A 72,089-nucleotide genomic window follows, 5' to 3' on the forward strand; every position below is an offset into this window, starting at 1 on the left:
GCGTCTGTTTCTCAAACTAGAGACTCTAATGTACTTATCTTCTTGCTCAGTTGTGCAACGCGGCCTCCCACTTCTTTTTCTACTCTGGTTAGAGCCTGTTTGTGCTGTCCTCTGAAGGGAGTAGTACACACCGGTGTAGGAAATCTTCAATTTCTTAGCAATTTCTCGCATGGAATAGCCTTCATTTCTAAGAACAAGAATAGACTGTCGAGTTTCAGATGAAAGTTCTCTTTTTCTGGCCATTTTGAGCGTTTAATTGACCCCACAAATGTGATGCTCCAGAAACTCAATCTGCTCAAAGGAAGGTCAGTTTTGTAGCTTCTGTAACGAGCTAAACTGTTTTCAGATGTGTGAACATGATTGCACAAGGGTTTTCTAATCATCAATTAGCCTTCTGAGCCAATGAGCAAACACATTGTACCATTAGAACACTGGAGTGATAGTTGCTTGAAATGGGCCTCTATACACCTATGTAGATATTGCACCAAAAACCAGACATTTGCAGCTAGAATAGTCATTTACCACATTAGCAATGTATAGAGTGTATTTCTTTAAAGTTAAGACTAGTTTAAAGTTATCTTCATTGAAAAGTACAGTGCTTTTCCTTCAAAAATATGGACATTTCAATGTGATCCCAAACTTTTGAACGGTAGTGTATGGTGGCACTTAAAAAGGTAGTAGCTCTGTATTCCATTATGTTATTACAGATTTCTGTAATAAATATTGAGTGTGTTCACAGTTTGTCACACTGCCTTTCAGCTTTTTTGTGTAACTGGTGTTGGGAGAGTGGAGGGTGCGTTTTCCTTCAGTATTAGTTTGAAATCTCCAACTACAAAGATGCACAATGATGTGATGTAATCTGACTCAATGTTCCTGATGGACAAAAGAGCTAGTTATAGAAAATCACAGTTTTTGATCTTAACCAGAATGTTTTGTCATGTAGACTGCTGGCAGAGGAATCTGTGGAGCCAGTCAGTGGTCTGCTGCTCGTGAAACTGCCAGAAGAGCAAGCAAACTGGACGAAGAAGGCCTTGAGGTGGTTGTTTGCAGGCATGGAGTGCTGCTCAAAGCTCTGAACATGTACAGGGGGGACATTTTTGCCTATCCCCTCTTCCTGCAGAAGAAGCTTTAGGCAGCCACAAACGGGCATTTCTTCTGCACAGACATTGCCTGCAAGTACTGGCCCTACCTGGAGAAGCTGACAGTGTCCATGATGGATCTCAGACCTTTGCTACAGATGAGGCCATTTCTTTCCGTTATGCACGCCAAGGCCCATTCAACAAAGTGTGAGGTACTACATGTTCTTCATCATGCCATTTGAAATTGTAATTGTTTAACTACTTATACAATACATATGATGATCATTTTCCCTGTGATTTGTTAGATCATATGGAGTGGCAGAAATCAGGAGGGTGCTGGCACAACTGCTGGAGAAGAGGTGGAAATGGACAACAGCTACCTTTCTCGTTGTGCCCACACCACCAAGTACATGACAAAATGTGGTAAGTGTTCCTTATCTATATTATATTATCTGCCTGTCTTTTATTATTTCTTCTTTCATTCTAATACTTTGTATAGTATGACATAAGAGAAAGCTTGTAATTTACTTTATTTGGTATTTGATAATATTATAATACATTAATAAAACTTCCTGCATTTATCTTTAATTAAAGCTCAATTGTCAATGCATTGATGAATTTCAATAATGTGATCATTCATGGGACTTGCATCTTTCGTGGAGTTTATGTTGATAAAAAGCCAGGAATGACATGCTAACAGTCCACGCGATTGGGTGGAATCGACGGAAGCAGGATGGCCTTCATCCTGCATTATCCAACAGATACATCAAGGTATTGACCAGGTTCCATGTGACAAGATCATGTTTTCTGACCAAGTCTACATAAAACTAATGCCCTGTTTCATGATTTTCTCACTTTTTAATATGGCAATAAGATGACCAAGGCAAAAATATTTGTATTTATTTGTTATTTATTTTACTGTAGACTTTCCAAAAAGCTCAGACTGAGTCTCAGAGACAGGAGGACTTGAGCAGTGAACTTGGGTGTCCTGAGAACATGGTGGAGCAGTGGGTACATGATGTCAGACAATGGGCCACTGACGGTACAGTATTTTATGGACATTCTACTAATTATTTTGCTAATATTATCACATTTTCTCTTACTGTGGTGGCAATTTTGCATGTCGTTGAGAATGTACAGCTCAAAGTTGTGTTGATGGGATGTTATTTGTGTGCCTTCAGACTCCAGCAATATCCTCACCAAGAAGAACATTTTTGATGCAAACATATCAAAAGTGCGGCTTCAAGAGGAAAAGGTCATTGTGATGAGGGAGATGAGACAGCACTGCACTTACCTCAGAAATGTGGCTGCGAGTATCAGGACAAAGATATTGCAAATGTCTTCTGTCTGGAACAGTGGTAAGCTAACTTTTATCTTCTTGCAGCTATGGTTTTGGGGATACAATGGATTTGTACTCAAACACCTCCACACCACTGCAGATCCTGGTTAAGAACGCAACAAACGTTTTTTCAAATTTGCTGTCCACATTCATGACCTCTGCAGGAACAATCCTATTGATTTGGGTGACCACACAGTGATGTTTAACTCAACGCGAACAAAAGGATAGGTTCAGACTTTTTGAAGTATATTCCCTTTCCTCCAGTCACAGGCTATGTTGTTTGAGTGATTGAGATTACATTTTTGCCTTGATCCATCTAGTGCCACTGTTCTGGAGGTACAGCTCAAGCTCGACAACTACAACTCTGTTCAAGTCTAAGGGTCCATAATCTGTCATTACTTTAAGTGCACCATACTTTATAGCCAAAGATAATATGATGCAACGGAAGGTTCACTTTACAAAATGGAGCAGTGGTTCCGAATCACAGTTGCAAAATTATTATTATTATTATTGTTATTATTATTATTGGTTGAGTGGGCAGAGCTAGAGCTACATTCTGGGCCAGAATTTGATTGACTTGTTATTGTTTTAAAAAATTGGGATAAAAGTCTCTATAAAGCACAGGTTACATTCAGGTTTCCTAAAATCCCTAGTGATGGTTTAAGGTCCTTTCCAGATGATATTAAAATATTGTCCTGCCTCTCTTTAAAAATGTTCCCTGTAGAAAGCTTAAGTGAAGAGAGGCATCGTGGGCTACGTTGTCTTCTACAGAAAAGGCTTGCAGATGTGGAGGAGAAGTTCCAAGTTGTATGCTCAACTTACAGCCAGGCATTGGGACCAGATGCTGCTTCTTTGCTGGAGGACTTTCCTGAAGAGATACCGGAGGTCCATAACGAAGCTGACTGTGAGAGTTCAGATGACAGTGATTTTGAGGCAGTGTAAATCAGTGCTTCTCAACTGGTGGGTTGCGTGTCAGTTCTGATTGGACTGCAACTATGTTTCAAGCAAAACCTTGTTAAGAAGTGTAATGGACGCTAGTCTGATATAGTGCTTTTATTTTTTAATGTCATTGCCTGCAGTGTGTAAGCAACACTAGATTCACTGATGGAAAGGAAACTATTTTAGATGTTTATGTGATTTTTCCAAAACTCAGCAGGTCAATTATTCATTTTCATCCCACCCCCAATGTTTCAGGGACTATTACCACTGCCAACTGCTGTACTGCAGCCTGTGACACCACCCTCTTTAGCTGGCAACGTTCCCATGCTTTGCTCAACTGCTAAGGCAGAGGGTGTATCTTGTCATAACTTTTACTGTAAGGCAACTATCATTGAAAAATGTGCAAAGCCCATTCTTCCTGCGTGATCTTTAGGGCCGTCTCCAAATAAGATTTCTTTCAGGTGAATCAGATTTGACAATTCAATATGAATATTGTACATTCCTTCCATTTGTTTTTGGAAATGTTTTGGTTATTCAACTGTTCTTTGATAGTGAACTGAATATTTTGGCTCGTAAGTAAAACAAGGCATTTTTGGATGTCGCCTTTGGCTTTAGGAAAAAATGATTGACATTTATCACCACTGTCTGACGTTGTTTGACATTGTCTTATTTTCGATGTTTTTTTTCTTCAAATTATGGGTTGACAGCAGTGTCTTATTTCTGAGCTCAGGATAATATTACACTTTAGAGACCTAAATAATAATTAATCGGTGACTCTTAAAGTACATTTTGCTGACAACACATGTTTTCCGTTGTTAAGGTTTTGCATTCAAGACTTTTGTAGCTGGGTTTTTTCAGTGTGTTATCAGTGTTTTTCATTATGTAAAGGAAATGAATACTTCTCTTCCACTGGATGTAGTTTGTATTGGTTGGTAGTGTATACTTCAGTAAGATGTCATTCATGATGACACTACATGAGATACTTCCCAAAACATGACATATCAATACCAATAGTTGAGTCTTGGGTGTTTTGATTTTTGTTGTCAGTACTGCTGTTACTGTACCAACCAAAGGAACTCATTTGTCATGACATTACTTACAGTGAAGCTGTGTTTCAGTGCATGTAAACTTGTTCATGTTTTTTCTTTTTGATAGAAAATAAAATAAATATGTGAATTTGCTTAGTTGTCATTTTTTATCTTAATAACACTGTATACCTGTTGTTTATTATGTATTTAACTAAAAGAAACATAAAGCCATGACATTTTTTAATTATACACACATACAAGAAATAATCAGTAATGTATTGTTATTTTTTGCTGTCTTTTGTATTTAAAAACGTTTTTGAAAAAAAAATTAACCTTGAAAAATAAAACATGATTATAAATATATGGATAAGCCTTAGCAACTAGTGTTATATATTATTATATATGTATTACATGTATATATACACATATATATACATATATATACACTGTATATACATACACACATATTTGTGTGTGTGTGTGAACAGTATATGCACTATATGTATGTGTGTATATTATAAAATATACCTTTTAGCAACAACCAAAGATGGAATATTATTTTAACAAGCTCACTGATCAGAGGCCATGCATATCCATCTGATTATCAGCTCATCACCCAATGAGCCACAAATCAGCTGTGGAGACTGCCACTGACAAGTTCATTACAGTGTAATATAGATATATGTAAGAAACCTACATAAAGAGAGGGATGTTGGGGCTACAATAATCCTGACCATGGAGGACCATTCGGGTGTTTTGGGGAGGGGATAAACACCTCAAATACAGCAATGTTACGTAACCCTAACCCTATAATGACACCTATCCAGATGTATTTGGTAGGTGAAATAAGTTATACACCAGCCCAAATCTCAAAGTATGACTATGATTAGGAAAAGCATCATTACTTTAAGGGATTTTTTCCACCAAATAAGCAAAAAAATGAAAAAACTTTATTTTATCCAGGCTGGAGTCTCAAAGGGTCTCCAAAAACTGCACCTGAAAGAGGATGGAGCCAGACTAGGATGAAAATTAAATTTTGTCATAGGACAAAAGTAAATACATTGTTGGAAAGGTCTTGATGAGGAGAGTAACATTATGTCAGTATGAAGATGTTATATGCCTCCTGCTGTGAAATATTGACCTTTGAACCTTGACCTCGGTGCATGTTTGAAGGCTTATAATTCAGCAACAAAAGGGGCTGCAGACATCGGACCAACTGTTATGGAAAGCTCTTGACCTTAGCTATCATGTCAGTGTAGTCATCACTAGGTGGTGGTTGGTTACCAAAATATTGGTAAAATGTGGTTAAAATTCATTTTCATCCATTTAACGATTAGATATTGCAGTGTATTTGAATAAGAAGTGCATCACTCAGTGTGACTGCGAGGTGGCACTGTAACTTGGCTGTTGTGTTACTGTGTTTGTATTGAGACCACAGAATAAAAAACGTCGTTGACTGACTAGACATGGCTTCCAGCACGTCATATATTACATGGTGTCAGAATAAAACGTGAAGAAACCAAAGAAAGGAAAAAAATGGAGCAGATGAAACCTCCCACCTCATTAAGTCTAGAAGGAAATCTAGCGGGAAATTGGAGAGTCTGGATCCAGAGATTCGAACTGTTCCTTGTCGCCAGCGGAACTGACGAAAAGTCCGATGCGGTGGAAAGAGCCACGTTCCTACACGTGGCCGGAGACGAAGCAATGAAGGTTTATAACACGCTTGACTTCGATGAAGACGTAGATGACTATGGTGTATTGAAAGAGCTATTCCGCCAACGTTGTGAGCCGTGGAGAAACGTGACATATTTGAGGCGCCTGTTCTTCACTCGAGTGCAAGGGGAATCAGAATGTGTTGATGCCTATGTGGCTGATTTAAAGAGTAAAGCGAAAGACTGCGAGTTTGAGCACCTTACCGACTCCCTGATCCCAGATAGAGTCGTGTGTGGAATCCCGGATGAGCAAGTGAGAGGACGACTACTGAGAGAAGCGCACCTCACGCTCAACAAAGCAATAGACATCTGCAGAGCCAGTCAGTTGAGTCGGAGTCAGCTAAACAGTTACACGAGGAGGCTGAAATTCCTGTTAATAAAGTCGCCAAGAAAAAACAACGTGACAAACAGAACGACAGCTAGTGAGCCAAGAGGTGGTGGACTTCAGTGCTGAGTGGGGTTTCAAACACGCCACCTCAAGTCCCAACTTCCCGCAGTCCAATGGGCAAGTTGAGAGGGCAGTTCAGACAATAAACCCCTGCTGAGAAAAGCACAGGACAGCGCTGGTGACCCGTACCTAGCACTGCTTGAATACAGGGACACGCCACTGAGTGGGGTTGGCCTCTCACCTGCTCACATGCTCATGGGAAGAAGGCTCAAATCAAAGTTACCTGCTGTGACAAAGACCTTGTTGCAGCCAGCTGTCCATAAAAATGCCAGGAGAAACCTCGTGTATACACAACAAAGACAGAAACAGGTAACACTTTAGTATGGGGAACATAAAAAAACTTAATTACTAGTGAATTAGTAATGATCAAGATGTCACTTTAGTATGGGGAACATATTCTAAGTAACAAAAACTTAATTACTAGTGAATTAGTAATGATCAAGATGTCACTTTAGTATGGGGAACATATTTAAGTAACAAAAACTTAATTACTAGTGAATTAGTAATGATCAAGATGTCACTTTAGTATAGGGAACATATTCTAAGTAACAAAAACTTAATTTAGAGTAATTTAACACTATGAACACTTGTAGTTTTGTGTTTTGTTATGTAAGAACAGACCATATTCATTAAGTGTTAGTAAGGGAGAATAACTTCTTGTGGTACTACCACCTTATAAAGTCCATACTAAGCAAAGCATATTGAGATGGTACTACTAATAAGCAATAATTCTGAGGTTATAGAGGGAAAACTCATAGTTAATGGCCTACTGGTTGTATAATAAGGCCATGCAGAATAAAGCATTAATGAGTACGTAATAATGACCAATTAAGAGCCAATATGTTGCGAATTTGCATGCTAATAAGCACCTAATTAATGGTGACTATGTTCCCCATACTAAAGTGTTACCATACATTGTTAAAACCACAAGTGGAGAAATGTACAGGAGAAATCGCAGACACCTGCTCAAAACAAGAGAGACTTCATTCCCAGGGACACCTGATGACATCACACCAGAGCACTCATGTCATGTGGAGCAAGACACTCTGCCAAGTGCTGATCCACCTAGCCCTACTCCAGACTGTTCCACTGTACCGCATAGTCCAAGAGTAGTGACTGACAATACTGTATCCACAAACAGTCCTGTGAGAACAACGCGCTGTGGAAGGCCTGTTAGAGTGCCAAGGCGTTATCTGGACTGAGTAGAGAAGGGGAAAAAAACCTCGAGAAAAGGAGATGTAGTGTATTTGATTAAGAAGTGCATTACTCAGTGTGACCGCGAGGTGGCACTGTAACTTTGCTGTTGTGTTACTGTGTTTGTATTGAGACCACAGAATAAAAAACGTCGTTGACTGACTAGACATGGCTTCCACCACGTCATGTATTACAGATATTTAAAATATTATTACACAAATGTGTGTCTCATACCCTTGAACTACTCAGGAAACTCATTTCAGTATTTAAAACTTCCAATTCTAAGAAAAACACTACTCTTTGTTAAAAACTACAATTCCCTAAAGCCGCGCCATAAAGCTACATACAAACCACCATCACATTTGTAGTCCTAAATTTGCAATTTAGGGTTATAAAATAGGGTTTAAAACACATAGATCTACTGAATATATCAAATATCTAGTACAGACAAATTAGTAAGTACACTGTATCTAGATGATCTATGTTAAGAAAAAGTTAAGATGTTGGTTTATTTCAGATATTTTAGACAAAACAGTAGCCCACTTCAGTGAAGGCGCCCACAACCGAGGGACAGTCATTTCCGGTCGGCATGCTAGCAGCGAAATGGATGGATTTTATCATATAAAACGGATTTTTTTTCATCAAATATCAATATTGCAATCGATTAATTGTATAAAGTATCCAAAAATACATTGAAGTTCCTGCCTGGCTGTTTACTAAGTTTCCAGAAGGATTTAACACGGTCACGTGACAGCCTGGCGCTGCTACCAGTGTGTCCAGATATAAATGAGTGATGACAGCCTCCTGAACCTACCAGTAGGTTACTTATCAGTGATGTGTGCTGATCATTAACTCAATTCATATCATTCATGTGAGTTTTATTATGTGCTTCTTAAAAACTATATCAAATCCCTTAGATTAACTTGTTACTGGAATAACATGTGGTTGGAGTAACTGGAAATAATACAGCACTGTGAAGATGGAAAGGTATCTGGGTGCAACTCCAGCAAGGAACAAAGTATGAAACAGGGGCATCTGGTCAACACCTTATTTGTTGTTGTTCTACCTATAATAAAAGCATTAATTTTACAAAGTATTTGTTAATCTTCTTCAAAAAATAGCTTTGTCCATCCATCCATCCATCGTCCTCCGCTTATCCGGTTTCGGGTCGCGGGGGTAGCAGGTCCAGCAGAGAACCCCATACTACCCTTTCCCGGGCCACACAAAATAGCTTTGTATAAAGTTATATTGTTGATATAAAATGAATTTTCTGGCAAAATATGTGATATATGCAAATATGTCATTAGTGAGAATAATTGAGAGAACGATACCAGGTACCGATCATAGGAGAGCCAGTGTGGTTTCCATATAGACAAGATATGAATGCAACACCTTTGAATGTTGCGACTTTATTAATTTCTGTATTTAAACAAATTACAGATAAATGGCATGTTATCTTGGATATAGATATGACGGGGTAGAATTATAATATGATATTAAAGGACAAAATGATTATTTTAGAATTTATTTTATGGAAAAAAGAAACACTGCACATGAACATTCATAGCTTAAAGTGACAATAATTGCTGTGCAAACAAAACAATAGTGCTAATACACAATACAAAGCACTCCAGCACCTTCAGCACTTTGGAACCTAAAGTGGAAGCACTAACAAGTGTCCTTATCCGGCACTGTTGGACTGCAGCTCACTCTACCAACTCATTTTCATCTATGTGAGAGAGTAGTCCTGCGTGTTTGTTGATAAAGCAACAGGAGAAGATGTTTGGTCTCAAAACCATCCGTTTTATTTAGCAATAAATGGATAAAGCATACAGAGCTCTGGGTCTAGATCTTCCTATCCCTGACAAACAACAGATTGTGTAAGTTCACGAAGCCTGACTCTCTCTCCTTTCCCTGACCCAGTCTTTATACTATACAAAGTGTTGACTAGACATGAATGTGTGGTCTTCTTTGTGATTGGTCCGTTGATCTGACTCCATCTCCGCCTCCATAATATCCGGTACTCCAAGTGGCCTCCATCTGCAGCTGCTGTGACCTCCTTCTGCAGCTGCTGTCGTAAGATCCTGTTCCCATCTCTGAAACCACAGATCACAGCACATCCTGTCTCTACTCTCCCAAGGCCACAGCACCCTTGTTGTTCCCTTTTACTTATTTAGAGCTTCTTTACCTTCTATGGAAATAGACACAATCTTCTTGGGACATCTTATCCTGTTATTGCCCCCTACTTCTCTTCCTGTAGCTTACTCTGCATTTCTCTGTCTGCTGACATACTCAATACTTTTCCACTGCCACTATAGCCCCTCATGTCCTTGTAACAAGCCTTGTTCCTTATGCATATGATTTCCCAATGATTAATCTATCCTTATATCCATTATTCCAATCAATATGTTGTAATCATCATTATTAAACATCACACCATTGCATTTATCCACAAGTCCTCCTTTTGGTCTCGTGTAAATGAGACCAACCAACCAATCGGATTCAAACATCACATTCAGCCTCTGTGTCACTGCCCAGTTCTTCACACCCTCCGTCCTCCATCAGAGCCACCGTCTCCGTCTCAACTTGAGCCTTCTGATAGGGTGATGGGGGACTCTTCTTTTCAATGGCAGTGACGATCAACCTTTCAAACAGAGATCTGATACAGGGGCTACAACAGCATGGACACAAGACAAGTGCAGTCATCATGCCTCCCAGGGACAGAAACACAGACACTATCACACCTTTCCACTTCCCAAACCACTGTTCAAAAAATTCCTCCCAGTGGGTTGTTTATACCTGAGTGTTCATGCATCTCCTCCGACAGGGTCCTAAGTCCTTTTAGGGCTCTAGTTACCGAGCCATCTGGAGTGAGTTACTAGACTTCCGCACATGTATAAATCATATCCTCTCCACCTCGCCTGTCGTTTCCCACAATTAATAACATGGCATAAGTCAAATTGAAATGTCACGTTTTTTCCCAGTGTGTAATCTACGTCTATACCTCCATATGTTTTAATGCAGTAATCTGGTTGGCTCTGGCCTTCCCTCTTTGTTCTGTCGTGGTGTTGGTTTTGATCTGTGTGTCTGTCTCTGATGGGTGATTCCCATATCAATTTTGGAGTAACTATTGCTATAGAAATGATCCTGCACACTCCCAACCACCACCATTTGGCTTGGTGGGGTTTTCCTGTTCCCTCAAACATCTTAATCAACATATATCAAAAATTCATAGCAACCAAAACCTTCTTGTGTTCTGGTTATTAGTTCCTTGTATCCTAGAAAAACCTTTTCTGGGAGAGCTTTTGACCTTCTATAGCAACATCAGAACATTCTTTCCGCACCTGGCAAAATTCTTCATTCCAATCTTGAGTATCTTGTGGCTTGCCTGAGTCTATGCAAAGCCGGTTACTATAAATCTTATCCAAAAGTGATAGCTATAATAGCTGTCGCCACAGATAGTGGCTCGTGTCTTTACACTTATTCAGAGTCAACTGTGGTGTTTCTTATCTGTTCCCGTGTCCTAGCGGGTGAATCCGCTGCTGCACACTGGCTCCAGTGGTACCAGCTGTCTCCTTTGCCCTGTAGTCGGACCGCATGTGATGTCCTCTCAACCACCTTGTAGGGCCCTGTCCACCTTGGCTCCGACCACTTTCTCTTGATCACCTTCAGCAGAACCCAGTCCGTAGTGGGCGGTGTCTGACCCTCTAGGTTCCCCTCTGCTGCTGCAACCTGTTTTGAGAAAGCTGACACCAAAGCTGTTAGTTGGTCATAGTAAGGTTTGTACTTCAGCGGATCTCTCTCCTTTTCTGTGGTTGGGATTCCAGCTCTCGGTCCCAGGAACTGCTGCCCTGTTGTCAGCTCATATGGAGTGAAACCTGTGATGGAGTTTACTGAGCTCCTAATTGACATTAGAGCTAGGGGTAGGGCATCCAGCCAACTCATTTTTGTTTGAGAACACACTTTTCTTATTTTTCCTTTAATGGACTGATTCCTTCTCTCCACCTTTCCCTGTGATTGGAGGTGATACACTGTTCCAAACGCATGTTTCAGTCCTAGGGCCGCTTCTACTGCCTGCAGGTCTTTGTTCTTAAAATGTGTGCCATTATCTGACCTGATTCTTTTTGGAAACCCATGCGTTGGTATGTATTGGTTGATTAGGAATTTGATTACCGTTTTGGCATCTTCCTTTTTAGCAGGTACTGCTTCTGGCCAGCCAGTGTATGCATCCATGGTGACCAAGAGGTACCTATACCCATTTACTCTTTCCAACATGTCAGTGTAATCAATTATGATTTCTTGACCTGGCATTTTTGGCAAAGGAAATTTTCCCTCGTGTGGCTTCACTGTAGCCCTGATATTGTATTCCGTGCATATTTTACATTCCCTGATATGGTTCACAATCATTGCGGGAAAAAATGGATGCCACCAATGGGTTAGATGTCTCTGCATCTATGCCTTTCCACGATGTGTTAGCCCGTGTGCCTCCTGTAACACGGAAGCCATCCACCCTGGGGGTAACACAGGTCGGCCATCTGGCGACCTCCACACTCCTTCGGATTCCATTGCCCCTCTCTCTTTCCAAACTGTGAACTCTTGAGGAGAGGCTTTCTGTTGTTCCTTTATTAACATATTTAAATCACAGGCAGGTAGTAAATCATACACCGTTTTTCCCACCTGCATCATCGTGTATTGGGCTGTGTAACCTGCTGCCCTTTTAGCTGCAGAGTCTGCCTCCTGATTTCCTTTTGCTATCATTGTTTCAGTTTTGTCGTGACCTCTGCACTTTATTACTGCTACCTCTGTTGGTTTCATTAGGGCTTCTACCAGTCTCTTGATGTCTTTCTCATGTTTGATTGGGGTTTTTGCTGCTGTCAAAAATCCTGCTCTGATCCACTGACTGAGCTCCACCTGTATTGCTCCTACCACATATGCCGAGTCTGTGTAGATGTTTACTTTTTTCCCTTCTGCCCATTCTAATGCTGCTGTCATTCCCTGTAATTCAGCTAGCTGCGCTGATTCTTTTCCTATTACTCCCCCTGTCACTACCTCCTCAAACCCTTCATCTGTTTGTCTTTCCACTGCATATGCTGCCTTCAGTCCCTCCGTGGGATGTCTGTAGCAACAGCCATCTGTGAACAGCACTTCCTCTGGGTCAGCTAAGGGTTTTGCCCGTAAATCTGCTCTGACCTTAACATCTTTCTGTACTCTTTCTTCACACACATGTGGCTCACCTTCCCCCGTGTTGTCTGTCATGTTGAGTCCCTCGTGTGTGAACGTTATGTGTGGTGCATTGAGGATTTTTTCCAACCTTGTCTGTCTTAATGATGTCATGGTGAATGCTGCTGAGTTCACATAGGCCACTATGCTGTGTGTTGTCAGGACTATTAGAGCATGTCCCATGACTATGTGTACTACTTTTTGCATAATTTTTGCTACCCCTGCTGCATGTCTTGTGCATGGTGGATGTCTATTTTCTGTTGGATCGAGTGTCACACTTGCATACATCATCACCTGCCTACCTCCCCCTTTTTTCTGAAAAAGAACACCATTCACTGTATGTGATTTTTCTGAAACATCCAGATAGAATGGCTCTTTGTCGTCAGGCACTGCTAAATCAGCAGCGTTTGTGAGAGCCTGTTTGAGGGAAATGAAGTTGTTCTCTGCTTCAGTGGTCCATTGTAAGCATGCTGGCAAATTTCTCATCCCCTGCTCATTGACCATGGCCCTTAAGGTGTGCGTGAGTTCCCCATATGATGCTATGTACTGTCTGCTGTAGCCCGTCAACCCCAGGAATGAGAGCATGTCTTTCACTGTGACTGGTTTGGGATGGTGTAGGATTGAGGATCTATGGGCTGGGGACACACCTGTTCCTCTACTAGAGATAATTCTCCCCAGGAACGAGACCATCTGTCTGCAGCACTGGAGTTTGGTTTTTGAAACTTTGAACCCAATGTGATACAGGGTAGGCAGGAGACATGATCTGGAGCTGCCAGAAGGATGCCATCCACATACTGAATCAACACCACCCCCTTTGGGAGGGTGAGATCAGTGAGCTGCTGTTTCAGAACCTGATTGAACAGCCCAGGAGACAAGATGAAACCCTGGGGAACCCTCGTATACCTTAGCTGTTGGCCTTTATAGGTAAACGAGAAGATGTCTCTCACATGGTCAGCTAGTGGTAGGCAGAAAAATGCATTGGCCAGATCAATACAGGAAAGCCATCTGTGTTCTGGGGACAGTGCAGACATAGCAGTGTATGGATTTGGTACTGGGACTGTAGGAGTTGACACAATACTATTGACCCGTCTAAGGTCGTGAGCCATTCTATATATCCCTGTATTTTGCTTCTCTACTGGTAAAATAGGTGTGTTCCGGCCAGATTCTGAGGGCTCCAACACCCCCGTTGCCAACAGTCCCTCAATAGTATCTGTGATCCCTGCTTCTGCCTCAGGTTTGTGGGAGTACTGTTTCTGCCAGATCGGAGTGTGATCTGTCAATTCAAAAGAGATTGGATCAACATTCTTGCAGTGGCTTACATCAGTTGGGCCTGCTGACCATAACGCCTCAGGGAGAGTGTCTATCATGCTTGTGGCGTCTCTCTGCCATGAAATCTCTCTATTTGTCTATGTTCTAACAGCACTTTATCAGCCATCTTGTGCGTGATCCTGTAAGCCTTTTTGGATGGGGAGTACTGTAATTCAGGGAGTTGGGTCCAAACCCAGTCTGTCAGTGCCATCAGACGCTTGCACATTGGCCCAAGATCTCTAGCCTGGTGTTTAACATGTACTGCTAAGGTGATACGTGGCACCGCCTCTTCAGACATCTCATACCACTCAAATTATTCTGGTGTCAATTCAACAGCAGCTGCCACACCTTCATTCCCCACTAAAATACAACTAGACAATACTTCCCACTGTGTCCCTTCAATGTCATTGTAAAAAGTTTTCTGATAAATTTCATCCCCGTCCCTATCATAGTACAGAGTAACATGGAGGAGGTCGGTTGGAGGGGAGTAGGGATGTAGCATTTGGACCCACGGCCGCCACTGATGATACAGAGTCTGTACGCCTTTGCTTTGCTTGCTTTCTGGTTCTAGGAGTCCCCAGTATATATCTGCCCAAAGTCCTTCAGCCGTGGGTGAAACATCAGCTGACAACAACATTTGAGAGCTGGACTGGATCATTGACAGAGAACAGTTCACAGAATACCCATTGGGAAAAGTCACTACCAGTCCCTCTGGCCCACACATGACTGATGCCCCGCACTTCACCAACATATCTCGTCCCATCAAATTGACTGGGCACGCTGGTGATGAAATGTATTGATGCAAAAAAGTCTGTCCTGCCACCGTGGTAGTCAGAGGTGTCGTCAACGGCAGATTTTCTGATTTACCCGAGAACCCTGCTAGCTGGACGCTGGAGGATGAAAGGTTGGACCGAGACATGGCGCACGTGATAGTGGAAAACCTTGCACCTGTGTCAACTAGGAAATGCAGATCCATGTCCATTACCCTTATTTGCAGGTAGGATTCTGCCAGCCCCACCTGCCCTTGAGTTCCCGGGCCCCTTCAGTACTCATACCCCTGACCACCCTGCATGGTCTGGGGATATTGTCCCTGCGGTGGAGCTGCTGCTGCATGAGGGGCTTGATGAAGTGGAACCATAACTGAAGGCTGCCCTTGGACCAGGGGCTGCACATAACCACCCCTGTTGCTGACTGGACCTTGACCTCCCCTGGGTCCCCACAGCATGGGACACTCCCTGATCCAGTGTCCAAGCTGGCCACATCCAAAGCATGTAGGTGGCATACCTCTGGGTCCTCCGCGACCCCTCCCTCTACCTCTCATACCTCCTGTTACTCTGACAGGCCTGCCCCGATAAGGGGAACTAGACACCCATTCAGGCACTGGGTACAAATTTGGGGTGTAATTTTGTGGTGGCGGCTGTTGAACCATATGATTGGCTACCTTTTGGTTTGTCTTCTTAGCATCATTTACCTTTTTCCTTGCCTCATCCAATTGGAGCTTTAGGAGCTGCACCTGGGCTGACTCTGTGCTCTGTCTATCCTCATCCTGTGTAGCCTTGTGTCTTTTCATATGATGAATCAAATGTTTTTCCCATTGCTCAGTAGAGCAGCCTGGGCTGTCTGGATTGCCCTCCATGGCATCTTGTACTGTTTGGGCATTCCAGCCATAACAGCTTTTCTAAACAGTGTGGTCTGTAACTGTCCTGAACCTGGATGGCTTCCTGTGGTGTCTGTCCATATGCCTTTGCATCTGCCTAAAAATGCTGACATGTCTTCTCCGTCTTTCATGGAAAAGGTCAGTGAATGCATTGCTCCGGGAGGAATGGGGAATGTATCCCTCATTGCCCTTCCCACAGTTGTGGCTTCACTGGTAAATGGTTCTGAATCTGGTATAAGACTAGTGCCTGTCGCAGCCTCAATCTGCTGTATTGCCCACATAGCTAGTTGTTTTCCCAATAATTCTCTCCAATCTCCCATAGCTAATTTATATCCCAATGTGTGTTGGCAAAATTTCTCCATCCAGGGCCCTCCTCCCTCAGTGGGAGGGGGCATCTTATCCAGGATGCAATTCATGTCTGTGAATGAGAATGGTTGATACACATCCCCCGTTTGGGGTCCTTTATATATCAGTGGCAGTTGATGATATCTAGCGGGTGGTTGTATCTGTTCTCTGTCCCTAAGCTGGTGTCTATGCCTGTAGTCAGCACGGGGTGGTATATGAGTCTGGTTGTGCCTGGTTAGTACCCCTGTAATTGTGATCTGGTATGTGTCTTCGTCTCCCTCATTACTCTTCACACCCCCTGCCTCTGTACCATATCTCTCTGAGCTGTCTTTCCTGGAACCCATCCATTGTTTCAACCTCCTGTATCCCGGGTATTTTGGGATATATTGGCGCTGATGCTTCTGTTTTTTCATTTCCTTTATCTTTTTCTTTGGTTATTTCTGAGTGTTTTTGATTCATTTCTACTGCCATGCAAGCTAAGGTCATGTTGTGTAAGTGGGCTCTTCTCTGCTCATTTTCCTTTCCGTCTTTCTTCCATTTTCTTTTGGCTAACATGGAAACTTTTTCCGCCTTCCAGTGTTCATCTGCTTTCTTTTTAGCTTGTTTTTCTGCCTTCCCTAGGTATAATATCAATCTCTTCCTTTCCTCCTCTTTGGGGACCTTACCCTGTGTTTGTAAGTCTTTCCATATACTGTCATACGCTTCAATCATGGTGTCTCGCTTGTTCTTAGGGAGCCCTGCAAAAATTTGACTCCTGGTTCTTTCCCATTGTTGCTGAACGGTCAACATAACATTGGGAGGGCAACCTCTGTATTCTTCACACTCCCTGTCAGATTCCCCTTCCATCGTGTTTTATCTATCCCCACTCAGTAGCCAGCTGGTTTGTATGACACTTGTGTTCCGAGCAACCAACCCAATCAGAGAAGAGTTCAGTAGCCAGTCAGTTTGTATGGCACAACTGACCCAATCAGTGAGTTTTATCAGGCAGTTTGCGTTGACACCAGTTAGGTTTCCACTGCTGATTTTTTCTCGCTAAGACACTCCCTCCTTCCTCTCTGAGACACTACTGAGTTTCTACCACCCTTATACACAGTTTTATCAAACAACACACTTTTTACTCATGCAAAATATCAAACATTCACACTTGCCTTTAAAACACAGCACATATCATAAACCAGTGAGCGCTGCTTTTATGGGAACCTCCATTTTTTTGTTTGTTTTTTGTTTTTTTCCCAAGGGTCTCTAAACCTACTCACTCAGGGCCTCTAACCCCTTATACGGACATGCGCTGCTTTTATGGGACTCTAACCTCATGGGTCTTTAAACCCGTCCGTATTTCCCACGTGTATGCGCTGCTTTTATGGGATTTCTTAACCTCGTGGGTCTTTAAACCCGCACGTCTTCTTTTCAGTATTGTTGTTGCTTTCAGGGGCCTCTAACTCCGGGACTTTAAACCCGTGCACAATTTATTTCAATGCTTCATTCATCTACTTTAACTAGGACACTTGCCGTATAATGACAACACACAATTTGGTATAGCCAATAACAGAACTTCGATAAAACAGGCGTCTGTTTACCTTAGTTTTTTTCAGCGGTCGCTTGTTGTTGCCATCACACTGCAGTTATCCATTGTCTTTTACTTCTGTGGTCAATCCGTCACTTCTCCGTCTTTATCGTCGGGGTCACCAAATTGTTGGACTGCAGCTCACTCTACCAACTCATCTTCATCTATGTGAGAGCGTAGTCCTGCGTGTTTTGTTGATAAAGCAATAGGAGAAGATGTTTGGTCTCAAAACCATCCGTTTTATTTAGCAGTAAATGGATAAACCGTACAGAGCTCTGGGTCTAGATCTTCATATCCCTGACAAACAACAGATTGTGTCAGTTCACGAAGTCCGACTGTCTCTCCTTTCCCTGACCCAGTCTTTATACTATACAAAGTGTTGACTGAACATGAATGTGTGGTCTTCTTTGTGATTGGTCCGTTCATCTGACTCCATTTCCGCCTCACTGATATCCAGACTCCAGGTAATCTTCTTCTACATCTGCTGTGACCTCCTTGTTGCAGATGCCGTCGTACAATCCTGTTCCTATTTCTGAAACCACAAATCACAGCACATCTTGTCTCTACTCCCCCTTGACCACAACACCCTTATTGTTCCCTTTCCTATTCAGAGCCGCTAACCTTATCTAAGGTCAGCGACCCTCACTCCTTCCATGGAGATAGACACACTCTCCTTCTTGGGACATCCTATCCTTTTATTGCCCCCCACTTCTCTTCCTATAATTTACTCTGCATTCCTCTGTCTGCTAACATACTCAGTACTTTTCCACTGCCACTATAGCCCCTCATGTCCTTGTAACAAGCCCTGTTCCTCATGCATATGCTTTCCCAATGATTAATATATCCTTATATCCCTTATTCCAATTAATACGTTGTAATCATCATTATTAAACATCACACCATTACATTTATCTACACTAACCTAGTTGACTAACAGTCCTTATAGCTTGTACATAGCAATAGCATGAAATGAGCCCAAGTTGCTAGCTCATAGCTGCATTAGCCAACTCGGATCACTGGTATACTGTAGCTCGACCGGTCGGAGAAGATGAGGGTTTCTTCTAACCTCAAAAAAAAAACAACATTTCATGAGTATTACTGTATGTGGCAATATAGTATTCACCCCTCTTTTCCTTTTCATTGCAGCTCCAGTCATTGTTTTTGCCCCACCCTTGGATCCCTCAATATTATTAAACCCAAAGGCTCTTTTAAGAGCCAACCTCTCTCTGTCTGTCTGTCTGTCTGTCTGTCTGTCTGTCTGTCTGTCTGTCTGTCCGTCCGTCCGTCCGTCCGTCCGTCCGTCCGTCCGTCCGTCCGTCCGTCCGTCCGTCCGTCCGTCCGTCCGCCCATCCATCCATCCATCCATCCATCCATCCTTCTCTCTCATACTGCTGTCTATCTGTCAGTCTCTCACTCTCTTGTCTGTCTGTCAGTCTCTCACACTCTTGCTAACCAATCTCTCACGCTCTTGTCTATCTCATCGATGGCTTCCAACATGGACCACATCCACGACCACACTTATGGAATACGCATTGGACATGCTTTCAACAACGAAGCTGTCTTGACTGGAGACATGTTGAACCAGGCCTATCAGGAGGGGAGGCGCATTGCACATGCTCTGAGGCATGAAATTGATTATGCTGAAGACGTAGATGAGCGCTTACTGGACGAGGCCTACCAGGAGGGGAGGGGCATAGCACTCCATGTAAAGCACGATGCTGTCCCAACTGAAGCCAGGGTTAGTGTTTTAATAGCAATTTGTGTGGATTTATATTTTCAGTTTCTAGACAGTACCTTCATCATTATTCTTAAATTTCAGTCTTACAAGAATTGTCACACACAGAATGCGCAAAGAAAGGTCACTCAGCCAATAAAAAGGGACCATGCAGGACGAGGCAAGCCAAGAGGGAGATGTGGAGGACGGCGTCCAGCCTCAACTGCTGGTAACTCCTAAACAAATTTGAAATTCATTAAGTCTCATTGATTTACTATGTAACTAATCATTCATGTCACTGCTTCTCTGACTACAAAATGATCTCAGGATCAGTGTTTCCCACATGATTGAAATATACTTGTGGTGGTAGCAGGGGTGGGGTATGATCAGACTCTGCTATTGCTAGATTTGATACTTTTCGATACGTTGGCAGCCATGAATATACTTGGGCGGCCTGCAAAGTATTTACTATGTGTGGGGAACCCTGCGGGTTCTAATGATTAGCCAATCAACGCCAAGGATGGGACTAACAGTGTTGTCAAGCTGTTGTTGAGTGTTGTCATTTGTAGTGTAATGAACGTGTGAATAGATTGTTGCTATTTTGCCTTAACCTTCAAAACATGTTAGGGTTCTCCTAATCTCTTTCTATTCTTGCATGTCTTGTTTTACAGTCACATGCCCTGGTACGGAGGACTCCCAGGCCACGACTGCTGAAGCGAATTCCCAGCCAAGAGCGTTTGCTCAAGAAGAATTTGGTAAGATTGTACACATAGATCGCATCATGCTGAAATCTCAAAGATGCCACACAGGGTATCAATCGGCCATGGTATAGGACGCTATACTATTGGGGTTATATCTCAGTAAAGCGCCCTGCCACCATTCATTCATTGCACCATAGACATGTTTCACTTGGTCTGTAACACTGCATCTACAGATAAAATTTTTGTCATACACCCTGTTGATCCAAGTAATCCTTAGTTTTGATGTTTTGTAATTTGCAACTGATCAGGCATGGTATTGTTCGATTTTCAACAACCCTTTATGGCTTTTGAGTACTCAAATGGAAGTAGAGATTACAAGTTCTCTATTGCACCTTTAACAATTCAACATGCTTTTGCATTTCCTTCATAGACCGAAAGATGGAGAGGCTGTCAATGATTCTGGGTCACTCCGTACTGATGTGCCTGCTGTGCCTCTGCAAAGCTCCTCGTCTTGGTCCTTGCGTCAGCTGACAGCCCAAGAACAGTGGAAGGAAGCTCGGCCAGACCTCCTGCAATATCTACTGGCAACTGAGGCTGTTGGCCAGGAGTTGTGCTCTATCTGCCATCAGGCTGCTGTTATAAGGTTGGAGTCAGATGTCTGCAGCTCTCTTCCGTTTTTGTAAATAGCTTAGTTTACACACTTTTATCATAGGCTGAATAAATACGGAAGGACATGTCCTAACAAAAGGACATGGCTCAATCTTACTCCAATTATTCCAACCAAATGCAAAGCTGAAAATATATGGCACGTCTTGTTTGCTTATGAAATAATTATCTGTTTTTCTTTGCATAGGTGTAGAGACTGCCTTCCCGAGGAGTGGTGTGTGAGGCCTGTGATGTGTTGCACCATAAAAGATGGCCACTCCACAACAGAGACAAGCGTGGTGGATGGCTTCCTCAAGGCCATCCCACCATCCACATGCTATACTAAAGGGGAAACTGGACACTACATCCCACACAAGCAAGGTACATATTCTGTTTTTTTTACTCACTCACTATTAAGGCATTATCTTATGTTCTCAAATTTTTGATTGGTAGTTATTTCTGTGAGAGTGTATGACATTAAAATATACATGTTTCTATTCTGTCTGTTATGCAAATAACATGTTTCTATTTTATTTTCTGTCAGCTTCCATTTTACCCACAGTGCGCGCACCACAGCTATGCTCATGTGAAGTTGCTGACGTCACTATATCTCCAGGCAGAGAAGTCATCCTTATCACCATAAACGGTAAAGAGTTGTCCTTTTATACTTCATATCTGTTAGCATAATGACATGTCATTGTCTAAATTGTTTAAATATATCACCAGGATGGTTCGACTTGCACATTCCCAGACCCTGTACACTATTGACCTCTTCCACTCATTCCCAGACCTGAAGGTCATTTCACCTGGCTTTTCCAGGCAAGCTTTTGCAAAGTTGCTGGAACATCGCACTCGGCGTGCTGGAAGAGTAAGTGTAATAGAACAAATGTCTTCGTAATTATTATTATATTGTTAAATAGATAATACCCATATGTTCATAATTATGTACACTTCAGTCAGGGCAAATCAATGGGGATACACTTCAGCGGAGCTTCCTGGAGTTCAGCTATTGCTCGTTTGAGGAGGACCAGCTCTGCTGTGCGACCCCGTTCCCCTGCCCCGCCTGTACCCCAGAAATGGTGGCTGTAGCAGCTGATGGAAACCGGAAGCTTTACCGCTTTAAACGATCCAGGGGTGTGTCTTTTGGTTGTGGTCTTTTTGTTGAATTTGGTCTTTAGGACAGTGGGAATGGTTTACTGATGATATGGGTTTTTTTTTCATTAGTTTCAAAAACACTGCATTTTTTGAAGGGCTGTTTCTTGCCAAGGAAAGTGAGGTGTCAGCTTTTGTTGACACCATTAGGACTGCAGTGAAAAGCGTAAGTCTTACACCAGCCAAGTATCCATTAATCATGTTGTTACTGTATGTACTCACCACATACTAGTGGGCTATTCAGCTACTCCCGATACCAACGGATATTAAGTGAAAGGAATGTTAATGATGCTGTAGTACCTGTGTTTCAAATGTTTCTGTAATGCACTGTTCTCACAGACGCAAGGCAAAGCAACATGCGGTGATTCGCAGTGGGCAGCAGCCAGGGAAACCTCACGGAGGGCCAGTAAACTCGATGAGGAGGGCGTTGAGGTAGCCGTGTGTCACCATGGCTACCTCTTGAAAGGCCTAAATATGTACCGGGGTGAAATTTTTGCCTACCCTCTGTATCTCCAGAGAGAAATTCAGGCCACAGCAAATGTCAAATTCTTTGCCATGGATGTCACCTGCAAGTACTGGCTATGCCTCCAAAAGGTAGTGGCTGCCCTTCCACCACTCCAGGGGCTCTTGCAGATGAGGCCATTCCTCAGCATCATGCATGCCAGGGCTCATGCCACAAAGTGTGAGGTATATTTTCATTTTTTCAATTTTTATGTATTGTTTTATAAAGAAACGATATTGAGATTCAGCTCAAGATTCCATGTCAATTTTCATGCACTGCTGCTAATATCAGTGTTCAGTCCATTGTCAGTGGCAGGGGCAGGGTTCTCCGGGTGTTTCGTGATCAAAGGCAGGGCCACTGGTACTTTTGATCAATCCAGCTCCCTGACTACATTCATTGTCTCCTTTAACAGCTTAAATGGAGTGGCAGGAATCAGGAGGGAGCGGGCACAACGGCCGGTGAAGAGGTTGAGCAGGTGAAAAGCTACCTCTCCCGTTGTGCTCTGACAATGAAATACATGTCCAAAGCAGGTTGGTCACTTTCAGCACTTTTCCAGCACCCAATCCCTACTCATCTCAACTCTACTCTCTTCAACTGTACCTTACTGTACTCACTCTCACTTCGTTTTCTAGTTTTCTGTTAAAAAAGTGGCATTGTATCTATCCTGAAGTGTGTCATCTTGTCACATTGTTCTATAATTTGCGGTCCATAATGACTTCATCTACTTCCAACAGCCTGTGTGGACATGCTGACTGTCCATGCAATGGAATGGAACAGGAACAAGGGGACAATCTCCACAAGGCCCTCTCCACAAGATATGGGAAGGTATGTCCTGTATTCATGTTTGTCGTATCATTATGTGTTTGTGTATCTGCTTAAACCCACATGCGTGAAGCAGATTTGGGTCACTGTACCTGACTTGAAATTGATGCTGAAAATATTTCTGTCTTTCAGACTTGTCAAAGAGCTGTGGAGGAGACAGCAAGACTTCTAGAGCTCAGAGAAGAGGTCCATTGCTCAGAGGAGATGGCACTGCAGTGGGTTACGGATGTTCAGGAATGGGCTGGGGGTAAGGATGACAGGAAATCATATCTCTCCCATCTCTTTTTGTCCTTTTTTTTGCATTTATTTCTGTACTTTCAGAAGTAGCTGTTATTGAATGCTGAAAAAGTAGTGCAATACATATACAAACTGTGAAGTAGGTGTGCGATTAAATGATTTTGTTAGATTAAATATCTATATCTGGTATTCCTTTACTATTTCCCAATTCTGTAGAGACAACAGATGCCGCCAGTGATCAACGATCCATGCAACAACAGTCCACTGAGGGGCTTCATCTGAGCCTTCACCACAGAAAACAGAGCCTCTACCGTCAAAATGGTATGGTAAAATTTGAAGTATTTATTTGTATCCTATGTAATGGACAATACATGTACATGATCACTTACCCATTCACTACATTGTCAGTTGTTTTTGTGCTACTTTTGTCTTGTTAGACAGCAACAAGCTTCGTCACCGCCTGCGCAAAGATTTGGTGAAAGACAAGCGGCGTCTCTTCGAACAGATTGCCGAATACAACAGGCTGGTGTCAGAGAGCAGATCAATGTGGCAGTGGTCGAGAGGTCGCTGGCTGGACACACTGTGTCACACATATGGCCATGGGAGGTGCACGGCAGTGGTACGTGCCTTTTGAGATGCTCAAATGTGTGTGTTTTGAGACCCAGGGTATTATTATATAGTATATAAGTTACGGACTATGCCCTGATCATGCATCATAAAGTGACATTTAGCAAGTCAATAGGGGATCTTTTGTATAACTTACAGGATCATCAGTGAACATCAGCACCAGGAGACGAGTGCATGACCAGCAGATGCTGACCACACGCCTGCAAGAGGAGAGGAGCTTCCTGGTTTCGGAGATGGCCCAACGTTGCGAAACCTGGCCTCAGCTCTCAGGACCAAGATTATAAGTGAGGGTATGTTGAAAAAAACAACTTTGTTTTCCATTCATGTTACTGCCATCCCACCAAAAATCTTTTTGCAACACAAAATCAGCAGGCATTTGATTAGATGTTACATACTATCAGAATCCTTACTATAGGTTTGTGTATTGTCTTGTTTTGAATGTCAGCAGAGGGAAGTGAAGGACTACGATGTCTTCTTATTCGAAGACTTTCGGAAGTGGAAGGTAGTTTGCGGTTGGTCCTACAGCACTACCAGGCTGCTTTGGGGCCACATGCATCTCTCCTTGGAGGCTTGGATGATGAAGAGGAAAGTGAAGCTAGCAGTTCGGAAGAGAGTGAGGAGGAGGCTGAAGAGGAGGCAACCTGGGTAGCCCTGGCAGCACATCATCCCCCACCCTCATCCACCTCCACTGGCTCCCAGTCAAGAGCCGTATCTCCTACAAACTCCTCCTCCTCACCTACAAATCCCTCCATGCCCTCGCCCCCCAATACTTGTCTGACCTCCTCCACCAGTACACTCCATTCTGGAACCTACGGTCCTCTGACCTGGGTCTCCTCTCCATCCCCCATACTAGGCTGCAGACTTTTGGTGACAGAGCCTTCAGTGTGGCGGCCCCTACCCTCTGGAACTCTCTCCCTCCTGAAATCCGTGGTGCCCCAACCCTGGACACTTTTAAAACAGCCCTCAAAACACACCTTTTTACCAAGGCTTTTCCCCATTAGTTAGTTTAGTTTAGTTAGGTTCATTTTCCCCTTTTTTGCTGCTGCCCCCCACTGCCCCTCCCGACCCCTTACCTGACCCTGTAAAGCGACCTTGGGTTTTTTGAAAGGCGCTATAGAAATCTTGAGTTATTATTATTATTATTATGTATCCTCCTGGTGTATGCATGGTTGTTTGCCTGTGTAACAGGATTCATTTTGTTTGTATGTTTCACTAGATTTTTATGTCTAATTTGCTATTGTTTATTTGTTTTTCTGTTTCTGTGATCGCCTGTCTTGTTTAATGTTTCATTTTATTGATTTATTTACTATATTTTAATATCCTGATTATTGATTGGCCACATTTAATATCCTGATTACTGTTGGGCTATGAGCTGGGACATTGGCGGGGTCGTGAACTCTTAGGTCTCTGTCTCTTTCCCGGGTCTGGCTGTTGTGGGCAGAGGTTAGTAACGCCAGGAGCTCTATGTACATCCTTTTTCTGAGAAGCTAGAATGTTTGAATGTCCATAATGTTTGATTTAAATATCTCTAAATAGTCATGTGTATTATAGGTATGATTGTGTAGTGAAAATGTCATTTTTTACGAATAGTTTAAGCAATGACAGTGATGACGAAGATTTATGTTGTTGAAGCTGAAGCTAGCTGGCCAATAATGCTAAGCTGGGAAAGAGCCCTGCCATCAAGTCTGTTTGCTCTGTGATTACTCTACGCCAGGGGTGTCAAATCCAAACTTACTGAGGGCCATTCTGAGGGTTGTGAATAAAATCGGGGGCCATGACATTCATTACAGTGATTCTTGTTATGGTTACAACCCATATGCTATTTATATAGCACAGACAGTTTTTTAGGATTATTGTATATTTGATTGGTCTCTTTGTACAGTAAACTTCAATACTCTGTATGCTTCTTCTCATTTTCCTGTCGGAGTGACATTCAAATTTCCCCAATCTGGGGATTAATAAAAGGCAATTCAATTCAATTCATATATGACTCAGAGGTAACGTCAATGCAGCCAAACTGGCGGGTTTATTCACACAATCAAACCAAACACATGACTGGCAAGAACTTGCCAGGAGAGGGCACATGGATGACAGGACCATAACAATTATGTTTATAAGTAGGCTAGCAGGTGGATTAAATAAAATAAAAATACAGTTTGTTCCCCCTTCATATTTGTGGGCAATTCTTTATATCAGCAAAGTAAGATGGAAGTGCTGTCAATATAGCGGCAAGTGCAAAAACAATGTTTTATTTAAAGATAATAATAATAATAAGAAAAAATAAAAGAAGAAGAAGACAAGTGCACAATTAAACAAACTACATTAGCAGTCTAGCCTACAATAGGCTCAGTTTTTAACAAAATAGTTTCACAGTTAAACAAAACCATTAGGCCTACTACTGTGTCTTTCAACACAACAAATTATGTTTTCTGTGATAACGCAAAATAGTCAGTGCAACAAGGCCTATCTGAAATGCATTGTAGTTCAACTCTTACCAGACACTCTGCACCTTTTCTTAGAGATGATCTCGTCTATTCTAGGCTTAATGTCCTTGGCTGTGGCCAGTTTCAGTACCGAGACCAAATGCTGGTCAGTGAGTCGGGATCTGTGGGATGTCTTGTTCAGGTTCATTATGGAGAACATCTGTTCGCACGAGTAAGTGCTTCCGAACATGGACATGATGCGTGCAGCATGAAGACGGAGCTCTGGCATTGATTGGGGGAGGAGAGCCGCAAACTCAGCAGCCCCGACTGACTGGTACTGGGACTTCAGAGCGCTGCTACATTGCAGTTCAATGAGTTCCAATTGCAGGTGCTCAGGGGCAGCGTCGACATCAATTGCAGAAGGATTTGCGAACAGGTCAAGGTTGAATTTCTGTGAGTCAAAATCAGCTAACCTCCTGCTGAATTCCGCTTTGAGTGTGTTCAGTTTGTCAGCATACACTTGGGAAAGTGGGTCAAGTTACCTTTGCGCATCTGGCCCTCCCTCAGACGCAGTTTCAGTTCAAATGCCTTCACGGAGTGCCGCATCTCGGTGATCAGCTGCTTTCTTCCCTGGAGTTTGAGATTCAGTGAACTGAGGTGCTCCGTGATGTCACACATAAACACCAAGTCGCTCAGCCACTTTTCATCCTCGAGTTTGGGGGCGGCCTTCTGTTTGCTTTCCATGAAACGAGCGATCTCGGCGCGGGTGTCGTAAAACCTCCTCAGCACTTTCCCCCGACTCATCCAGCGCACCTCCGTGTGATAGGGCACATCCTCACGCACAGAGTTTCCCTCCTCTAAAAGAGCCCTAAACCGCCGATGATTCAAGCCCCGTGCACGAATAAAGTTCACAGTGTTAGGCACAACAGTCATGACCTGTTCCATGCCCAACACCTTACCGCAGAGGGCCTCCTGGGGGAGGATGCGGTGGTAGGCTACCAAGTTTTCTCCTGTGTGCCCCGTCGCCTTCCGAGTCAAACCGACCAAACCACGAACTTCCCCGCACATCGCCGGTGCTCCATCCGTTGTCAGTCCAACAAGTTTATTCCAGGGCAGTTCCGCTTTGTTCCCGCTCTCCACTTGGGTGAAAATGTGCTGTCCTGTTGAACACTGCCAGCGACTCTTGACATACGAGACACACTGGCTTTTGTTTTAACTCACAAAACAGGTATTCAGCTTCACACCTCTCTTGAAACTGTCGATACTCTTTGTCTACTTTTCGTTTTGTCGCCATCTTTTCTTTATGCTAGCTAGCTAGCTTTCGATCTCCTTTGCAAAGCGTACGTTCAGGTAACGTTACTCGGGTGACGTAGGCGATGCTACTGCGGGAACATGCTACTCAGCATTTCTGTTGCTATGGGGGGAAAGCGAAGTGCGGCAGCGCCCTCTTGTGTTTCAGCGTTGCATTGTCACAGACACAAGCTCTCGGGCCACATTCAGTTGATGACCAGGATTGACAGGAGGAGGACTGTTTAAAAAGATATGGGGCCCGTTTATACATTTTATTCTACATAATGACCTGGAAAATATTTTAGATGAACCAGAAGAGGAAGGGGGGGGGGTGAGCCTGCAAAGTGATTTTTTTTTCAAGGTGATGTATCTTCACCATTGGATACCCATATAGAATGTAGGAGAAATTGTATAGGAAAAGAGAAACTTTTGTTCTGTGTTATGGTTTTCTTTTATTGTTGTTTTAGCATTTTTTATACATATTTGCTATTGGTATGTAGCTTTAAGAAATTGTTTGATATTTCATATGCTGTATACTAAGCTTAGGTACACAGATGCACAATGTGTATTACATTTCCTTTTTGCTTTTCTTCCCAGACGGTATTGTTGTAATGCACATTGTTTCTGTTGTTATTATTGAAAAATCAATAAAATATATTGATAAAAAAAGAAAGAAAAGCACGCCGCCACTGGATGGAGCAGTGGAAACATGTTCGGTGGAGTGACGAATCACGCTTCTCTGTCTGGCAGTCTGATGGACGAGTCTGGATTTGGCGAAGGAGAAGGTTACTTGCCTGACTGCACTGTGCCAACTGTAAAGTTTGGTGGAGGAGGGATAATGGTATGGGTGTTAAGGTTTGTAGAACGAACCCAATAGCGACAACACAAGACAAAGTAAAGCACCAACCTGGCAGGACTCGTAGAGGAGAGCCGGCCGGGCCTGGACAGAAGGGGGAGGCGCTTCAGGCGGAACTTGAGAATAGCTTCTTTAAAATGGGAAAACGTAAACTGCCCCCTTAATCCGAAAAGGAAAAAACGTAACTGCTCCTTTAAAGTCCGAAAGGGAAAAAACGTAAACTGCTCCTTTAAAGTCCGAAAGGGAAAAAACGTAAACTGCTCCTTTAAAGTCCGAAAGGGAAAAAAAAACACAAACTGCTCCTTTAAAGTCCGAAAGGGAAAAAAACACAAACTGCTCCTTTAAGGTAGAAGTCCAACCGAGTAATAAGATCCACAGTGAGAGAGGAGAAATTAGAATATCAAAAACTTGATCTCAACTAGAAAATCACGATGGGAAAATCCAATGGGGAAAACACAAAGAGAGTTCTTCTCCGAACAAGCTCTCAAGGAGAACTGACACAAGGGAATAATCAAACAAGCAAAAACACGGAGAATACTACAATCTGTACTCCACCGGGAGACACAGAAATGTCACAAAACTCGAGACGAAGAATTTACTCACGGGACTGTTCAGGACGAACTCGCGACGAGTTCTGGAAAGCAAACAAACTTATACTAGAGTGGTTAACGAGTAGGTAGGCTGCAGGTGTTTCAGACGCGCCCTTCCCCCGCTCTCATTGCTGGTTGCCAGGTTGGTCAACAGACCGAGCCCTAACAGTACCCCCCCCTCTACGGGAGCCACCAGGCGACCTGCCAGGCTTGTCAGGGTGACGGCGATAGAACTCAGCGAGCAGACCAGGGTCCATGATGAGCTGGCGGGATACCCAGCTTCGTTCCTCCACCCCATAGCCCTCCCAGTCAACCAAATACTGGAACCCCCGTCCCCTGCGTCGGACGTCCATCAGCCGACGGACCTTCCACTGTGGATGCCCATCCACAATCTCAGGGGGAGGCGGAGCTGGGGCCGGAGGCATAAGGGGGCTCTCGGAGACAGGCTTTACTCGGGACACATGAAAAACCGGATGGATCTTCATGGAGGCCGGGAGCTTAAGACGCACAACTGCAGGACTGGGTACTTCCTGGATCTCGAAGGGTCCAACGAACTGGGGATTCAGCTTCTTGGCAGAGGACTGAAGGGGGAGATCCTTGGTGGACAGCCAGACTCTCTGTCCGGGTTGGTAAGCTGGTGCTGTGGATCGGCGACGGTTAGCTCCTCGTCTGGCACGTTCCGTAGCACGGAGCAGCGCAGCCCTGGTGATCTCCCAGACACGACGACAGCGGTCCAGATGAGTCTGCACGGAGGGAACCTCCACTTCGGACTCCTGTGCAGAGAAGACGGGCGGCTGGTAACCCAGGGATGCCTCAAAGGGCGAGAGGCCGGTGGCGGAGCTGACCAAGGAGTTGACCGCATACTCGACCCAGGGGAGAAACTGACTCCAGGAGGTTGGCTTCTTGGCAGCGACGCAACGGAGAGCAGATTCCACACTCTGGTTCATCCTCTCAGTCTGTCCGTTAGTCTGCGGATGATATCCCGACGAAAGGCTGACCGAGGCGCCCAACCCCTTGCAGAAAGCACGCCACACACGGGAAACAAACTGGGGCCCTCTGTCTGACACAATGTCCTTGGGAAGTCCATGCAAACGGAAGACGTGGCTCATCAGGAGGTCAGCGGTTTCTGAAGCAGAAGGAAGCTTAGGCAAAGCCACCAGGTGAACACCCTTGCTGAAGCGATCCACCACCGTCAGGATCACTGTGTTGCCCTGAGACGGAGGAAGTCCAGAGACAAAATCCAACGCCACATGGGACCAGGGCCGACTGGGAATAGGAAGGGGCTGCAGCAGACCAGCCGGTGCCTGGTGAGAGGCCTTGCTGCGGGCACAGATGGTGCAGGCCATGACGAACTCCTTGACGTCCCTCCTCATAGTGGGCCACCAGAACCGTCGAGCTATGAAAGTGAAAGTGCGGTGGACTCCAGGGTGGCAAGCGAGCTGACTGGTGTGGCCCCATTTGAGGACCCGAGAACTCACTGAGTCCGGAACAAACAGTCGGCGAGGCGGCACGTTGCTCGGGGCTGGACTGGAGCGCAAGGCGCGCTTGACCACCGTTTCAAGGCCCCAGGTCACCACGCCAACGACCTTGGTCTCAGGGAGGACGGGACTTGGCTCCACCGTTACAGGTTCCTTAAGGTGTTGACGAGACAGAGCATCTGCCTTGGTGTTGCGGGAGCCAGGACGATAAGTCAGTGTGAAGTCGAATCGACTGAGGAAACTGGCCCACCGTGCCTGCCGACCATTGAGACGTTTGGTTGCCCGGATGAACGTCAGGTTCTTATGATCAGTCCAGATGGTAAATGGATGCTCTGCCCCCTCCAGCCAATGGCGCCATTCCTCAAGTGCAGCCACTACAGCGAGAAGCTCCCGATTACCAACATCGTAGTTCTCCTCGGCGGGAAGGAACCGGCGGGAGAAGAACGCGCAAGGATGAACCTTCTGGTCGGCCTCACCCCCTGGAACCCAAAGGAGCAGGATGGCGGGAACAGGAAAGACGGCTCACTAGGATCTCCCGGGGTCCTAGTGAGCCTAATCTTTTGGCCGCGTAGGACACTCGCTGATCCGGTGTCCCTTAAGACCGCAGTAAAGACAGAGACCTGCCTTGAACCGGGCCTCACGTTCAGCGGGAGTCAGTCGTGTACGCCCAAGCTGCATAGGTTCCTCCTCTGTCACTGTCTGGGAGGAGGAGAGGCTTGCCACAGGGGAAGTGGAGTGCGACGAAGAAGAGCCCCCTTTGGAAGCTCTGGATGGCTGAGAGGTAGAAACGGTTCCCCGTAGACCTCGCTCGCGCCCTCTCTCGCGGAGATGTCCATCGATGCGGATGGCAAGGCTGATAAGGTCGTCGAGAGAGGTAGGATCCTCCCGGGTGGCTAGCTGATCCTTGACGGCATCGCTGAGGCCCCTACGGAAGGTTACCCGAAGTGACTGGTCGTTCCAGCCACTCTCAGCCGCAGCCAGCCTGAACTCGACTGAGTAGTCAGTGACACTGCCACTGCCCTGCTGGATCCTGCTCAATCGGACACCCGGATCCTGACCGTACACTGGATGATGGAATACCTTCCGAAGCTCAGCCACAAAGTCATCGTAGGAAGAGCAGAAACTGGCCCCCATGGACCAGGAAGCAGTGGCCCACTGAGCAGCGCGGCCAGTCAGCAGGTTAGTCATGTAAGCAACTCTTGCAGCATCTGTGGTGAACCCCCTGGAATGGTGGGCGAAGACAAGCTCACACTGCATGATGAACGTGGCACAGGTCTCAAAGTTGCCATCAAAAGGCTTGGGATTGGAGATACTGGGCTCCCGGAAATCCGAAACATAAACGGTAGGATTGTCTAAGGCAACGGCTGCGGGCACTGCTGGAGGAGGGCGGCCGGAACTGGTGAGACAGCTGGCTGGATGGTGATAGCCGCTGTGAGAGTTTGCAACTGCTTAAGAACCTCCTCTTGTTGGCTCGCGAGCGCCGCTTGCTGGGCCGAAAGAGAATCCACCGAAGCCTGGAGGGGTTGCACCTGAGCCCGGAGGCCCTGCATGGCAACAGCGGCCTCTTGTAGTTGCTGGCCGTGGGAGGCTGTAAGCTGAATCTGCTTATAGAGAGCAGCCTGGACAGGATTGGCGTCTGGGTTGTCTGGGTTCATAGTGAAGGCGAGTTCGTACTGTTAAGGTTTGTAGAACGAACCCAATAGCGACAACACAAGACAAAGTAAAGCACCAACCTGGCAGGACTCGTGGAGGAGAGCCGGCCGGGCCTGGACAGAAGGGGGAGGCGCTTCAGGCGGAACTTGAGAATAGCTTCTTAAAAATGGGAAAACGTAAACTGCCCCCTTAATCCGAAAAGGAAAAAACGTAACTGCTCCTTTAAAGTCCGAAAGGGAAAAAACGTAAACTGCTCCTTTAAAGTCCGAAAGGGAAAAAACGTAAACTGCTCCTTTAAAGTCCGAAAGGGAAAAAAAACACAAACTGCTCCTTTAAAGTCCGAAAGGGAAAAAAACACAAACTGCTCCTTTAAGGTAGAAGTCCAACCGAGTAATAAGATCCACAGTGAGAGAGGAGAAATTAGAATATCAAAAACTTGATCTCAACTAGAAAATCACGATGGGAAAATCCAATGGGGAAAACACAAAGAGAGTTCTTCTCCGAACAAGCTCTCAAGGAGAACTGACACAAGGGAATAATCAAACAAGCAAAAACACGGAGAATACTACAATCTGTACTCCACCGGGAGACACAGAAATGTCACAAAACTCGAGACGAAGAATTTACTCACGGGACTGTTCAGGACGAACTCGCGACGAGTTCTGGAAAGCAAACAAACTTATACTAGAGTGGTTAACGAGTAGGTAGGCTGCAGGTGTTTCAGACGCGCCCTTCCCCCGCTCTCATTGCTGGTTGCCAGGTTGGTCAACAGACCGAGCCCTAACAATGGGGTTGCTTTTCAGGGGTTGGTCTAGGCCCCTTAGTTCCAGTGAAGGGAAATCTTAATGCTTCAGCATACCAAGACATTTTGGACAATTCTATGCTTCCAACATTGTGGGAACAGTTTGGGGAGGGCCCTTTTTTTGTTCCAGCATGACTGTGCCCCAGTGCACAAAGCAAGGTCCATTAAGACATGGTTGGGTGAGTTCGGCGTGGAAGAACTTGACTGGCCCGCACAGAGCCCTGATCTCAGCCCCATCAAACACTTGGGATGAACTAGAATGGAGACTGCAAGCCAGATCTTCTCATCCAACATCAGTGCCTGACCTCACAAATGCTCTTCTGGATGAATGGGCAAAAATTCCCACAGACACACTCCAAAATATTGTGGAAAGCCTTCCCAGAAGAGTGGAAGCTGTTATAGCTGCAAAAGGGGAGACCAACTCCATATTAATGCCTATGGATTTAGAATGAGATGTCATAACAGTTCATGTAGGTGTAATGGCCAGTTGTCCCAATACTTTTGTACATAGTGTATGTTGATGGCTCGGTGTGTAAATCTATCGACAGGATGCTTGACAATTTCTTATGGAAAAACAAAACCCACTATATGCAAAAATCTGTCGTTCTAAATACATACAACAACGGTGGGCTACATTTTATAGACTTCAGCTCGCTTAACAATACATTCAAAATAAACTGGTTCAAATAATATCTAAAAAACCCTACTATTTGGAATTTCATCTCTCATCACTTTTTTTCCACATTTAGGTGGTCTAAAATTCATTCTGCTTTGTAACTATAATATTCAAAAAAATCCCACTCAAACTTTCAAATTTTCACCAACAGGTTCCTTTGGCTTGGGCGCTGATTTACCAAGTACAACCTCTCACCGCAGAGATGTTATATTTGGAACAACTGTGATATTGTACATAAGAACAAGTCATTATTTTATGATTATTGGTTTAACAATGGCATTATCCTAGTGAGTCAGTTGTTTAATAAAGAAGGGCTATTGTACAACTACTCAGAATGTCCTGCCAGGTATAATATACCAATAACCCCAAAAGAATTTTCTGTAGTTTTGACGCTATCCCATCTGGTATATGCCTGTTATTTGGGAATGTTGACCACTCTCTGCCTTGTCAATGTCACCCCTGACCCAATTCAATCTCCATTAGGAAAAGATTGCTTTTCTTTTCATAGAGGCATGAGTTCCAGAATAAGAACTTTGTTTCAGGCCAACATCGTTTCTGTTCCTCCAGCAACATTTTATTGGAGTAACTTTGTTGGTATATATTGACTGGCAGAAATTTCGGTCCTTACCACAAAAGTTCCTTCTAACAAATAAGGTTAAATAATTTTCATTTAAGTTGATCCACAGATTCTATCCAGCTAAACATTTCTTACGAAAGTTAAAGAGTGACAAAGATGTAAATTACTCTTTCTGTGAATTACATGCTGAAACTTGCTCCCATTTATTTTGGTCTTGTACGTTTACATATAAGTTGTGGAAAGATTTTAATCATTTTATGGTTAACAGCATTTTCTCAGATTTTGTGTTACGTTTCACGAATGAAGACCAGAGGCCAGTGTAGGGAAACCCAAAAGGACAGACAGACAACAGAGCACCGGGATAACCCGAAGGGCGATTTAATGCAGGGAAGAAAAACAAACAACAGTGCCACAGGGGATAATGACAGGTGAGTCTCAGGTAGGCGTTGTTGAGACAATGTGCGCCTGGCTACCAAAGTCCAAATCCGTAGAGCAAGGGGTTGTCCGAGGAAGTCCGGGTCCGAGATCCAGGAAGTCAAGTCCGAATAGGAGGGGTCCAGGTAGAGAGACATGGAGGGAGATCGCTGGAGAGGTCCGGGGGGAAAACGTGACGGTCGCTGGGGGCGAGGAGCGAGGGAGACGCGGGGAGCCGTGGAAGTCGCGGAGGGAGAGTCCTGGGAGGGAAAAAAGAGAGACACGAATATAGACACTGGGAATAAACGGGATAGCAAGAGGGCAAGGAACGCTGGAGGGCTTGTCAGAGCTTTACCACAGGGTTCAGTACGTCGAAGCATGGAGAGACGTTCTGGTAGGCTTCTTGTAGAGGGCTGCCTGATTGCCGCAGGTGTGCCTGATAGATGATGGCAAGCACCTGGTGCAGCGCAGCGCTCGTCTCCTAAGAGTGCGAGCCGAGCGCTCAGATGTTTCCGGCACGTCCGAGCTGGGGGAGTGGCTTGAACGTGCCGGGGAGGCAGCTCGGGGCGGTGTAACCACAACAGGACCCCCCCCTCCTACGGGAGACACCGGGCTACCGTCCGATGGCATTGGGCTGGGCCCGACAGGACTCATCCAGAGGTGCGGGGTCGGCCAGGTAGGAACGGGGAACCCAGCTATAGACATATACAAGAAATAGACATATTTCTTCTTGTAGAGGGCTGCCTGATTGCCGCAGGTGTGCCTGATGGATGATGGCAAACACCTGGTGCAACGCAGTGCTCGTCTCCTCAGAGCGCGAGCCGAGCACTCGGATGTTTCTGGCACGTCCGAGCTGGGGGAGTGGCTTGAACGTGCCAGGGAGGCAGCTCGGGGCGGTGTAACCACAACATTTTGCCCTTTATTATAGAAATATTATATCGGGTGCTATGATTGTAGTGAGCAAGACATTAGTGCATTTTTCTGTTTAAACTAATTCCACCTCTTGCCAAATTCCACAGTCACAAATGTAAATTTACAAAAATCCTCATTTCTTTGTATTTATGAAAGAAATGGGTCAATATGTGTCAACGATTTCTTCCTCTCAAAAGAAGAAAGCTATCAAAGCAATAAACGTTTGCAATGTCTTTAATGTTTTTAAGTCAATTTCCTGTCATGTACTCGGGTGTTTTCCTTTCTATCCTAGATGTGTTTTTTCTTTGTTTCTGTTTGACACTGCTCGTTGTTGCATTCTATACATTATTCGTTTGATTCTGTTGTCTGCTTTTGTTATTATATATGTTGATAGTTTGAAATAAAGAATTATTTAAAAAAAGGTTCTTTCAGCATTTTTTTTGCAGAAAGCCTCTTTATTGCAATAATACCAATAATTCACAACTTGTCCCTCGAGATATTGATTCAAGTTTCTCTCTGTGCCTCTTCCTGAGCCTCCTCCAGCTGCATCTTCAGTTGCTTCATATGAGAGCTCAACATTTCTGCCTGGTCTTTGAACTGCTCTGTGTTGGGTCGCTCGTCCCCCACCTGCAGGATGACCTCTTTCATCTTCTTCTTGGTGCCTCTAACCAACTTGGAGGCGGCCTGCCTCTCCCTGGTCTCTGTCCAGTTGCTCTTCTAGCTGGGTGATTTTGGCTTCCAGGGTGGGGATACTGGCCTTGAACTTGGACTTGACCGGCGGCAGAAGGATCCCCATTACCTGTGCGAACAGACCTCATTGGCGTCGGAAGGGAAACAGACTTCGGAGGTGGCGAAAGGGTCACCGCTTGGGGACCAGACTTCGGAGGCAGCGGAAGGGCCGGAAAGGCCGCCGCTGGGGGACCAGGCTTCGGAGGCGGCGGAAGGAGCACCGCTGGAGGACAAGACTACGAAGGCAGAGGAAGGGCCTCCGCTCAGTTACCAGGCTTCGGAGGCAGCAGGGCAGCCAATCGGGGAACAGGCTTCAGAGACGGCGGGGCAGCCGAACGGGTAGCAGGCTTTGGAGGCAGCGGGGCTGCTGACGGCTCAGAAACTGACCGCCCGACGGCAAGGACGTGCAACAGCACAGGAAAAAAGAGCATGTTGGCAAGGGAGGCTGGTGGCACAACAACAAACTACACGCTGGCCTCCTCGGCCAGTGGCACAGGAACTAACAGCACGGGAAACAGACTTTAGAGGTGGCGGAAGAGCCGCTCGTTAAACCTTGGGGGTGCCGGAAGGGCCACTCAGGAAAAAGACCTCGGCGATGGTGGAAGGGCCCCTCAGGAAACAGACCTCAGAGGCGTCTGAAGAGCCGCCGCTCGGGAAACAGACGTCAGAGGCATCGCAAGGGCCGCCGCTCGGAAAAAAGGCCTCAGATGCGGTGGTAGGGCTAGCGCCTGGGGAGCAAGCATCCGAGGCGGCGGGGCAGCTGCTCAGGGAGCAGATGTTGAAGGCAGTGGGGCAGTCAGGACTAGACGAGACGGTCCATCGGCAACGACGGCTGATTTCACAGTAAAAAATAGTATGTTGGCAAGGGCCGTCAGCGGTACAGCAACAGACCGCATGGGAATCAGACTTCAGAGGCGGTGCAAGGGCCGCTCGGGAAAAAGACCTCGGAGGTGACAGAAGGGTTGCTCGACAACCAGACCTCGGAGGCGTTGGAAGCGCCGCCGCTCGAGGACCAGACCTCGGAGGCAGTGGAAGAGCCGGGAGGGCCGCCGCTAGGGGACCAGGCTTCCGAGGCGGTGGAAGGGCCGCTTCTTGGGGACCAGGCTTCGAAGGCGGTGGAAGGGCCGCTACTCGCAAACCAGGCTTCGGAGGCGAAGGAAGGGCCACTGATCGTGGACCAGGCTTCAGAGGCGAAGGAAGGGCCACTGACCGCGAACCAGGCTTCGGAGGCGAAGGAAGGGCCACTGATCGTGGACCAGGCTTCGGAGGTGACGGAAGGGCCGCCACTGGAGGACAAGACATCGGCGGTGGCGGAAGGACTGCTGCTAGGGTACCAGGCTTCGGCGACAGTGGAAGGGCCGGAAGGGCCGTTGCTCGGGGACCAGGCTTTGGAGGTAGTGGAAGGGCCGCTGCTCGGGTAACAGGCTTCAGAGACAACGGAAGGGCAGGAAGGGCCGTCGCTCGGGGACCAGGTTTCGGACGTGGTGGAAGGGCCACCGCTCGGTGTCCAGCCTTTGGAGGTGGCGGAAGGGCCGCCATTCGGGTACCAGGCTTCGGAGGCAGCAGAAGGGCCACCGCTTGGGGACCAGGCTTTGGAGGTGTTGGAAGGGCCACCGCTCGGGGACCAGGCTTCGGAGGTGAGGGAAGGGCCGTAAAGGCTGCCGCTTGCGCACCACCCTTCGGACGCAGTGGAAGGGCCGCTGCTCGAGGACCAGGCTTCGAAGGCGGCGGAAGGACCGCCGCACGGTGACCAGGCTTTGGAGGCGGAGGAACGGCCACCGCTCGGGGACCAGGCCTTGGAGGCGGCGGAAGGACCGGAATAGCTGCCACTCGAGGAGCAGCCTTCAGAGGCGATGGAAGGGCTGCCGCACAGGGACCAGGCTTTGGAGGCAGCGGACGGGCCGCCGCTCGGGGACCAGGCTTTGGAGGCAGTAGACGGGCCGCCGTTCGGGGACCAGACTTCAGAGGCAGCAGGGCAGCTGACGGCTCAGGAATAGACAGACCATTCTGGAACTCTGGGATACTGAGCTGCTGTGGCTTTGGGACGCTGGGCGGCTGAGGCTCTGGGACTCTGGGCGGCTGGGACTCAGGGGCACTGGGTGGCTGAGGCTCTGGGATGCCAGGTGGCTGAGGCTCGGGGGCGCTGGACAGCTCAGGCTCAGGCGCATCAGGCAGCTTAGGCTCGGGGGCATTGGGCAGCTTAGCAACAGAGCACACGCCGGCCGGGTTGGTTAGCAGCGCAGAAACAGACTGCCCACCATCCGGAGCAGTCAGTGACACAGCAACAGACTGCATGCCGGCCAGGGAAGCCGGTGGCACATCAACAGACCGCACCCTGGCCGGGCTTGCCAGCGGCACAGGAACAGGAACAGACAGATCATTCTGGAACTCGTTGGACTGCTGAGGCTCTGGGACGCTGGGTGGCTCAGGCTCAGATACGCTGGGCAACTTAAGCTCAGGGACGCCGGGCAGCTGAGGCTCGGGGGCGGTGGGCAGTTTAGGCTCGGGGGCACTGGGGAGCTTAGGCTTGGGGCCGCCAGGCAGCTTAGGCTCAGATGCGCCGGGCAACTTAGGCTCGGGGGCACCAGGCAGCTCAGGCTCGTGGGCGCCAGGTAACTCAAGCTCGGGGGCACCGGGCAGCTCAGGCTCGGGGACGCTGGGCAGCTTAGCAGTAGACTGCATGCCGGCCGGGGCGGCCGACGGCACAGGAACAGACAGACCATTCTGGAACTCTGGGACGCTGGGCTGCTGAGGCTCTGGGACGCTGGGTGTTTGAGGCTCTGGGACACCAGACAGCTTAGGCTCTGCTAGGCCGGGTTGCTGAAGCTCAGGGGCACCGGGCAGTTTAGGCTCCGGGGCGCTTGGCAATTTTGGTTCGGGGGCGCTGGGCAACTCAGGCTCAGGGTCACCAGGCAGCTCCTGCTCGGGGTGGCCAGGCAGCTCAGACTCAGGGGTGTCTGGCAGCTTAGCAACGGACTGCATGCCAGCCGGGCCGGTTGACGGCACAGCAACAAACTGCACAGCAACAGACTGCATGCTGGCCGGGGAAGCCAGCGGCACAGCAACGGACCACACACTGGCTAGGACGGCCGACGGCACAGGTAGAGACAGATCATTCTGGAACTCTGGGATGCTGAGCTGCTGAGGCTCTGGGACGCTGGGCGGCTGAGGCTCGGGGGCGCCAGGTAGCTCAGGCTTGGGGGTGCCAGGCAGCTCGGGCTTGGGGGCGTTGGACAGCTCAGGCTTGGGTGCATCTCGCAACTTAGGCTCAGGGGTGCTTGGCAGCTCAGGATTGGTGGCGCCGGGCAGCTCAGGCTTAGCAACAGATCGCACGCTGTCTGGGGGAGTCGGCAGCACAGAAACAGACTGCGCGCTGGTCGGGGCGGGTGAGGGCACAGTAATAAACCGCACAGCAACAGACCGCACGCCAGGCGGGGCGGCAGGCAGCACAGGAACAAACAGAACATTCTGGACCTCTGGGACGCCGGGCTGCTGAGGCTCTGGGACGCTGGGCAACTTAGGCTCCGGGACACCGAGCGACTTAGGTTCCAGGATTCCGGGTGGCTGACACTCAGGGGCACCGGGCAGCTCAGGCTCAGGGGTGCTGGGCAGCTCAGGCTCAGGGGCGTTGGACAGCTTAGGCTCGGGGGCATCGGGAAACTTAGGCCCGGGGGTGCTGGGCAGCTCAGGCTTGGTAGCGCCAGGTAGCTCAGGCTCGGGGGCGCCGGGCAGCTCAGGCTCAGAGGCGCCGGGCAGCTCAGGCTTAGTAACAGATCGCACGCTGTCTGGGGGAGTCGGCAGCACAGAAACAGACTGCGCGCTGGCCGGGGCAGGTGAGGGCACAGCAATAAACCGCACAGCAACAGACCGCACGCCGGCTGGATAAGCCTGCGGCACAACAACGGGCCGCACACCAGGCGGGGCGGCAGGCAGCACAGGAACAAACAGAACATTCTGGACCTCTGGGACGCCGGGCTGCTGAGGCTCTGGGACGCTGGGCAACTTAGGCTCCAGGACACCGAGCGACTTAGGCTCCAGGATTCCGGGTGGCTGACACTCAGGGGCACCGGGCAGCTCAGGCTCAGGGGTGCTGGGCAGCTCAGGCTCAGGGGCGTTGGACAGCTTAGGCTCGGGGGCATCGGGAAACTTAGGCCCGGGGGTGCTGGGCAGCTCAGGCTTGGTAGCGCCAGGTAGCTCAGGCTCGGGGGCGCCGGGAAGCTCAGGCTTAGCAACAGATCGCACGCTGGCCGGGGAAAACAGCGGCACTACAACAGACTGCACACCGGCCTGGACGGCCGATGGCACAGGAATAGACAGATCATTCTGGAACACTGGGATGCTGAGCTGCTGAGGCTCTGGGACGCTGGGTGGCTGAGATTCGGGGGCGCCAGTCAGCTCAGGCTCGGGGATGCTGGGCAGCTCAGGCTTGGGGGCGTTGGACAGCTTAGGCTTGGAGGCATCGGGTAACTTAGGCTCAGGGGTGCTTGGCAGCTCAGGCTTGGTGGCGCCGGGTAGCTTAGGCTGTTCTTGGAGGAACGTGTCCCTCGACACCCCAAAATCCTCCCACGTATTCGGCAGGCTGAGCAGATATGCTGGGTCCATCCTTGGTCGGTTCATTCTGTCACGGGCGGGACGGGTAGGGAACCTGAGATAGGACAGCAAGGACAGGCTGGGTTTGAACACAGCTTTAATCACACAAAAAAACAAAAACAAAAAAAACCCACTTACACAAAAGCAGGACCACACTTTGGAGGCTGCGGAAGGGCCGCCGCACGGCGAGCAGGCTTCAGAGGCGGCCGGTCAGGAACAGACTGCCTATCGGCAGGGGCGGCCGGCGGCGCAACAACAGACCGCACAGCAGTAGCCGACACCGAGAAGGCCCAGCGGACAGGAACAGGCAGACCAATCTGGAACTCTGGAATGCTGTGGTGCTGAGGCTCTGGGATGCTGGGCGGCTGAGGCTCGGGGACACCAGGCAGCTCAGGCTCGAGGGCGCCAGGAAGCTCAGGCTTGGGGGCATTGGGCAGCTTAGGCTTGGGGGTGCTGGGCAGCTTAGGCTCGGGGGTTTTAGGCAGCTCAGGCTCGGGGGCGCCGGGCAGCTCAGGCTTAGCAAAAGATCGCACGCCAGCCGAGGCAGTCGGCAGAACAGGAACAGCCTGCACGCTGGCCGGGGTGGGCGATGGCACCGTAACAAATCGCACAGCAACAGACCGCACACCGGCTGGGGAAGCCTGCGACAAACCAACAGACCGCACGTCGGCCATGGAAGCCGGCCGCACAGCAAAAGACCGCACGCCGGCTGGGGCCGCTGGTGGCACAGGAACAAACAGACCATTCTGGAACTCTGGGACGCTGGGCTGCTGATGCTCTGGGATGCTCGTGGTCAGTGGAAGAGTCGCTTGGTAAACAGATGCTGCCCGGGAAACAGACCCTGCGGTCGGTGGAAGTGGTGCTCGGGAAACAGACCTCGGAGTCGGCCGAAGGGTCGCTCGGTAAACAGACGCCGCTCGGTAAATAGACCCTGGGCGTGGCGAAAGGGTTGCCGCTCGGGGACCAGACCTCGGACGCGGCGGAAGGACCGCTCGGGAAACAGCCCTCGGGATCGGTGGAAGAGTTGCTCGGTAAACAGACGCCGCTTGGTATATAGACCCAAGGGGAAGCGGATGGGCCGCCGCTCGGGGACCAGACCTCGGACGCGGCGGAAGGACCGCTCGGGAAACAGCCCTCCGGATCGGTGGAAGAGTTGCTCGGTAAACAGACGCCGCTCGGTAAATAGACCCAGGGGGAAGCGGAAGGGCCGCCGCCCGGGGACCAGGCTTTGGAGTCGGTGGAAGGGCCGCCAGTCGGGGACCACGCTGCGGAGGCAGCGGAAGGGCTGCCGCTCGAGGACCAGGCTTCAGAGGCGGCGGAAGGGCCATCGCTTGGGGACCAGGCTTCGCAGGTGGCGGAAGGGCCGTCATTGGTTGAACAGGCTTCAGGGGCGGCGGAATGACTGCCACTCGAGGACCACACTTTGGAGGCAGCGGAAGGGCTGCTGCATGGCGAACAGGCTTCAGGGACGGCCGGGCAGCCGACGGCTCAGGAACAGACTGCCTATCGGCAATGGCGGCCGGCGGCGCAGCAACAGACTGCACAGCAACAGCCGAAACCGAGACGGCCCGGCAGACAGGAACAGACAGACCAATCTGGAACTCTGGGCTGCCGTGGAGCTGAGGCCCTGGGTTGCCGGGCGGGTGAGGCTCGGGGACTCCAGGCAGCTCAGGCTCAAGTGCGCCGGGCAGCTTAGGCTCGGGGGCGTCGGGCAGCTCAGGCTCGGGGGCGCCGGGCAGCTCAGGCTTGGGAGCACCGTGCAGCTCAAACTCAGGGGCATCGGGCAACTCAGGCTCAGGGTCGTTGGGCAGCTTATGCCCAGGGCTGCTGGGCAGCTTAGGCCCGGACATGCTGGGCAGCTCAGACTCGGGGATGCTGGGTAGCTTAGGCTTGGGGATGCTGGGCCTCTAAGACACCGTCGCGCAGGGCTGTGGAGAAACCAGATTCACATAGAATTTCCACTTGTAGAAACCAAGTCTTTGTGCTATCTCAGGGTCCCACTTCCAGAGCGCGGTGAGAAGCCCAAAGAAGGACGGCTCTTCTTGGAGAAAAGTATCCCTCGACACCCCAAAATCCTTACACGTATACGGCAGGCTGAGCAGATCTGCTGGGTCCATCCAAAACACTTACACAAAAGCAGGAACAGACGGGAACTACAGACAGCGGGGAAGCACACAAACAGACGATGCACTCTGGCGACCAAGAGTGTCTGTGTGTGCCTCAGTGAGAGTGTGAAACGAACTGACGAGTCAGAGCAACCAAGGTGCATATTACAAATTTCCACAACAGGGGTAAATTCCTTTTGAACGGGTACTGTACTAAATGCTCAATAATTCAGGTGTAGAAATCCCAGAAAAATTGAATCAGTTTATCTGGACACGTTTCATCACTCATCTAAGACACTTCGTCAATCTCAGCTGACTGCAGGTCCAACTTTATAAACAGTACAGTTGCATTATGACCGAAACCGGTGATCTAACACCGGGTTCATATGCAAATTACAGAGGACATTAATTAGAGTTACAACGGTGAACTGAGGAGTTGCGATGATGAACTGATTGGATTTTTCCAGGATTTTCTCACACTACCTCCAAAGTACGGCCGGGGAACCTTCCGTGATGGTTACCTTTCGTTTTTATTTAAGAATATTTACAGGACATTATAATAACATTCAGGCTGCAATTATAAAAAACAAAAGGATAACTTTTTTCTTAAAAAAAACAAAACTCGTTTTTGAGATTGTATTCAATTAGTACAGGGTACCACAGTAAAGTAGTTCATAGATTTGAGTTACACAGAAAGAAGCCAGTAAAACAAAAATAATCTTGGCCACTGAACACAGCAGATTTTTTTTGAAGTCCCCCCCCCCCTTTTTTTTCCAATTTTCTCCCCAATTTGTATCCGGCCAATTACCCAGCTCCTCTTGAGCCGTCCCGTTCGCTGCTCCACCTCCTCTCCGCCGATACGGGGGCGCCCCGACCGACCAGAGGAGGCGCCAGTGCAGCGACCAGGACACATACCAACATCCGACTTCCCACCCGCAGACACGGCCAATTGTGTCTGTAGGGACGCCCGACCAAGCCGGAGGTAACGCGGGGATTCGACCCGGCGATCCCGTGAACACAGCAGATTTTTGCACCAAAATATAAAATTACACAAAGCAACAAATTCAATTCATCATCTACCTTTTCACTTAAGGTACAATCACGCTTGACTTTTTAATAATAACAATGATAACAATAATGATAATAAACTCATTTAGCGCTTTTCTAACCCTCTAAGTGGCTTTACAATAAGGAGAATGTAGAAAGTGATGGGTGGTTAAAAGTGTAAAGATGCTTACATCGTAGTCTTCAGTTGTGCTTTCCAACGATGTTCTGATCTCTCAATGGCTCTTCTCTCACGTGCTTCTCTCTTTAGAATCTTACAAAACTTTGAATAACAACTGACAATCTGAACGCAATGCCTGATGGGTAAAACAGCAGGGCACAATTCTAACGGGGTAGCGATGTTCTGATCTCTCAATGGCTCTTCTCTCACGTTCTACTCTCTTCAGAATCTTGGAGTAACTGGGCGGCGGCGCTGAGCGCACCAGTTTATATACACTGTGAGCCGGGGCGGAGCGATGTGACGTCAGGGGGAGGAGCAGAGTTTTCAGTCACATGACTGACGCGGCGCAGTGCCTGATGGGTAAAACAGCAGGGCACAATTCTAACGGGATAGCGTCTTCGCTACGATATGTTTACGCTATGTAATCATGCAATAAATTCGCTCTGTGGGAAGAGTAAGTTTTACTGCAGAACTTCTCATACTGTTTACATGTTTTATCATCACCGCACATAAACCAGAAAATAGTAAGTAAGTTTTACTTCGTCTAAACACGCAGCATATTTGAATCAAGCGAGACCCGCCCGCGCCATTTTAACCGTCGGGCTTCACGGAAGAGCTTCCTGGCCGAATATCTGCGTGTGTACCGCAAGTTATTGCCTCTCTACATTTGTGATAATATGCGGGTCTGTGTGTGTGAGAGCCGTGTTTACATGGCGCAATGTGCGCTCCTGTTATAACCGCCGTAGCTGTCCAGCAGTAGTTCAGCTGGCAGCTTTGTTGGTGGGTAAGTCCTCTGAATGTCCTGACATGGGTTTTAAACACGCTGCCGAGGCTGCTGTGTATGCGGCTTATGAACACACGATGAAGCGTTATTATATCTGTTTAATGTCGCTGAGCACATATTTAACTGAAGCTACAACACCTCTGTGCTACTGCTAGGAAGCTACAACACCTCTGTGCTAATGCTAGGAAGCTACAGCACCTCTGTGCTAATGCTAGGAAGCTACAACACCTCTGCGCTAATGCTAGGAAGCTACAACACCTCTGTGCTAATGCTAGGAAGCTACAACACCTCTGTGCTAATGCTAGGAAGCTACAGCACCTCTGTGCTATTGCTACGAAGCTACAACACCTCTGTGCTATTGCTAGGAAGCTACAACACCTCTGTGCTAATTTCGAGGAAGCTACAACACCTCTGTGCTAATGCTAGGAATCTACAACACCTCTGTGCTAATGCTAGCCGTCCTGTTGCTATGCTAGTAATCTTAATTAGACACATTTTAAGGCTTCTCCCTAATTATTGAACTTCTCTATTCAGTACGTCTATTGCCGACTGTGAGACCTTCCCAGCTGTGCACATGTGACCCAAAAAACATCATCGAGTCAGCTGGCAGAGCAGTCATTTTGGTTTGCATAAATGGTATGAACTAAGTATTTATATACATATGTTTTTTGCCCATTTGTGTGTCTCAAAATAACCACATACTTAATGTACTTCTTTTTGTTTTTAGGTCGGTATGATTTGCACCTTCCAAATCTGTCGTGCAGTTTGTGTCTGGCACAGTGGACACCCGATAAAGGCGACCTTATAAAGAGCGGCTATTGGCCAGCAACAGTACATGCTGACACGCTGTTTTCAATTGATGTTTTCACCACATTTGAAGAGATGAAAACTGCTGCGCCCAGTTTGTCCAGGCAAGGTTTTGTGAGGATGTTGGAGAGGAGGACTTCTCAGTTTGGAAGGGTAAGTTCAGTGTGGATGACAGTTGCCTTAACTAGAGATTAGAGAATATTAGTGAGGTGTTTCATTTTACTTTTTACTAATTGACAGGCTGGGAAAATACATGGAGACGTATTCATGCGAAGCGTTATGGAATATATATTCTGCCAGCACCAGTGTGACAACATGGCCGAAGTCGAATCGTTCACCTGCCCGGCATGTACACCAAATATGCTGGCCCTCTGTGCAGATGGCAACAGAAAGCAGTACAGATTTCAGCAGTCAAAAGGGTGAGTTAATTTACACTTTGTAAAATTAACTAAACAAATAATGTCTGAGACTCATCAACATTTTCTTTCTTCTTCATATTCTTTTTTCTCATCCCATTAAGGTCAGAGGAACCGTATTTTGACGGCACCTTTATTTGTAAGGACACTGAAGTACACCATTTTGTTGAGGACATCAGGAGCAGATTTAAAAGTGTTAGTACTTTTTTTGCACTTTTGTATTAATACATGATGTGGCCAAAATTTTGAAATGTACGATTTTTCTATTTTTTGTAGTTTTGTATCCCTCAGTTCCGGTTTGTGTCAGCTTATATTACAAATCGACTAGTATCTAGTATCAAATCACTAGTTCGCAAACTAGTGATTTGAACAATTTTGTGCTGAGTTTTGAAATTGGATATGCGTATGTATGGTGGCACTTAAAAAGGTAGTAGCTCTGTATTCCATTATGTTATTACATATTTCTGTAGTAGATATTGAGTGTGTTCACAGTTTGTCACACTGCCTTCAGCTTTTTTGTGTAACTGGTGTAGGGAGAGTGGAGGGTGCGTTTTCCTTCAGTATTAGTTTGAAATCTCCAATTACAAAGATGCACAATGATGTGATGTAATCTGACTCAATGTTCCTGATGGACAAAAGAGCTAGTTATAGAAAATCACAGCTTTTGATCTTAACCAGAATGTTCTGTCATGTAGACTGCTGGCACAGGAATCTGTGGAGCCAGTCAGTGGTCTGCTACTCATGACACTGCCAGAAGAGCAAGCAAACTGGACGAAGAAGGCCTTGAGGTGGTTGTTTGCAGGCATGGAGTGCTGCTCAAAGCTCTGAACATGTACAGGGGGGACATTTTTGCCTATCCCCTCTTCCTGCAGAAGAAGCTTCAGGCAGCCACAAACGGGTATTTCTTCTGCACAGACATTGCCTGCAAGTACTGGCCCTACCTGGAGAATCTGACAGTGTCCGTGATGGATCTCAGACCTTTGCTACAGATGAGGCCATTCCTTTCCCTTATGCACACCAAGGCCCATTCAACAAAGTGTGAGGTACTACATGTTCTTCATCATGCCATTTGAAATTGTAATTGTTTAACTACTTATACAATACATATGATGATCATTTTCCATGTGATTTGTTAGATCATATGGAGTGGCAGAAATCAGGAGGGTGCTGGCACAACTGCTGGAGAAGAGGCGGAAATGGTCAACAGCTACTTTTCTCGTGCCCACACCACTAAGTACATCACAAAATGTGGTAAGTGTTCCTTATCTATATTATATTATCTGCCTGTCTTTTATTATTTCTTCTTTCATTCTAATACTTTGTATATTATGACATAAGAGAAAGCTTGTAATTTACTTTATTTGGTATTTGATAATATTATAATACATTAATAAAACTTCCTGCATTTATCTTTAATTAAAGCTCAATTGTCAATGCATTGATGAATTTCAACAATGTGATCATTCATGGGACTTTCATCTTTTGTGGAGTTTATGTTGATAAAAAGCCAGGAATGGCATGCTAACAGTCCACGCGATTGGGTGGAATCGACAGAAGCAGGATGGCCTTCATCTTGCATTATCCAGCAGATACATCAAGGTATTGACCAGGTACCATGTGACAAGATCATGTTTTCTGACCAAGTCTACATAAAACTAATGCCCTGTTTGGCCACGTTGTCTCTGATATGTAAGCGTTTCATGATTTTCTCACTTTTTAATATGGCAATAAGATGACAAAGGCAAAAATATTTGTATTTATTTGTTATTTATTTTACCGTAGACTTTCCAAAAAGCTCAGACTGAGTGTCAGAGACTGGAGGACTTGAGCAGTGAACTTGGGTGTCCTGAGAACATGGTGGAGCAGTGGATACATGATGTCAGACAATGGGCCACTGACGGTACAGTATTTTATGGACATTCTACTAATTAGTTTGCTAATATTATTGTATCATAATCAGTAGTATAATTGAGACTGGATCTGTGTGGCTGTGCATGTCTTGCACCAGCCATTAGCCTTGCTGTAGTCATGTTGTGTTTACCTTCTCCCTAGTCAAATGTAGCCCATATGCTGGACCCTTGGGTGTGTCAGCCTGTCTAGAAAAAATTATGGCAAAAATCCTAATCACGTTTATTTTGGGATAATATTGATGTCCTGATTATCTGACATGATTACTGATTCAGTGTGGGAAAAAGTAATACGTAAAGTGCATCGCTGTAGAAGAAAGGGGTGTGGTACATTTATAACACTACAAAACAAAAGCATCATTGCAAAATGCGTCTCAATAATCTTAATAATTTTATTTCAATTTCCAATTATTTCATAATAATTGGAAGCCAAAATGTAATTGAAAATAAAATTAGATGAAGTTTTCAGCCCTACTGTCTTGCTCCTAGGTGTGACTCCCTTCGTTGTCCACCCTCACATTCCATTGTATCCCCTGCATCCTTCTCATTCTTCCCATCCACTCATGATTCTCATTGTTTTGGCTGTTGTGGTAGCTTTGTAGCAGGCCATCCCTCATGTGCTACTGTGGCCATGTCTCCTGCCTTATTTGAGGAGTCTCACTGCTTTTGTTGTCTTTGTCTGCTAGTGTTTCCTTTGCAGTATAGCATTATTTCTCTGTAATTTGCTCACTAGGCACTCATTGTACACCAAGCCATGAATGGGTCCTCTTTTTCTTTGGTCTCTCATGATTTCTTTCATTCCCTTCCTGTTTCACCTGTCAGTTTTTGGGGAGCTCTTTACTGCCAGCTAAGTCAGGGGATGTCATCATTGTCATTTTGTTTGCTTCAAAGTTATGGTGATTTCGGGCTTTAGATACACTTTAACTTGAAATGAAAGACATCAGAATTGTGTTTACTTATGTTATTTTTATTGTTGTTTTTTAAGATTGTGTAGGTACCTGATGTGATGACCAACATAACCTTCAGCAATCAATTGAACACATGTTTCCTGGTGTTCATCAGAAAAAGGCCAGCCTTTATACTCAGACTGGTATGTTGATAAAAAATCTCATATTTTTGTCATTTATTATTTATACTCACAGATTATTTGGATAGTTATGCTGTGTCTTCTGGTCCTTAGTTATTAAATGTCCTCTAAATTGTACAGATATAGACCTATTTAAGTAATTATTTTTGTTGTAAATTTTGATTTATTTATTGTTCAGTAGTCTTTTACAGGATTGCATTCTACCTTCTGATATCTGCATACACACAATTACTCGTATTTTTTCTGTGGTTTGTGATTATATAGACAGCAACAAAATCCGCCACTTGCGAAGAAGAAAATTGGGGGAAGAGAAGAAAAAACTCTTCGAAACAATCAAGCTCTACAATGAGCAGGTGCCAGATGAGGAGCAGATCGATGAGGCGAAGGTGGAGAGCAGACTCTCTGTGGTGGGAGACGACAGCAGAGCAGATCTAATATGGTCATGGGAAGTGCACAGCAGTGGTATGGAACAGTTTCTCTTTTAATCAATTCAAAAATATTTTTGTTATATGTTATGTTTTGATATATTAAAAAATATGATTAACAAACTGACATTCAAGCGTATGCAACACAGTTTATCTGGTTAATTTTATAGTTAAGCTATACATCACGACAGGCCGTGATATACGCTCATGAGGTCACAGCGAAGGGGCGTGGTTCGGCCCGACGCGAAGCAGATAAAACCCCCTGCTGTGATATAATGAGCGTATATCACAGAGTTAAGTGATATATTGCTTTTAGAAAACGGTGGGTATATACTTGTCAGATATTTGTTGTTGCCATTTGGGTCTACAATAGATAATAGAATGATACAATAAAAACTTTAATTTTACATTTTGTCTTACTGTGGTGGCAATTTTGCATGTCGTTTAGAATGTACAGCTCAAAGTTGTGTTGATGGGATGTTATTTGTGTGCCTTCAGACTCCAGCAATATCCTCACCAAGAAGAAGATTTTTGATGCAAACATATCAAAAGTGCGGCTTCAAGAGGAAAAGGTCATTGTGATGAGGGAGATGAGACAGCACTGCACTTACCTCAGAAATCTGGCTGCGAGTATCAGGACAAAGATATGGCAAATGTCTTCTGTCTGGAACAGTGGTAAGCTAACTTTTATCTTCTTGCAGCTATGGTTTTGGGGATACTGTGGATTTGTACTCAAACACCACCACACCACTGCAGAGCCTGGTTAAGAACGCAACAAACGTTTTTTCAAATTTGCTGTCCACATTCATGACCTCTGCAGGAACAATCCTATTGATTTGGGTGACCACACAGTGATGTTTAACTCAACGCGAACAAAAGGATAGGTTCAGACTTTTTGAAGTATATTCCCTTTCCTCCAGTCACAGGCTATGTTGTTTGAGTGATTGAGATTACATTTTTGCCTTGATCCATCTAGTGCCACTGTTCTGGAGGTACAGCTCAAGCTCCACAACTACAACTCTGTTCAGGTCTAAGGGTCCATAATCTGTCATCACTTTAAGTGCACCATACTTTATAGCCAAAGATAATATGATGCAACGGAAGGTTCACTTTACAAAATGGAGCAGTGCTTCCGATTCACAGTTTCAAAATTATTGTTAATATTATTATTGTTATTATTATTGGTTGAGTGGGCAGAGCTACATTCTGGGCCAGAATTTGATACATTTGTTATTGTCTTTAAAAATTGGGATAAAAGTTTCTATAAAGCACAGGTTATTTCAGGTTTCCTAAAATCACCTAGTGATGGTTTAAGGTCCTTTCCAGATGATATTAAAATATTGTCCTGCCTCTCTTTAATTTTTTCCCTGTAGAAAGCTTAAGTGAAGAGGGGCATCATGGGCTACTTTGTCTTCTTCAGAAAAGGCTTGCAGATGTGGAGGAGAAGTTCCAAGTTGTATGCTCAACTTACAGCCAGGCATTGGGACCAGATGCTGCTTCTTTGCTGGAGGACTGTCCTGAAGAGATACCGGAGGTCCATAAAGAAGCTGACTGTGAGAGTTCAGATGACAGTGATTTTGAGGCAGTGTAAATCAGTGCTTCTCAACTGGTGGGTTGCGTGTCAGTTCTGATTGGACTGCAACTATGTTTCAAGCAAAACCTTATTAAGAAGTGTAATGGACGCTAGTCTGATATAGTGCTTTTATTTTTTAATGTCATTGCCTGCAGTGTGTAAGCAACACTAGATTCACTGATGGAAAGGAAACTATTTTAGATGTTTATGTGATTTTTCCAAAACTCAGCAGGTCAATTAATTCATTTTCATCCCACCCCCAATGTTTCAGGGACTATTACCACTGCCAACTGCTGTGCTGCAGCCTGTGACACCACCCTCTTTAGCTGGCAACGTCCCCATGCTTTGCTCAACTGCTAAGGCAGAGGGTGTATCTTGTCATAACTTTTACTGTAAGGCAAATATCATTGAAAAATGTGCAAAGCCCATTCTTCCTGCGTGATCTTTAGGGCCGTCTCCAAATAAGATTTCTTTCAGGTGAATCAGATTTGACAATTCAATATGAATATTGTACATTCCTTCCATTTGTTTTTGGAAATGTTTTGGTTATTCAACTGTTCTTTGATAGTGAACTGAATATTTTGGCTCGTAAGTAAAACAAGGCATTTTTGGATGTCGCCTTTGGCTTTAGGAAAAAATGATTGACATTTATCACCATTGTCTGACGTTGTTTGACATTGTCTTATTTTCAATGTTTTTTTTTTTCTTCAAATTATGGGTTGACAGCAGTGTCTTATTTCTGAGCTCAGAATAATATTACACTTTAGAGACCTAAATAATAATTAATCAGTGACTCTTAAAGTACATTTTGCTGACAACACATGTTTTCCGTTGTTAAGGTTTTGCATTCAAGACTTTTGTAGCTGGGTTTTTTCAGTGTGTTATCAGTGTTTTTCATTATGTAAAGGAAATGAATACTTCTCTTCCACTGGATGTAGTTTGTATTGGTTTGTAGTGTATACTTCAGTAAGATGTCATTCATGATGACACTACATGAGATACTTCCCAAAACATGACATATCAATACCAATAGTTGAGTCTTGGGTGTTTTGATTTTTGTTGTCATTACTGCTGTTACTGTACCAACCAAAGGAACTCATTTGTAATGACATTACTTACAGTGAAGCTGTGTTTCAGTGCATGTAAACTTGTTCATGTTTTTTCTTTTTAATAGAAAATAAAATAAAAATGTGAATTTGCTTAGTTGTAATTTTTTATCTTAATAACACTGTATACCTGTTGTTTATTATGCATTTAACTAAAAGAAACATAAAGCCATGACGTTATTTTTTTAAATTATACAGACATATAAGAAATAATCAATAATGTATTGTTATTTTTTGCTGTCTTTTGTATTCAAAAAATTTTTTTGAAAAAAAAATTAACCTTGAAAAAAAACATGATTATGAATATATGGATAAGCCTTAGCAACTAGTGTTATATATTATTATATATGTATTACATGTATATATAGATACTGTACATACATACACACATATATTTGTGTGTGTGTGAACAGTATATGCACTATATGTACGTGTGCATATTATAAAATATACCTTTTAGCAACAACCAAAGATGGAATATTATTTTAACAAGCTCACTGATGGGAGGCCATGCATATCCATCTGATTATCAGCTCATCACCCAATGAGCCACAAATCAGCTGTGGAGACTGCCACTGACAAGTTCATTACAGTGTAATTTAGATATATGTAAGAAACCTACATAAAGAGAGGGATGTTGGGGCTAAAATATTCTATAATCCTGACCATGGAGGACCATTCGGGTGTTTTGGGGAGGGGATAAACACCTCAAATACAGCAATGTTACGTAACCCTAACCCTATAATGACACCTATCCAGATGTATTTGGTAGGTGAAATAAGTTATACACTAGCCCAAATCTCAAAGTATGACTATGATTAGGAAAAGCATCAATACTTTAAGGGATTTTTTCACCAAATAAGCAAAAAAATGAAAAAACTTTATTTTATCCAGGCTGGAGTCTCAAAGGGTCTCCAAAAACTGCACCTGAAAGAGGATGGAGCCAGACTAGGATGAAAATGAAATTTTGTCATAGGACAAAAGTAAATACATCGTTGGAAAGGTCTTGATGTGGAGAGTAACATTATGTCAGTATGAAGATGTTACATGCCTCCTGCTGTGAAATATTGACCTTTGAACCTTGACCTCAGTGCATGTTTGAAGGCTTATAATTCAGCAACTAAAGGGGCTGCAGACATCGGACCAACTGTTATGGAAAGCTCTTGACCTTAGCTATCATGTCAGTGTAGTCATCACTAGGTGGCGCTATAAAATATTGGTAAAATGTGGTTGAAATTAATTTTCATCCATTTAACAATTAGACATTGTAGTGTATTTGAATAAGAAGTGCATTACTCAGTGTGACTGCGAGGCGGCACTGTAACTTTGCTGTTGTGTTACTGTGTTTGTATTGAGACCACAGAATAAAAAACGTTGTTGACTGACTAGACATGGCTTCCAGCACGTCATATATTACATGGTGTCAGAATAAAACTTGAAGAAACCACAGAAAGGAAGAAAATGGAGCAGATGAAACCTCCCACCTCATTAAGTCTAGAAGGAAATTAGCGGGAAATTGGAGAGTCTGGATCCAGAGATTCGAACTGTTCCTTGTCGATTGGGGTTTTTGCTGTTGTCAAAAATCCTGCTCTGATCCACTGACTGAGCTCCACCTGTATTGCTCCTATCACGTATGCCGAGTCTGTGTAGATGTTTACTTTTTTCCCTTCTGCCCATTCTAATGCTGCTGTCATTCCCTGTAATTCAGCTAGCTGCGCTGATTCTTTTCCTATTACTCCCCCTGTCACTACCTCCTCAAACCCTTCATCTGTTTGTCTTACCACTGTATATGCTGCCTTCAGTCCCTCAGTGGGATGTCTGTAGCAACAGCCGTCTGTGAACAGCACTTCCTCTGGGTCAGCTAAGGGTTTTGCCCGTAAATCTGCTCTGACCTTAACATCTTTCTGTACTCTTTCTTCACACACATGTGGGTCACCTTCCCCCATGTTATCTGCCATGTTGAGTCCCTCGTGTGTGAACGTTATGTGTGGTGCATTGAGGATTTTTTCCAACCTTGTCTGTCTTAATGATGTCATGGTGAATGCTGCTGAGTTCACATAGGCCACTATGCTGTGTGTTGTCAGGACTGTTACAGCATGTCCCATGACTGTGTGTGCTACTTTTTGCATAATTTTTGCTACCCCTGCTGCATGTCTTGTGCATGGTGGATGTCTATTTTCTGTTGGATCGAGTGTCAGACTTGCATACATCATCACCTGCCTACGTCCCCCTTTTTTCTGAAAAAGAACACCATTTACTGTATATGATTTTTCTGAAACATCCAGATAGAATGGCTCTTTGTAGTCAGGCAGTGCTAAATCAGCAGCGTTTGTGAGAGCCTGTTTGAGGGAAATGAAGTTGTTCTCTGCTTCAGTGGTCTATTGTAAGCATGCGGGCAAATCTCTCATCCCCTGCTCATTGACCATGGCTCTTAAGGAGTGCGTGAGTTCCCCATATGATGCTATGTACTGTCTGCTGTAGCCCATCAACCCCAGGAATGAGAGCATGTCTTTCACTGTGACTGGTTTAGGATGGTGTAGGATTGAGGATCTATAGGCTGGGGACACACCTGTTCCTCTACTAGAGATAATTCTCCCCAGGAACGAGACCATCTGTCTGCAGCACTGGAGTTTGGTTTTTGAAACTTTGAACTCAATGTGATACAGCTGAGTTAATAGGGATTTGATCGCTGCTAGGCAGGAGATATGATTTGGAGCTGCCAGAAGGATGCCATCCACATACTGAATCAACACCACCCCCTTTGGGAGGGTGAGATCAGTGAGCTGCTGTTTCAGAACCTGATTGAACAGCCTAGGAGACAAGATGAAACCTTGGAGAACCCTCGTATACCTTAGCTTTTGGCCTTTATGGGTAAACGAGAAGATGTCTCTCACATGGTCAGCTAGTGGGGCCAGTGCAGACATAGCAGTGTATGGATTTGGTACTAGGACTGTAGGAGTTGACACAATACTATTGACCCGTCTAAGGTCGCGAGCCATTCTATATATCCCTGTATTTTGCTTCTCTACTGGTAAAATAGGTGTGTTCCAGCCTGATGCTGAGGGCTCCAACACCCCCGCTGCCAACAGTCCCTCAATAGTATCTGTGATCCCTGCTTCTGCCTCAGGTTTGTGGGAGTACTGTTTCTGCCAGATCGGAGTGTGATCTGTCAATTCAAAAGAGATTGGATCAACATTCTTGCAGTGTCCTACATCAGTTGGGCCTGCTGACCATAACGCCTCAGGGAGAGTGTCTATCATGCTTGCGGCGTCAGAGTGATCAGCCTTCTCTCTGTCATGAAATCTCTCTATTTGTCTATGTTCTAACCGCACTTTGTCAGCCGTCTTGTGCATGATCCTGTAAGCTTTTTCGGATGGGGAGTACTGTAATTCAGGGAGTTGGGTCCAAACCCAGTCTGTCAGTGCCATCAGATGCTTGCACATCAGCCCAAGATCTCTAGCCTGGTGTTTAACATGTACTGCTAAGGTGATATGGGGCACCGCCTCTTCAGACATCTCATACCACTCAAATTGTTCTGGTGTCAATTCAACAGCAGCTGCCACACCTTCATCCCCCACTAGAATACAACTAGACAATACTTCCCACTGTGTCCCTTCAATGTCATTGTAAAAAGTTTGCTGATAAATTTCCCTATCATAGTACAGAGTAACATGGAGGGTGTCGGTTGGAGGGGAGTAGGGATGTAGCATTTGGACCCACGGCTGCCACTGATGATACAGAGTCTGTACGCCTTTGCTTTGCTTGCTTTCTGGTTCTAGGAGTCCCCAGTATATATCTGCCCAGAGTCCTTCAGCCGTGGGTGAAACATCAGCTGACAACAACATTTGAGAGCTGGACTGGATCATTGACAGAGAACAGTTCACAGAATACCCATTGGGAAAAGTCACTACCAGTCCCTCTGGCCCACATATGACTGATGCCCCGCACCTCACCAACACATCCCGCCCCATCAAATTGACTGGGCACGCTGGTGGTGAAATGTATTGATGTAAAAAAGTCTGTCCTGCCACCGTGGTAGTCAGAGGTGTCGTCGACGGCAGATTTTCTGGTTTACCCGAGAACCCTACTAGCTGGACGCTGGAGGATGAAAGGTTGGACCAAGACATGGCGCACGTGATAGTGGAAAACCTTGCACCTGTGTCAATTAGGAAATGCAGATCCATGTCCATTACCCTTATTTGCAGGTAGGGTTCTGCCAGCCCCACCTGTCCTGGAGTTCCCGGGCCCCTTCAGTACTCATACCCCTGACCACCCTGCATGGTCTGGGGATATTGTCCCTGCGGTGGAGCTGCTGCTGCATGAGGAGCTTGATGAAGTGGAACCATAACTGGAGGCTGCCCTTGGACCGGGGGCTGCACATAACCACCTCTGTTGCTGACTGGACCTTGACCTCCCCTGGGTCCCCACAGCACGGGACACTCCCTTCTCCAGTGTTCAGGCTGGCCACATCCAAAGCATGTAGGTGGCATACCTCTGGGTCCTCCGCGACCCCTACCTCTACCTCTCATGCCTCCTGTTACTCCTACAGGCCTGCCCCCATAAGGGGGACTAGGCACCCATTCAGGCACTGGGTACAAATCTGGGGTGTAGTTTTGTGGTGGCGGCTGTTGAACCATCTGATTGGCTGCCTTTTGGTTTGTCTTTTTAACATCATTTACCCTTTTCCTTGCCTCATCCAACTGGAGCTTTAGGAGCTGCACCTGGGCTGGCTCTGTGCTCTGTCTATCCTCATCCTGTGTAGCCTTGTGTCTTTTCATATGATGAATCAGATGTTTTTCCCATTGCTCAGTAGAGCAGCCTGGGATGTCTGGATGCCCTCCATGGCATCTTGTACTGCTTTGGGCATTCCAGCCATAACAGCTTTTCTAAACAGTGTGGTCTGTAACTGTCCTGAACCTGGATAGCTTCCTGCGGTGTCTGTCCATATGCCTTTGCATCTGCCTAAAAATGCTGACATGTCTTCTCCGTCTTTCATGGAAAAGGTCAGTGAATGCATTGCTCCGGGAGGAATGGGGAATTTATCCCTCATTGCCCTTCCCACAGCTGTGGCTTCTCTGGTAAATGGTTCTGAATCTGGTAGATAACTAGTGCCTGCCGCAGCCTCAATCTGCTGTATTTCCCACATAGCTAGTTGTTTTCCCAATAATGCTCTCCAGTCTCCCATAGCTCATTTGTGTCCCAAGGTGTGTTGGCAAAATTTCTCCATCCAGGGCCCTCCTCCCTCAGTGGGCGGGGGCATCTTATCCAGGATGCAATTCATGTCTGTGAATGAGAATGGTTGATACACATCCCCCGTTTGGGGTCCTTTATATGTCAGTGGCAATTGACGATATCTAGCAGGTGGTTGTATCTTTTCTCTGTCCCTAAGCTGGTGTCTATGCCTGTGGTCAGCACGGGGCGCTATACCAGTCCGGTTGTGCATGGTTAGTGCCCCTATAAGTGTGACTGGGTATGTGTCTTTGTCTTCCTCATCACTCCTCATACTCCCTGCATCTGTACATGTCTCCGATCCCTCCTCGTGACCTTCTGCCCTCTTCACTTCCTCTCTTATTTCTCTGAGCTGTCTCTCCTGGAACCCATCCATTGTTTCAACCCCCTGACTCTGTATCCTCCACTGTCCTGCTCGTCCCCCTTATGGGGTGGAGCATGCTTCTGGCCCTGTCGTGGGTGAGCTTCTTGCCTGGTTTATCTCTTCCTGTCTGCTTATCTGTTCATGTATTGTCCTACTCGCTAATCTGGCTTCCTGCACCCTGCGCGCTGCCTCCCTCGCCAGGTCCTCCACCTCTAATATACTCCTTTTTACTACTTCCTTTAACCTCTCCCTAGCTACTCTGTAGTCCTCCTCTCCTATTGCTGTCATGTTCATTACTCCTTCTTCCACATGCATGAGTGGCATTTGCGGTGTGGGATAAGGAGGGGGTTGTATTCCGGATATTTTGGGATATATTGGCGCCGATGGTTCTGTCTTTTCATTTCCTTTATCTTTTTCTTTGGTAATTTCTGAGTGTTTTTGATTCATTTCTACTGCCATGCAAGCTAAGGTCATGTTGTGTAAGTGGGCTCTTCTCTGTTCATTTTCCTCTCCGTCTTTCTTCCATTTTCTTTTGACTAACATGGAAACTTTTTCCACCTTCCAGTGTTCATCTGCTTTCTTTTTAGCTTGTTTTTCTGCCTTCCCTAGGTATAATATCAATCTCTTCCTTTCCTCCTCTTTGGGGACCTTACCCTGTGTTTGTAAGTCTTTCCATATACTGTGATACACCCCAATCATGGTGTCTCGCTTGTTCTTAGGGAGCCCTGCAAATATTTGACTCCTGGTTTGTATGACACTTGCGTTCCGAGCAACCAGCCCAATCAGAGAAGAGTTCAGTAGCCAGTCAGTTTGTATGGCACAACTGACCCAATCAGTGAGTTTTATCAGGCAGTTTACGTTGACACCAGTTAGGTTTCCACTGCTGATTCTTTCTCACTGAGACACTACCTCCTTCCTCTCTGAGACACTACTGAGTTTCTACCACCCTTACACAAAGTTTTATCAAACAACACACTTTTTAATCATACAAAATATCAAACATTCACACTTGCCGTTAAAACACAGCACATATCATAAACCAGTGAGCGCTGCTTTTATGGGGACTTTTAACCCCAAGGGTCTCTAAACCTACTCACTCGGGGCCTCTAACCCCTTACACGGACATGCGCTGCTTTTATGGAGACTTTTATGCCCATGGGTCTCTAAACCCGTCCGTATTTCCCACGTGCATGTGCTGCTTTTATGGGGCTCTAACCTCATGGGTCTCTAAACCAGCTCGTCTTCTTTTCAGTATTGTTGTTGCTTTCAGGGGCCTCTAACCCCGGGACTTTAAACCCGTGCACAATTTATTTCAATGCTTTATTCATCTACTTTAACTAGGACACTTGTCGTATAATGACAACACACAATTTGGTATAGCCGATAACAGAACTTCAATAAAACAGGTGTCTGTTTACCTTAGTTTTTCTCAGCGGCCGCTTGTTGTTGCCATCACACTGCAGTTATCTGTTGTCTTTTACTTCTGTGGTCAATCCGTCACTTCTCCATCTTTATCACGTCGGGGTCACCAAATTGTTAGACTGCAGCTCACTCTACCAACTCATCTTCATCTATGTGAGAGCGTAGTCCTGCGTGTTTTGTTGATAAAGCAATAGGAGAAGATGTTTGGTCTCAAAACCATCCGTTTTATTTAGCAGTAAATGAATAAAGCGTACAGAGCTCTGGGTCTAGATCTTCATATCCCTGACAAACAACAGATTGTGTCAGTTCACGAAGTCCGACTGTCTCTCCTTTCCCTGACCCAGTCTTTATACTATACAAAGTGTTGACTGAACATGAATGTGTGGTCTTCTTTGTGATTGGTCTGTTCATCTGACTCCATTTCCTCCTCACTGATATCCGGACTCCAGGTAATCTTCTTCTACATCTGCTGTGACCTCCTTGTTGCAGCTGCCGTCGTAAAATCCTGTTCCTATTTCTGAAACCACAAATCACAGCACATCTTGTCTCTACTCCCCCTTGGCCACAACACCCTTATTGTTCCCTTTCTTATTCAGAGCCGCTAACCTTATCTAAGGTCAGCGACCCTCACTCCTTCCATGGAGATAGACACACTCTCCTTCTTGGGACATCTTATCCTTTTATTGCCTCCCACTTCTCTTCCTATAATTTACTCTGCATTCCTCTGTCTGCTAACATACTCAGTACTTTTCCACTGCCACTATAGCACCTCATGTCCTTGTAACAAGCCCTGTTCCTCATGCATATGCTTTCCCAATGATTAATATATCCTTATATCTCTTATTCCAATTAATACGTTGTAATCATCATTATTAAACATCACACCATTACATTTATCTACAGCTCACAATGTTGGCGGAATAGCTCTTTCAATATATCATAGTCATCTACGTCTTCATCGAAGTCAAGCGTGTTATAAACCTTCATTGCTTCGTCTCCGGCCACGTGTAGGAACGTGGCTCTTTCCACCGCATCGGACTTTTCGTCAATTCCGCTGGCGACAAGGAACAGTTCGAATCTCTGGATCCAGACTCTCCAATTTCCCGCTAGATTTCCCTCTAGACTTAATGAGGTGGGAGGTTTCATCTGCTCCATCTTCTTCCTTTCTTTGGTTTCTTCAAGTTTTATTCTGACACGATGTAACGTATGACGTGCTGGAAGCCATGTCTAGTCAGTCAACAACGTTTTTTATTCTGTGGTCTCAATACAAACACAGTAACACAACAGCAAAGTTACAGTGCCACCTCGCGGCCACACTGAGTAATGCACTTCTTATTCAAATACACTGCAATGTCTAATTGTTAAATGGATGAAAATGAATTTTAACCACATTTTACTAACATGTTATAGCGCCACCTAGTGATGACTACACTGACATGATAGCTAAGGTCAAGAGCTTTCCATAACAGTTGGTCCGATGTCTGCAGCCCCTTTTGTTGCTGAATTATAAGCCTTCAAACATGCACCAAGGTCAAGGTTCAAAGGTCAATATTTCACAGCAGGAGGCATGTAACATCTTCATACTGACATAATGTTACTCTCCTCATCAAGACCTTTCCAACGATGTATTTACTTTTGTCCTATGACAAAATTTCATTTTCATCCTAGTCTGGCTCCATCCTCTTTCAGGTGCAGTCTTTGGAGACCCTTTGAGACTCCAGCCTGGATAAAATAACGTTTTTTAATTTTTTTGCTTATTTGGTGGAAAAAATCCCTTAAAGTATTGATGCTTTTCCTAATCATAGTCATACTTTGAGATTTGGGCTAGCGTATAATTTATTTCACCTACCAAATACATCTGGATAGGTGTCATTATAGGGTTAGGGTTACGTAACATTGCTGTATTTGAGGTGTTTATCCCCTCCCCAAAACACCCGAATGGTCCTCCATGGTCAGGATTATAGAATATTGTAGCCCCAACATCCCTCTCTTTATGTAGGTTTCTCAGATATATCTATATATCTAAATTACACTGTAATGAACTTGTCAGTGGCAGTCTCCACAGCTGATTTGTGGCTCATTGGGTGCTGAGTTGATAATCAGATGGATATGCATGGCCTCTGATCAGTGAGCTTGTTAAAATAATATTCCATCTTTGGTTGTTGCTAAAAGGTATATTTTATAATATACACACATACATATAGTGCATATATTGTTCACACACACACAAATGTGTGTATGTATGTATGTAGTGTACATATCTATATATACGTAATACATATATAATATATAACACTAGTTGCTAAGGCTTATCCATATATTCATAATCATGTTTTTTTTTTCAAGGTTAATTTTTTTTCAAAAAACATTTTTAAATTCAAAAGACAGCAAAAAATAACAATACATTATTGATTATTTCTTATATGTGTGTATAATTTAAAAAATAATGTCATGGCTTTATGTTTCTTTTAGTTAAATGCATAATAAACAACAAGTATACAGTGTTATTAAGATAAAAAATTACAACTAAGCAAATTCACATATTTATTTTATTTTCTATCAAAAAGAAAAACCATGAACAAGTTTACATGCACTGAAACACAGCTTCACTGTAAGTTATGTCATGACAAATGACTTCCTTTGGTTGGTACAGTAACAGCAGTAATGACAACAAAAATCAAAACACCCAAGACTCAACTATTGGTATTGATATGTCATGTTTTGGGAAGTATCTCATGTAGTGTCATCATTAATGACATCTTACTGAAGTATACACTACAAACCAATACAAACTACATCCAGTGGAAGAGAAGTATTCATTTCCTTTACATAATGAAAATCACTGATAACACACTGAAAAAACCCAGCTACAAAAGTCTTGAATGCAAAACCTTAACAACGGAAAACATGTGTTGTCAGCAAAATGTACTTTAAGAGTCACCGATTAATTATTATTTAGGTCTCTGAAGTGGAATATTATCCTGAGCTCAGAAATAAGACACTGCTGTCAACCCATAATTTGAAGAAAAAAAAACATTGAAAATAAGACAATGTCAAACAATGTCAGACAATGGTGATAAATGTCAATCATTTTTTCCTAAAGCCAAAGGTGACATCCAAAAATGCCTTGTTTTACTTACGAGCCAAAATATTCAGTTCACTATCAAAGAACAGTTGAATAACCAAAACATTTCCAAAAACAAATGGAAGGAATGTACAATATTCATATTGAATTGTCAAATCTGATTCACCTGAAAGAAATCTTATTTGGAGACGGCCCTAAAGATCACGCAGGAAGAATGGGCTTTGCACATTTTTCAATGATAGTTGCCTTACAGTAAAAGTTATGACAAGATTCACCCTCTGCCTTAGCAGTTGAGCAAAGCATGGGGACGTTGCCAGCTAAAGAGGGTGGTGTCACAGGCTGCAGCACAGCAGTTGGCAGCGGTAATAGTCCCTGAAACATTAGGGATGGGATGAAAATGAATTAATTGACCTGCTGAGTTTTGGAAAAATCACATAAACATCTAAAATAGTTTCCTTTCCATCAGTGAATCTAGTGTTGCTTACACACTGCAGGCAATGACATTAAAAAATAAAAGCACCATAACAGGCTAGCGTCCATTACACTTCTTAATAAGGTTTTGCTTGAAACATAGTTGCAGTCCAATCAGAACTGACACGCAACCCACCAGTTGAGAAGCACTGATTTACACTGCCTCAAAATCACTGTCATCTGAACTCTCACAGTCAGCTTCGTTATGGACCTCCGGTATCTCTTCAGGCCAGTCCTCCAGCAAAGAAGCAGCATTTGGTCCCAATGCCTGGCTGTAAGTTGAGCATACAACTTGGAACTTCTCCTCCACATCTGCAAGCCTTTTCTGAAGAAGACAACGTAGCCCACGATGCCCCTCTTCACTTAAGCTTTCTACAGGGAACATTTTTAAAGCGAGGTAGGACAATATTTTAATATCATCTGGAAAGGACCTTAAACCATCACTAGGGATTTTAGGAAACCTGAATGTAACCTGTGCTTTATAGAGACTTTTATCCCAATTTTTTAAAACAATAACAACTCTATCAAATTCTGGCCCAGAATGTAGCTCTAGCTCTGCCCACTCAACCAATAATAATAATAACAATAATAATAATAATAATTTTGCAACTGTGAATCGGAACACCTGCTCTATTTTGTAAAGTGAACCTTCCGTTGCATCATATTATCTTTGGCTATAAAGTACGGTGCACTTAAAGTAATGACAGATTATGGACCCTTAGACTTGAACAGAGTTGTAGTTGTCGAGCTTGAGCTGTACCTCCAGAACAGTGGCACTAGATGGATCAAGGCAAAAATGTAATCTCAATCACTCAAACAACATAGCCTGTGACTGGAGGAAAGGGAATATACTTCAAAAAGTCTGAACCTATCCTTTTGTTCGCGTTGAGTTAAACATCACTGTGTGGTCACCCAAATCAATAGGATTGTTCCTGCAGAGGTCATGAATGTGGACAGCAAATTTGAAAAAACGTTTGTTGCGTTCTTAACCAGGATCTGCAGTGGTGTGGAGGTGTTTGAGTACAAATCCATAGTATCCCAAAAACCATAGCTGCAAGAAGATAAAAGTTAGCTTACCACTGTTCCAGACAGAAGACATTTGCAATATCTTTGTCCTGATACTCACAGCCACATTTCTGAGGTAAGGGCAGTGCTGTCTCATCTCCCTCATCACAATGACCTTTTCCTCTTGAAGCTGCACTTTTGATATGTATGCATCAAAAATCTTCTTCTTGGTGAGGATATTGCTGGAGTCTGAAGGCACACAAATAACATCCCATCAACACAACTTTGAGCTGTACATTCTCAACGACATGCAAAATTGCCACCACAGTAAGAGAAAATGTGATAATATTAGCAAAATAATTAGTAGAATGTCCATAAAATACTGTACCGTCAGTGGCCCATTGTCTGACATCATGTACCCACTGCTCCACCATGTTCTCAGGACACCTAAGTTCACTGCTCAAGTCCTCCTGTCTCTGAGACTCAGTCTGAGCTTTTTGGAAAGTCTACAGTAAAATAAATAACAAATAAATACAAATATTTTTGCCTTGGTCATCTTATTGCCATATTAAAAAGTGAGAAAATCATGAAACGCTCACATATGAGAGACAAAGTGGCCAAACAGGGCATTAGTTTTATGTAGACTTGGTCAGAAAACATGATCTTGTCACATGGTACCTGGCCAATACCTTGATGTATCTGTTGGATAATGCAAGATGAAGGCCATCCTGCTTCCGTCGATTCCACCCAATCGCGTGGACTGTTAGCATGTCATTCCTGGCTTTTTATCAACATAAACTCCACGAAAGATGCAAGTCCCATGAATGATCACATTATTGAAATTCATCACTGCATTGACAATTGAGCTTTAATTAAAGATAAATGCAGGAAGTTTTATTAATGTATTATAATATTATCAAATACCAAATAAAGTAAATTACAAGCTTTCTCTTATGTCATACTATACAAAGTATTAGAATGAAAGAAGAAATAATAAAAGACAGGCAGATAATATAATATAGATAAGGAACACTTACCACATTTTGTCATGTACTTGGTGGTGTGGGCACAACGAGAAAGGTAGCTGTTGTCCATTTCCACCTCTTCTCCAGCAGTTGTGCCGGCACCCTCCTGATTTCTGCCACTCCATATGATCTAACAAATCACAGGGAAAATGATCATTATATGTATTGTATAAGTAGTTAAACAATTACAATTTCAAATGGCATGATGAAGAACATGTAGTACCTCACACTTTGTTGAATGGGCCTTGGCGTGCATAACGGAAAGAAATGGCCTCATCTGTAGCAAAGGTCTGAGATCCATCATGGACACTGTCAGCTTCTCCAGGTAGGGCCAGTACTTGCAGGCAATGTCTGTGCAGAAGAAATGCCCGTTTGTGGCTGCCTAAAGCTTCTTCTGCAGGAAGAGGGGCTAGGCAAAAATGTCCCCCCTGTACATGTTCAGAGCTTTGAGCAGCACTCCATGCCTGCAAACAACCACCTCAAGGCCTTCTTCGTCCAGTTTGCTTGCTCTTCTGGCAGTTTCATGAGTAGCAGACCACTGACTGGCTCCACAGATTCCTCTGCCAGCAGTCTACATGACAAAACATTGTGGTTAAGATCAAAAACTGTATTTTTCTATAACTAGCTCTTTTGTCCATCAGGAACATTGAGTCAGATTACATCACATCATTGTGCATCTTTGTAATTGGAGATTTCAAACTAATACTGAAGGAAAACGCACCCTTCACTCTCCCTACACCAGTTACACAAAAAAGCTGAAGGCAGTGTGACAAACTGTGAACACACTCAATATTTATTACAGAAATCTGTAATAACATAATGGAATACAGAGCTACTACCTTTTTAAGTGCCACCATACATACGCATATCCAATTTCAAACCTCAGCACAAAATTGTTCAAATCACTAGTTTGCGAACTAGTGATTTGATACTAGATACTAGTCGATTTGTAATATAAGCTGACACAAACCGGAATTGAGGGATACAAAACTACAAAAAATGGAAAAATCTTACATTTCAAAATTTTAGCCACATCATGTATTAATACAAAAGGGCAAAAAAAATACTAACACTTTTAAATCTGCTCCTGATGTCCTCAACAAAATGGTGTACTTCAGTGTCCTTACAAATAAAGGTGCCGTCAAAATATGGTTCCTCTGACCTTAATGGGATGAGAAAAAAGAATGTGAAGAAAAAAGAAAATGTTGATGAGTCTCAGACATTATTTGTTTAGTTAATTTTACAAAGTGTAAATTAACTCATCCTTTTGACTGCTGAAATCTGTACTGCTTTCTGTTGCCATCTGCAGAGGGCCAGCATATTTGGTGTACATGCCGGGCAGGTGAACGATTCGACTTCGGCCATGTTGTCACACTGGTGCTGGCAGAATATATATTCCATGAAGCTTCGCATGAATACGTCTCCATGTATTTTCCCAGCCTGTCAGTTAGTAAAAAGTAAAATGAAACACCTCACTAATATTCTCTAATCTCTACTTAAGGCAACTGTCATCCACACTGAACTTACCCTTCCAAAACTGAGAAGTCCTCCTCTCCAACATCCTCACAAAACCTTGCCTGGACAAACTGGGCGCAACAGTTTTCATCTCTTCAAATGTGGTGAAAACATCAATTGAAAACAGCGTGTCAGCATGTACTGTTGCTGGCCAATAGCCGCTCTTTATAAGGTCGCCTTTGTCGGGTGTCCACTGTGCCAGACACAAACTGCACGACAGATTTGGAAGGTGCAAATCATACCGACCTAAAAACAAAAAGAAGTACATTAAGTATGTGGTTATTTTGAGACACACAAATGGGCAAAAAACATATGTATATAAATACTTAGTTCATACCATTTATGCAAACCAAAATTACTGCTCTGCCAGCTGACTCAATGATGTTTTTTGGGTCACATGTGCACAGCTGGGAAGGTCTCACAGTCGGCAATAGACGTACTGAATAGAGGAGTTCAATCATTAGGGAAAAGCCTTAAAAATGTGTCTAATTAAGATTATAATTCAGGGGCTAACAGAACTTTAACCACTTTAACAAAAAAGATAAAAGGAATAACTTGATTGACCAGTGAATATGTGCCTTCCTGCTATACAGCACACCATTGGCTCAATGGCTTTGTAAATGCCATCAATGCAAGAATCCCTGTTATGGAGTACCAGTTTTGCATGAATGTGTACGTCACACTCCATACACAGCCACTCCTGTGGCATGCAGTCTCTGCAGCGGATTATGGCAGGGGATGCGCAGTGGCAGCACTTCCGTTCTGGCATCTCATTGCAGGATAGCAAACACTCAAGTTGATGAGACCTTGCCTTCCGCCACTCATCTTGGGCTACGGATTGTCGGAAGCTCCATAATGTGGATGTTGAAGTGCTCTGAGCATTTGCTGACTTCACAATGTCCTTCAGACTCTGCATCTCATTGTCTGAATGACAGATCAAATAAAATGAACATCTCTTTCACGCTTTGTGCTAACTTGCTTAATTACAGTAAGGTGTCCTCTTACCAAATAAGTGTTGAGAGCAGTTGTCTTGGGTCACTGTGGGAACCTCCTCAGCTGACTCCAAAGGGGTAGAGGCCTCCTTAGTGGCAAACACAGAAACTAAAAACATAGAGAAAACAGAAAAGTAAACAATGAATCTGTTACTGGCATAACATTAAATGTTCATATTAGTAACTTAAGGCTGTAATAAGGCTGCAGTTACTTGAAATATTATTGAAATTTTTATATGGCCAAGTGCAATATCTACATCACAGAAGTTTCCATTTTTGATAATGAACAGTTCTTGTTCTCCAGATGTAAGAAAACATGTTTGTTTGGTACAGACACCAACAAATGTCACATCATCATGATTTTTCATTGAAAATGAAACTGTGATGCAGAAATGATCATTTAAGCTAATAGTGAATTACATCGGAATCGCTGTAAAAAATAATTGCCACAATATTATAAGATATTTGCATTTTTTTTTCCTATAATACAGCCCTAGACTGAAATTTTAATGATAAAACTTTCTTCGTTTTGCATTACGGCAGATATTGGAAACTGCTGTCTGTAGTGACAATCCTGCATTAGGGTACAGCTGACAGGTCAACCTCATTTCACAATTTCTGCTGGAACTGTTCATTTCAAATGAAGGTATGGCTAATTACTAGATCTGACTGGTAAGTAGGCCCAGGACTCTATCTGTTTTTTCCTGTGGTTTTTCTTTGTGCTTGAAGATAAAAAGACATAATCAAAAAATCTTTAATTTTTTGGCACGGTTCCATCTCCTTAATAAAAGAATGGGACAACACATCGGAAAACTAAATCTCTGATTCAAACTCAATGACTGCTTCACTTTGACGTTATAGCTTTGGATTTGCTTAGCATTAGACCTTTCTAATGGCTGTTTGGTGGTCTATGCTTCAAATGTGAAAACCACAACAAACTCAAGTACATAGGGCTGTATGCTAAACTGAATTTAAATACGATGGACACGGTTAATTGTTATTACCTATTTGAGGTGGGTAACAACAAGTACTCTTGCAAGACATGAACTACCTGTGGCTGAAGGTTTCCTTGTTCCTTGTCTCTCCACTTGGGCTTCTTTTGAACAGTGGAAATCCATCTACATCTCTCTCCACCCATCGGACATTAGACTTGTTGCCTTTAGCAGGTGTAGTGTATGCTGCTTTGTCCTTTGCTTGCTTTGCCTTGCATGAAAGAAAGAGAGCATTGTATGATAACACTGAAATACATACAACTCTTGAGAAATTTAATACAAATGTCACTCCCTAATCACCACACTCATCACAAATACTGAAAAAGTAAAGATACTCACTTTTTCTTGAGCCAGAAGCAAGTCTGCAAGGAAAATATCATCCTCTGCTCTCCCTCTGTCCTTTTTTAGCCGCCATTTCCCACAGACAGAGGCAGGCAGGCAACAGGCAGACAGACAGACAAACAGACAGATAGAGGTGTGTGTGTGTGTGAGTGAGTGAGTGAGTGAGTGAGTGAGTGAGTGAGTGTGACAGAGAGCGAGAGAAGTGAGAGACAGAAGTGGTGAGAGTGGCTCTTAAAAGAACCTCTGGTTTATAATAAAAGAGGATGCAGGATGTAAGGAGATGGGAATGGGATAGAAGCTGTTGGGCAGAAGAAAACAGAAACATGGTGAACTCTCTTTCAGCAAGCCTTATTGGATTCCCCATGTGATACATGCATAAGTGTTACAAAATAAATAACTAAGATTCTGTTATTTCATAATGCAATAAACTTATTTAGTCAATTTCAACATGTAAACTGCATAGATGTTATCTCTGGACGGGGCCGTGCCTATAGTCCCCGGGTCCTATAGGACCCTTTCGAAAAAAAAAGGGTCCCATATTCCCCGTTTTCCCCTAAAAAGGTCCTATAATCCCCGTTGCAATAGACACCGGGGAACATAAGAACCCTCTTTTGGAAAAAGGGTCCTATATTCCCCGCTGTTTCCAGGGGAACATGGGACCTTTTTCCAAATAAAGGGTCCTATATTCCCCGCTATTGCCAATCGAGGAACAAACCGGGGAACTTAGAACCCTTTTTGCAAATTATTTCCTTAACGGGTCCAAAATAATAAAAACTGGGGTCATGGCTGAGATGTAGGCTACGACAATCTATTCCTCCGCTGATTAAATTAGGCCGTATTGCCATTGTTGGCTGTTGTATATCGCAGGCCACCTTGAGTGCGTATCCAAATTCGGCCTAGAGGAGGCTGTAATTTGCTTTATTGTTATTTCTTACCAATATTTACTGCAGTAGGCCTAGTTAGATGGCTCTCCGGCTCAGCATGGACAGTCGGCAATCAACGCAAGTTTGTCTTGCAGTAGGCCCGCCTACCAGTATAACCTAGCCATTTCCACCTTCGCTCAAAGTTCAATTTGCACAGCACTGGACACTTCAGCCACTTTCTTGTTACTTTGCAGTTCGTTTTCCATATTAAATCACTTGGCAGACTTTCTTTCAAAAAGACTTTAATGATGAACTTTTTAGGCAGAGAACTTAGACCAGGACTTGGGAATTTAGGACCAGCACAAAGTATCCATCAACGGGGGCCGCCTACCTTACACAATAGGCTAATTGCCTAATAATAATAATATGTGCTTCTCAAAAAACTAAAGGCTTGTGGAGGTGCTAAACCAAAAACATGAATCAAAGACGAACATCAAAGGATGTAAGGTAACACTCACCAAATGGTAAAAAAATAACAGAGGCAGTCCTCTATTTCACCATTTTATTGTTTGGCATCAGTCATTAAGGTTTCTGAAGAAGACCACCCGGCCAAGTTATTGACTGATGCCAAACAATGAAATGGTAAAATAGAGAGTTGTGTCTTTTTTTTCATTTGATGAGTGCTACCTTACATCCTTTGATGTTCTTCTTTAATAATAATAATAATAATAATAATCATAATAACAGCCTAATTATAAAAGAGGCCTAATAACAAATAACAATTACAGGCATAATACTATCAATAGTAACACTGATAATAGGCTATTAATAACAAAATGCTTCTAGTAAAAGCTTGGCTGAAAAAGGGTTGGTCTATGGCAGAAGCCCCCCCAGAAAAGGCATGGTCTAAAACAAAAATCTCCAAGGCCTAACTAGCCTAACGTTAAGGCTTTTTTCTTCTTCAAAAAAGCAAAATGAGTAGTCCTAGCCCATTAGGCTACTCAACAAAGAGGGGCTAAAACCTCTACTCAGCCTATCTGAAAATGTGATGGCTTACAGCCCTCCAATATGATTCCAAGTCTCTGTGACCAGCATCCAGTTGACCCTTGAGCCGCAGGAGATGGGCCTCCAACCTCCTCCACTTGGGCTTCCGCCTTGGGGGAGCATCTTCTCGCTCCGCCATCTCCAGCCTTTCCTCTGCCAGGGTTTGCTGGTCCTTAATGTGGCGCAGAAACATCCAAAGGGATGGGTGGCGCACTTGGACCGCATCATTTAGAGTGCGATGATAAGCTACAAAAACAAAAACAAGAGGTTAATCATGTAAACTGTTAAAGAAATGTGAATATGCTGAACATGTTGACAGTGGCTTGATAAACATGAATGCATAATACAGCTTTAGGAGTGTAGGCCTTTGTGTGATGTAGACCTCCAAAAATTATGCTGGATTGTGTTAAACTGATTTTTAAAATGAAAGTTAAACACATAGCCTATGGTGAATTCCACAGCTAATTGATGGAAACAATGTAGATTCATCAAGCTTTAAGAGTATCCAAAGCAATGGTTGACTGTGAGTCCTACACCGATGCTATATTATTTTTTTAAATAATGATACAAATAATCGACTAAAAACAGTATAGCCTAATTTACACAACCATAATCACACAATTGGCCTACGTTATCATAGCCTGCACGCTTCTGTGGTGTCGCATGAAAATGTTAAGCGTGTTATGGGCCACACATCAAAAATAAAGTCTGTTCGCTGATTATTCAATAAATCAGAAAATAAGTCTTAGTCACTTACACTCAACGTGGTTGTTGGTCCTTTGCTCCATGTTGCGTGCATAGACGTTCCACATTGGATGTGGGAAGAGGGCTCCATCGTGGACGTATGTGTTCCCGACATACTGCAGGAAGTCATGCAGCTCTGGATGGTCCCGCTGGACGCGCCTCGTGTCTGGGTGGTGAACGAGCAGGGCGAAGTTGCCTTGAACTGTGTCCAGTGGTAGGTGGCCGAGTGCCATCACCTTGCGGATGACTGCTGCCAACTGAAGGTCATCCCGGAATGCAGTAGTCAGTCCAAGTCTTTGCACCCTCTTCCACAGGGCTTGACGGAAATGGAAGTAGCA

General features: G+C 44.9%; 1 pseudogene; it reads right to left on the reverse strand.

The window, feature by feature from the left end:
* Positions 1-26,717: 26,717 nt before the first annotated feature.
* Positions 26,718-36,700, reverse strand: LOC130112105 (general transcription factor II-I repeat domain-containing protein 2-like; annotated as a pseudogene).
* Positions 36,701-72,089: the final 35,389 nt, after the last annotated feature.

Source organism: Lampris incognitus, chromosome 4 (assembly GCF_029633865.1).
Source record: "Lampris incognitus isolate fLamInc1 chromosome 4, fLamInc1.hap2, whole genome shotgun sequence".
Classification (NCBI taxonomy): Eukaryota; Metazoa; Chordata; class Actinopteri; order Lampriformes; family Lampridae; genus Lampris; species Lampris incognitus.